Source organism: Carassius carassius, chromosome 4 (genome assembly GCF_963082965.1).
Source record: "Carassius carassius chromosome 4, fCarCar2.1, whole genome shotgun sequence".
NCBI lineage: Eukaryota > Metazoa > Chordata > Actinopteri > Cypriniformes > Cyprinidae > Carassius > Carassius carassius.
Genome location: NC_081758.1, coordinates 5,657,694 through 5,722,994, shown reverse-complemented (window position 1 = coordinate 5,722,994; position 65,301 = coordinate 5,657,694). Strand labels below are relative to the sequence as shown.

At 41.0% G+C, this 65,301-nt stretch overlaps 1 protein-coding gene across 1 annotated transcript; it reads right to left on the bottom strand.

Moving 5' to 3' along the window:
* Positions 1-5,617: 5,617 nt before the first annotated feature.
* LOC132132893 (nucleus accumbens-associated protein 2) lies at positions 5,618-46,571 on the bottom strand. The gene is made up of 6 exons (XM_059545460.1): positions 46,379-46,571; positions 23,987-24,787; positions 9,923-10,099; positions 8,264-8,369; positions 7,153-7,250; positions 5,618-6,425 (listed from the first exon to the last, which is right to left on the bottom strand). The coding sequence occupies exons 2-6, from the start codon at positions 24,747-24,749 to the stop codon at positions 5,908-5,910; spliced, it is 1,662 nt and encodes a 553-aa protein (XP_059401443.1). The 5' UTR covers positions 24,750-24,787; positions 46,379-46,571; the 3' UTR covers positions 5,618-5,907.
* Between the last annotated feature and the right edge of the window lie 18,730 nt (positions 46,572-65,301).

Sequence of the window (65,301 nt, the reverse complement as noted above, 5' to 3'; positions counted from 1 at the left end):
ATTTCTGATGGTTCAGAAAGCATTCAGAAGTTTCAATTTTGTTCTCAAAAGGATAAAATATAACATTCCTTTATTGTTTTCTGTATCATTAACATTTTTTAACATTAAAAAAAAATGTTTAGGGAACATTAACAGATAACTTATGTGTGTGTATATATATATATATATATATATATATATATTTATATTATGTATATAGCCTAATGAAAAAACATACTTAGAACACATTTTTGTTAGTTGGGTAAAAAAAAAAAATCATAAAAATAAAATAGTGTTTTGTGAAATATGTATTTTGATTGAAAGTAAAGTTTTCAGAAGGACATTTAACGCTGTCATTCTGACTCAGAGAGGATTTTCTTTTTTCCCAAAAGTACTAATTAATCTACCACATTGGACTAAAACTTACAGATTTCGGCATAACAAGAAAAAAAAAAGAAAACTTGGTCCTGTTCAGAAATGATCGGCCTATAGAAAAAATTGCTTGTGAATCTCTAATATGATATATTATTACCAAATCATTGTATTAGCGTTTTTTTTTTAACTAGCACACATTTTGATAGTTGGCCTTGTTGATTCTGAGCCAAAATTATCTCCAAATAATGCTTTTCCAGTCAAAAATTGAGGTTGCATAAGCTCATATCAATGAGGCCTGCTACCAATCATCTCCAAAAAGAAATACAAAACCTTGCTCACCGATTGAAAACAAGTTGACAAAAAGATTGAATCCAAGATTTAGTGGTAATACAGCACAAAGATAGATTTACAAGCAATTTCTTGACCGGGAACACCAAATTAGATCACACTTAAAAACCAAAGACACCAAAGAAAGGGAATGAAAGAGATTTTATTTTGTGACAATTACAGTGACATGTTGCAGTAGACATAATTATTTCGTATTTCAATAAAAAAAGCAGTTTAATTGTTCATTAAACTTTCGTAAGGAACTTGCATGAAAGCGCGTCGTGGCGATGCTATGCTATAGGCAAAGCTCAGCTATCCTTAGTACTTCAATCACATGTCTGTGTCAGATGACAAACACATTCAATAGCAGAGATCCTCAAACACTTTCTTCCTCTGATTGTCGGCGCTCGGAGCTGGTGGTTTACAGGCTCCCAATGAATTTCACCAACCTTCACACAAACCATAAAGTGCTGCTGTTATTTACAAAGAGAAACACACACATACTCTACGTAGTGCAGACGGGACACGAGAGCCCCATGAGAACTGTTCATCAGATCGATCTGTGGAGAAACAGCATGCAGTTATAGGCAGATCATTATAATGCGCATATTAATTTGAATAATTAAACAGTAAGTCATTCGGCTGCACAGCATCCCGACAGAGGAGTACCCAATTGCGCTACAACACTGTGTTGGAAGGGCGAATCCTCTTGGGTGTTTTTCACTCCAAAAATCAAAGGAATAAAAACATGAAATTATTATTTGCATAAACAAGATGAAGAATTGCATTGCATTTTCCTTATGCATATGCATTCGTTTGACCTGAAACAGCTGCTTTTATTACATTCAATGGCCGTTACTGTATTATTTGTACTTTTGGCACAAGCCAAGAGATGAAATTCTGTCCCACTTCGATCTGTGAATGTGTTACTAATGTTAGTTACTAATAAGTTCCTTTGACAGAGTTCGCATTTCATGATCTGCTTCTCTCATGTTCATCATGCACAGTGTTGAACTTCACAAACACTCGTCTCATTCTCACACACGAGCAAAACCTCAGAGCTGTGCAAAAGCACGTACATTAGCCATTAGTGCTGATATTTGGATAACTTACTGAAGGAGCTTCTATGCTACCAACACAAATCTATAAATCAGTAAGTTACATCCATTTGAGGACATTCTCTCAGATCTAGTGCAACGTTTTGCATGAATTCAGAGCCACTCGGTTGGCAGGTGGAGACAAGATACTTGGAAGGGTTCCTGGGTAAATAATGAAGGATAGAAAAGACGTGTGTAAAAATTCTAGTGTAAGACTGGCCTTAGTGATCAGCAGCCAGCCACTAAAAAAGTTCTACCTTTACAAATGTATTGCTATCGCTCTGAATAGTCACAGAATACCGAATATGAAATCGAACAGCATTAATCAGACTGTGCGAGCTAACTGTCGGTTCTGGTCAAAATCTTCAGGTGTGCTCAGGGGTTTTTAACACAACAACCCAACCAGCAACTGATAACAGTTTTGCATGATTTCCCACACTGTCTTTATAAATGATCCAAAATGATCATTATTTCCATCTCATTACAAACATTCAGACTTCTGGTGGTATCAGTAGTCACAATAAGGCACAAGTTCTTCATCCTCAACAAACTCAAGGCCTTTATTCCTCAACACGTTTCCTTTTTAAGATATGAAAAATGCATACTCAAAATAATAAAACGGGAGAAAAAGGTGAAGATGACACTTTGAGCTCTTCACGAGAAAGAAACCTCAAATCTTGAAGATTGTCATAGAGATGTGTCCTCTGACGTGGTGCCACTCCTCTAGTGTTGATCAGAATCATGACAGCTATCAATCAACGGCACATAAACTCACAAACACCTGACACAAAAGAAACCAGTAGTCGACTAGATCTAAACATCACGACTGAAGATGAACTTCTGTAAAATCAACCTACCTGGAGATTCTGACGACTACTGTATAAAAGCCTGATAAATACACAACGCTTTTAAGGTTTCAGTGAGAATATGACATATGTTTGTGTCATTTATGAGGTTAAATCTCCCTAAAATCAAAGAAATGCTATTTCTCACAAAGAAAACACAAAATATCGAATGCCTTCTAACCCTGCTTGAATTTCTGATGGTCAAATATCATTTCGGGGTGTATGTGGGTGTGTTCATGAGATTCAACCGCAGTACAGTAGATGTTGGGCAAAACACTAATTTTTGAGTAAATTAACTCCATCTTGTTTCATTTTTAAAATGCTGAAGCGAGAAGGGTCTGGCTGCAGACTTGCACTTGCACTCTCAGACACTTGTGCTTCCGCTAGCGACGTCACTTGCAGTCTTCATTTATTTTTTATTTTGTTCTATTTATTTATAACTTTTTGTTTGAATCTCTCAACATTTTACAACAGTAGCCAGGTGAAATGCATTAAGTGATTTTAAAAGGATCAACTCCGTACAGTCAAGCAGACGAGTACAGAACGCAGTGCGTTAAATTGTACATTAAAAATTTTCCTCCTATAGAAAATCATTATAAATAAAACACATAATGTATCTCAATGGACAAAGACAGTGATATAAACGAGTTGTAGACAGTTTATTCTAAATGGAAAAATGCTTAACGCGAAACTTTGCGCGTTGCGTTTATTCATCACCACAGCGTCTTTTCTCCATTGGCAACACGCACGATTTGTGTCGATTGCAAGTGTCCCAGGCCTCTATGGTCGCAAGTAGCAGAGAGTGTAAGTAGCGATTGCAAGTGACATTGTAATTTAGTTTATTTTTTCTTGTCTTCGCCACCTGGCTACTGTTATAAAATGTTGGGAAATTCAAACAAAAAGTACAAAAAAATTCAATAAAATAAAAAATAAAGACTGCAAGTGATGTCACTAGCGGAAGTGCAAGTGTCTGAGGGAGTGGACAGGATTTTAACCTAATTGATAGTTTACTAATGGTCTTGAATAATGAATAATTACGTGCCGTCGTGGTCATTAAGACAGAATCTAATTTTCGTTGAGCACACCCCAAACGTAGTCCAAACTCAGCGAAATTTGCTTTGTTTACATTTCTAACGAAGGACAGTTGACTGGGCGGGTGAGAGCAGAAGATTACAAAAGTTCAAAAATAAGGGCCATCCCAATGTGGAGGGTTTGTTCTGTTAGTGTCTTCTACACTAGTACAGGTGACAGAAACACACAGGGACCAGAAAACATAAAGCAAAAGCAGCTTGAAGAGTGCACAGAATAGACATTGCTCTTAGTGCCGCACACAGTGTTCAGCAGCTCCAGACGAAGTGCGCAGCTACTATCGCCAACTTAAACTCATAGAGTGCAAATGTAATAAAGCCAGATAGATTCATTAAAGAGTTTACAGTACAGAAAAACCCCATTGCTTCGATTCCTGACAGCAACACAGACAAAACCCGCCTGTTGACTCTTTCATTCAGGAAAAATTGCCACTCATTGTTCCATTAACGATCCTTACATAAACAGTAGCAGTTTTTCTTTGCTTTTCAGGAATGCAGATTATAATCAAGGCTGTAAATTTGTAACTGATCTGACATGCAAGCGGTGGAAGTGAGCGCTCATTCTAGCGTTTGTTTGGAAGGATCGGCTGGTCGTGTGAGCATGAGGATCTGTCTGTATGTCAGCGTTCAGATCAGGTCAAACACACACAGGCATCGCTCTTCTGAAGAGACGATCACTAACATAGTCAAACTTGTGAAGATTGGCCTCTCACAACAAGGCATCAGATGTGCTGCGCTAAAAACTGAACATTAAATGTCACTTAACGCTCATGAAATGCATAATTTCAGCTTCAAACATACTATTAAACGCAGACATTTCTAAAGGTAGTAAATTAATCTCCCGAACGAACATGCCCAGATCGCAAAGATATGTTTAGGACCATTATGGTTGCAAATGAAGATAATTTACCTCAAAATGTTATAAAAAATCACTGCATTAGTCAATGATTCAATTACATTATTCTAAAAACTTATATGAAAACAGAAAAGAATATATATATATATATATATATATATATATATATATATATATATATATATATATATATATAGTTACAAATTAATTCCAAGTTGTTTCTTTTTTTATTTGTGCATTTTTTCATATATTTTTTATATTTCTTTATATTAATATAAATATTAGAATAGGGCTTAATTGTCACATAAATAATGGCACATAGCTGTGTTTACATACACTCATTTTCATCAGTCATGAATCCAATCTGGGTTCAGATTCTGTTCAGCTTATATGAATGATGACATATCTAAAAAGAAAACTGATATTTATGGCTAAAGAGCTTTTTTAGCAAATATTTTGTTAACATCCCGTCTCATCCATGGACCAGTTCTTAAAATGTACGTATGACGGGAAATGTTTTGCAAGGTATTATTGAATCTGATTAAGAAAATAGTCATTTTCAAGTGTTTATAAACGTAATGTTATCCTGTTGATCTTATTATTTCAGGACTACACTACTCCTTTCAATACGATCACAATTCATTCAGACTGAAAGCAAGTAGTCAGATTTAGCCATCAATCTGATCACAGACAGATTATTTGGATGTATGTAATGGATTATATGTAAACATACACTGATGGAGCTACATGAATGTCATTGGCTTCATCCTTATTTCCTCTTGATTTTGGGGTGTGAAGTGATCTGGTCATTATGGAAGCCCATTCCCGCCACTGAATAAAAAATAAAAAAGGTATTTTTATCTCACATTCTGACTTTTTTTCAGAATTGCATGATATAAACTAACGATTGCAGGTTTTAATGTCAGAATTGCAAGATATAAAGTCACAATTGCAAGTCTTTATAACGCAATTCTGATAAATTCTGAAAAAATTGTGTGATAAAAAGTCACAACCTTTTTTTTTTTTTTTTCTTTCAGTGGTGGAAACGGAACATGCTAAACTTATGTGACATACTGTGTCACATAACTTATAAACTTATTGTGAAAAATATAATGTTTCACAATGAAGGTCACCCGCTGTGCCACTGGTGTTATTTCCTTCTGCTCTCTGGAGCCATGATGAATGTCCTGCAACCGTCCAACTGGAAATCCAGCGTTTGAGCAAAATCAAATGCACGTGTGTTTGTGTGTTCTTCTTGATCGATGCCTGTGTGTGTTTGAGTCCTCCCTTCAGTGTTTATTCACATGGTGGATATGAACTGAAGGCTGGGTTCTCCAGTCTCACTTCCCGTTTACTCTCATGCCGTCCACAAACTCCTCCTCCTGCTGCTGCCTGTCAGGGGGTGTGGCCACACCAGCCTCGCCCTCAGTTCCTGGTTTGACAGGCCCCGCCCCCAATGTCCCATCTGTGCTATTGGTCTGGGCCTCTTCCTCCTCGTCCTCCTCGGCCTGTGTCTCCTCCTCGCCTCCATCCTGCGGGACATCGGGGCCGTCGCCATCCAGTGGTAAGTGAGTTCTCGCGGCTTCCTTGCGCTCGGTGTAGAGGCTCAGGCCCGAGGGTAGCATGTTCTTAAAGTCCGGCTCGAAGGGGAGCTGAATGCCCACCGGGAGGCCGCCGATGCCCAGACTGACGCCCGCTGCCACCAATGAGCCCTGGTACACCTCCATCCCATCCGGCAGCATAGACTGGATCTTGGGAAGCCAGCGCTTTCGCACGCGTCGCGCATTGGTGCACATGTCGGCGGCGATGACGTTCATCTCGCTTTCCTTAAAGTTGGGTGCAAAGTTCTGGCAGTAAACTAGAAAAAAAGAGCACATATTAGGAGCCTGAAAGAGAAGAAAACTAAAGCTGTATCAATTGTGAGCAAGCAGTGATTAATAGTTAATGTTGAATTCAGACACTGCATGATTATACTGCTTACTGGAAAGTTTTTTGTTGAGTTGCAAAAAATACATAAAATAATTAGATGATGCTGATTTCAATATCAATAAAACCTTTGTCATGTACAGTCTTTTCACAAAATAAGAAAAAATTTAAAATTATACATATATAAAAATATGTTAAAGTACTCCATTTAATGTCAAAGAAACTTACATAGATACAAATTAAGAAATAAATAAGCTTTTTCACAAAATCTGTCATTTTCTGTGGCTGTTTAGATGCAGTTAAAGCAGAAAACATCTAGTCACTAATTCTGACCTTGAAATTTTCAGGTTCATGCATGTGAAAATGGGCTGAGAACATGAGTTGTAATCTGCTCAGATTCAGACAGGAACCGTGTGTTTGTGGTGTTTTTCTACTGATTAAGGCAAAATACAAGACTTCTTCACCTTACTTGTGGTTGTCAAAAGCAAAAATGCTACAAGAAAGCATGACATGCTTGAGCAAAACAGACCCTATTTTTGGAATCAGCACCCAAAATGATTTAAGAAACAAATACTGGTTTTCATTCAGCAGATATGATGCAGGGCGCTGTAATGAATGTTGATTTGAACCTCACTGATGACACATAGAGAATAACGTACGTTTGACAGCGTTCAGGACTCGACTGTCCAGTGGTTTTCGGCTGGGGTCGCTGGTTGAAGATCGGATCCCCGTCCCACAGCTGTTTGCTAGTGTGTTCCTGCAGATTCAAAAAGCAGCCAGCAGAAGGTGCAGATGAGAGCAAAGCCATGAGACCAAAACACTCAATATCTCAATAACTGCACTGCACAAAACTGTACGGGTGTAACGGTACACATAATGATGGTTTGATATGCAAGTCAATTTTGAAATCATGCTCTTTTTGGTAAGCCATTTGGAAAAAAAGACTACATAAAAGTGTTTATTTTTCTTTTTTTTTTTTTTGAAACAGTCATTTACTGAACAAACTATGGCTCTGTCTTTAAATAAAAAAAAAAGATTCATTCTTCATACCACAGTTCATGGTACTAAAAGTGTCAGAGAAAGCGTAACTTCAACTTGGGTCTCGTGTGCCTTGATAGCCACATTACACATTACAGCTGTCACTGAATTTCTATCAGAGTTGTGCGACTGTTAATCACTGTTTGTGGACACCATAGAAATAAATGATGAGCTCAATCCAAACATTTGCCAATAGGCTGTTGATTAAACGATAAGCTGTTTTCCCACAAAAGCAAGGTATTTATTCAGCGTAGTGAAGCCTCTCCTCCAGTGACATCCGTTCATAAACCAGCTTCTGGTGTCTATCCCTGTGTTCTGCAACATTACACAGTTGTATTAATCTCGCAGGCTTGATTTAAAGTGGCTTTGGATTAACAAAGACTCATTTACTGTCAGAACAAGCCTTTATGCAGAGGGCAAATACTTGCATTCAATATAAATGCAGTGTGTAGCACACACATCAGACAGGAGAGCAAACTGCTTCAGTCTTATGATTCAGTTTCATACAAAGCAAATCTATTTGGACAATTTGGATAGTGTGGTTTTCTCACACCAGCTCACTCTGTCCTTCATTATTTTCAAAGTGTATTGATATGAACTGTATTGTCCCATCCATGCGCAGAGGTTAAAACAATACTGTATTTGTTCAGCACAAACGTGTGCCAAACCGAATGAGATATGTGTACTGTTACACCCGTGCAGACAGCGATCATCTGATGTGAGGACACACACCTGTCAAAGAAGGTGGCGAGGAGCCTGCGCAGCAGCACCTTGTGTTTGACACCAGCACACAGATGACAGTTCATCAGCTGACCTCTGGTCATGAACACACCTGTGCCTGAACAACAATACGACAATAACCAACGGCACTGGAGAACATCAGCACAGGGGAACAGGTTTAAACTAATAACTATTAACTAATTATCTCAGCATGTTTTTTTTTGCCAGCTGATTATTAACAGTACATTAGGACAGCTGTTTTGTATTACAAGTTTTCTGAAATCTTGTTTAAATATGCAAATTAAATTTTCTAATTAAATAAGCATGAATTTGCATAAATTTCCAGAACAGAAATCTGAACACTGGATAAAGCCAAATTCTTTTTTTTGTTGATTTTGTTGACATTTCCAGAGGGGATTTTGGATTTCTCTTTTTATCACTACATAAATCAGAAAATACTGTCAAAAGACAGAAAACAAACACATTTTTCACCATGTTTTTAGGAATAAAACATTGTAGAGGTCAGTGTGAATGGTATATAAACAAACTTTCAGAATATAGATAGGAATAAAACTGTAAAGTTTGGTGTATATAAGAGAAAAAAAACTGGTTTCCACTTGAAGTACATACAAAAAAATATTATTTCAGTCCTTTTACTTCAAAATGTCTCATTCAATTCAACTGCTTTACTTGTGGTTTCTCAGTATTTGTGAAATTTATTAGCAATTTTAAAATCGTTTCCAAGTAAATCTTAACCCTTGTGAAAATCTTACGATCTTGTGAGACAGAACTTTATACCTTAAGTCAAAAAAGCTACAAACAATATTTTTAGGACCTCCTAATGGAGATCCTGCAATCTACAGTATGTGTGCCTGAGGAAGGATGTACCCTTGTTCCAATCCATTCCCTTCACACCTTTGCAGACTCAGTTTCAGTTGACTGAATCTGAGGCTACGTTTACACAACAACGGTGTAGTCAAAAACGGAAGTTTTTACCTTACGTTTTTAAAACGTTTCACGTATACAAGATTTTTTTTTTCAAAACGATTTGCGTTTACACATCTGCGAAACATGAACAGAAATGTTGTATTATGTATTCTAATCCAGTAGTTGGCGCTACCTCTAGGTAAACAGTACCTCTAGGGAAGTGATAATTATGTCATATATGATGCGTCTTCACTGTTGGTTGTAATATTGGTGAAATAAATCCACACTTTACTGAAGAAGTGTTAGCAAACTCTTGAGCGGCAACAACTGTACCATGTACTCCGCCATTGTTGTGTATGTTTGTTTGTGCTTGCTTTTAAAATCAACACGTACTGCGCATGTCTGCATACCTAACATGTACTATGCACGCACATGACGTCTCCAAAGATTCCTGTATTGGGTATTTAAAGGGAAATGATAACAGTGGCATTTTCAAAAACTTGCACTTTGAAACCTGTTTTCAGTCCCCAAAATTCCGTTGTTGTGTAAACAAACAGGCAAAATGCATACAAAGTTTACCGTTTTTTGGCTGAACACGTTGTCGTGTAAACGGCCCCTGAGGCACAGTCACAATGTAAATGCATCAAACTACAGATACACATTCACATCCTAATCTGAATATTCCTGTAATGCTTTTGTCATCTCTGCTGACTTTGATAGGGCTGACTGAGTGATTTCACCAACCTGCCACCAGTTCCAGTTTCTCTCCGGGGTCTCCCTCTGTGTAGAGTTTGGGATGGCAGCGGTAGCCGATCTGACTGATGAGACTAGCGGGCAGAGCCACCAGATCCCTGCGGATCAGCACACATGAGCGGTTCTCCAGCGACACTGGCATGACCGCCATCTCCGGCTTCTCTGCCACTGGAAGAAACAGAGTGACGGAAACATTCAGAGCCTCTGATATGCCCTCAAATCCTGAAGTTTGAGAACTCAACACCGTTTGAGTCCATCTTCTAAAATCACTTCAGAATCTGTTCTGCACACTGTAGGAAATTCTATATACACTCTATTTACTTTACCTCATCAAAATCATTCAATCAATTTCAATTTCATTTTTAAGGTGAGACACTACAGGCAAAAACAGATTTTCTTGCATCTATCAATTTTGAGATTTTGGGCAGTTTTGCTTTTTATTTGTTTTCTGTCTATTGACAGTATTTTCTCATTTCTAGAGTAATGAAAAGAGAAATCCAAAATCAAACAACAATTTTCAATGTGGCTTTATCCAATGTTAATATTTCAATTCTGGAAATCAGTCTGCATGTAATAAGATAATGCCAGTAATTAGCATATTTACACATACAATTTTAGAACACCAGTAATACAAAAATAATGTTTGCAATTCTTAATGCAATCAATCAACTAGTTAGTTTAGTTTAGATTTTATTGTCATTGCATATCTTTACACAATGAAATTAAGATGACATCATTCAGTTAGCAGCTTAAAAGATAAAAAGTGACACTGTCAACAACAATTAATAGATAAATATATATAATAATAGAATAAAATAAAAATAAAAACATTTAAAAACACTGTGACGAGTGGGGCGGGGCCGAGGGACATGGGAGCGAGGCCGGGGGAGTGATTGGAGATGAACTACACCTGTTCGACCCACCGGTCTCGAGGCCCATGGAGGAGATGGAAGGATATAAAACTGGAGCGACGACAGTGAAGGACGAGAGAGGACCAGGCCTGGGCTTTTAGTTGTGTTTTGGGTTTTATTTGCGCGCACCAGTCGTCCGTGAGGGGCTGGTGCGCTGTTTTTGTGTTTATTTTGTTATTAAAATGTTTTTGATTGTCCGCCGGTTCCCGCCTCCTTCTTCCGGATGAATATGAAGGTTTATTCATTACAGTGGTGCCGAAGCCCGGGAGAAGGAGGGACGCGCTGCTGAAGATCCCTCGCCGCTGTGGTGAATCCGCGGTGCCATCGAGCTGGCGAGGAGTGTGCCGCCATGGACGCTCGAGGCGGTGGGCTGGAGCGAGTTGCCGGGGACGGGCGAGCTCGCTACCGGCCGCCCACGATGTGGAGAGACGGCTGCCGTCCGTGAGGGAGCGGAGGAGTCGGCGCCGTTCGCCAGGTGGCCGGAGCCTGCTGCCTTCCGCCGGAACGGGGAGGAGCAGGGAACGGGGGACTCCTGCCGGCTGCCCAAAACCGGAGGAGCCGTCGCCGTCCACCGGGCGGCGGAGGAGTGTCGTGCCGTCCGCCGAGGGCCGTCCAGTGCCACCGCCAGGCACCGCGGAGGAGATCGCCCAGCTGGTGGAGGGCCGAGCAGCGGTGCGTCTGGGAACCGGAATTTTTTTTTTTCCTCTCTCGTCTCTGTCGCTCCTCCTTCCATCTCCTTTTCTCTCGCCTCGTCTGTCCTACCCCCAGGTTCCCGCAGGTCCCCGTGAGCGGCCCCCCCGGAGGGAGGGGGGGGGGGGAGTAGAGCGCAGTGTCGGGAGTACCCCCCGGCCTGCGAGGGGCGATGGGGGTATGTGACGAGTGGGGCGGGGCCGAGGGACATGGGAGCGAGGCCGGGGGAGTGATTGGAGATGAACTACACCTGTTCGACCCACCGGTCTCGAGGCCCATGGAGGAGATGGAAGGATATAAAACTGGAGCGACGACAGTGAAGGACGAGAGAGGACCAGGCCTGGGCTTTTAGTTGTGTTTTGGTTTTTATTTTGCGCGCATCAGTCGTCCGTGAGGGGCTGATGCGCTGCTTTGTGTTTATTTTGTTATTAAAATGTTTTTGATTGTCCGCCGGTTCCCGCCTTCTTCTTCCGGATGAATATGAAGGTTGATATCGTTACAAACACACAGTATGATTCAAGTCCAGATTTAATTAGCCTTTGGAAAGAAACTGCTTCTCATGCGGTTTGTCCGCGCCCTCATGACCCTGAGCCGGCCTGAGGGTAGGGTGTCAAACAGGGTATAGCCAGGATGTGTAGGATCCGCCCTGATACTTGCTGCTCTTCTCTGCAGCCTACTGTAATAGATATCCTCAAGGCTTGGAAGAGGTGCACCAATGATTCTCTGGGCAGTTTTAATTACCCGCTGCAGATCTTTTTTTTCCTCAATGCAGCTGGAAAACCACACTGTACAACTGTATGCCAGCACACTCTCTATTGTGCACCTGTAAAAGTTTTTGAGGAGTGTCTGCGGGAGCCCAGTACGTCTTAGGGTTCGCAGGAAAAAGAGTCTGCTGAGCTTTTTTCCCTATCTCTTTGGTGTTCACTCCCCAGGTCAGATCCTCCGCCAGATGCAGCCCTAAATATCTGAAACTTTGGACCTGTTCCACCTCTTCTCCCTGTATCTCAAGACTGTCATGTTTGTTGGTTTAGCATTTACTAAAATCAATTATGATTTCTTTTGTTTTGTTTTTTTGTGTTGAGGAATAAACTGTTTCTGCTACACAATGATACCAGTGATTGGACCTCCTCCCTGTAGGCGGTCTCCTCGTTGTTTGTTACCAGCCCTACCACAGCTGTGTCATCTGCAAATTTGAAAATGGAATTTGAATCATGAATGGGAAAACAGTCACAGGTGAATAGCGAGTAAAGGAGCGGACTAAGAACACAACCCTAGGGAGTGCCAGTGTTGAGGATGGTGGTGGAGGAGGTAAGATTTCCAAGTCTGACATGCTGGAGTCTGTCTGTGAGAAAGTTCTTGATCCACTTACAGAGGTGAGAGTCCAGGCTAAGCAACAGCAGTTTGTTGACTAGCTTGCTAGAGTTGATGGAGTTAAAAGCTGAACTAAAGTCAACAAAAAGCATCATGACATATGTGTTGGGGTTCTCCAAGTGAGTGAGGGCAGTGTGAAGAGCAAGTGAGATGGCATCATCGGTACATCTGTTGGCTCTGTAGGCAAATTGGTGTTTGTCCAGATTAGCTGGAATAAAGGCCTTGATGCTGTTCATTACCAATCTCTCAAAACATTTCATTATGACTCGTGTTAATGCTATTAGTCTATAGTTGTTCAAGCATGCAACAGTTGTCTGTTTTGGAACAGGTATGATGGTAGCAGTCTTTAGGCAGGTAGGAACTATAGCCTCCTTCAATGACCTGTTAAATATGTCAGTCCAAACAGCTGCAAGCTGGTGAGCACAGACCTTTAGTACACGTCCTGGGACCCCATCTGGTCCAGGTGCTTTTCTGATGTTCTGCAAGGCCCGCTTGACCTGGTGCTGATCTAGTACGATTGGTTGCTCATCCACATGAGCACTGACGATGGTCTGTCCTACACTGGCTCCATCCTCAAAGCGGGCAAAGAAGAGATTCAGCTGGTCCGGAAGAGAAGGGTCAGCAGAAAAGGGTGGGCCATAGTTTGCTGTATTGTTTGGTATTGTCCTGACTCCCTGCCACATGCTGCGATGATTATTTTCTTTAAAATGCTGTTCGATGCGCAGCTTGTAATTTTTCTCAGAAGAAGAGATCCCCCTTCTAAGGTCAACTCTGGATTTCCTGTAGGCCTCCTGGTCCCCAGATCGCAAAGCAGCATCCCTAGCTTTCAGAAGAATATATACATTTCTGTTAAACCAGGGCTTTTGGTTAGGGATCAGTTTAACATGTTTGGGTGGTATTTTCAATACAGAACTTAATGTATGACTATACTGTGGTAGTTAGGGGTGTAACGGTACGTGTATTCGTACCAGACTGTTTCGGTACAGGGCTTTCGGTACGGTGCATGTGTGTACTGAATGACCGAATGCAATATTTTGTGTTTTCAAACTAACATATTAAGTGGCGGAAGTCTCTGCGTTCAGCGCAAATCCCGCGCTGCAGCTGATTCTAAGGCCGGTGACACACTGGCCGCGTGGCGTGAGCAGTGACGGACTGGCCATTGGGCAATGTGGGCAAATGCCACTGCGGCCGCCTGGTCTCATCACTTGCTGTGGCTGCATCACAAACAAATAAATAGGCTAAATAAAGCGAGGAAGCGGCCGCCTATTGGTGCAATGGCTGCAAGCGGCAGCACCACCAGCGGCTCGCTCGCCGGCGCTCATCACAACTTGTGGCGCACATATAAAAAGGCTAAATAAATAAATAAAGCGGAGATGCGGCTGCCTTTTGGCGGATTGGCCGCCCGCAACCGGCAGCACAACCATATAAAAAGGCTAAATAAATAAAGCGGAGTGTTTGCAACAATAGGCCGTCGCAAATCAACAGACTAAGTACTATATGAACTGACAAAATGTAAAAATGTGTACCTTGAATCAATGCAATAGTCGCTTTGGATAAAAGCGTCTGCATGAATAATGTAAATGTAAATGTAAATATGAATAAAATAATAATAAATTATAAATATTATTATGAGTCACTCCTCAAATATGAGACAGTTCTCACTGCACAGTTGTTCCTGCGTGTTTTCACACTCACATCGCCTTTGTCAAAGTATCTCCAAACCAATGCCATGGATCTCTTGACTGCCCATCGCATGGTGACAGAAACACACCACAAACTTAAAAACTTTGTCAGAGACTTTGACACAGTGAAAGACGCAGCAGACAATTTTGTGAAATGGGCTAATGGTGGATTCCAAAATGTGGATTCTGAGATGGAAGTGCAGGCTTCACTGCCATCAAAACGGTTGAAAAAAAGAAAAACAATGCCAGGAGAGTCTACCGATGAAGAAAACACAACTGAAGACTCACTGACAGCTTACAGAATCAATGTTCACAACATCATTCTTGATACAGTCTCTGAATGCATGCACCGCCGCTTCCTGCAGCACGGGAAACTTTATGCTGACTTATCACTACTTGATCCGCTTCATTTTCCAGAAATAAATTCAAATAGACTCCCTCATAATGCACTTGAGGACATAAGTAAATGCCTCATTCCATTTGATAAAGATGCAACAGTTGAACATTTACAGTCTGAGTTGTACAGTCTGGCCCTCCACTGGAACACTATTAAAAAGTCCCCTCTCAGTGAGTACACAACCAGAGAGTCACAGTCTCTTACCTCTGAGGAAGAAGACAATCAGGAGGACATGGAGGAAATTGATCTAGTTAGCAAAAGATGCACAGCCTGCAGGAACTGTGCTGTGTGTTGCTACTTCCTCCTCCAGCAGCTGAAGTTTTTTTCACATGCATACCACAAAATACAGTTGGCCTACAAATTTTTGTTGACCCTGTCCTGCACACAAGTGGCATGTGAAAGAAGCTTCTCGAAACTGAAGTTCATCAAGAGTCGTCTTAGGAGCAGAATGCGAGAGGAAAATTTGGAAGCCTTCATGTTGATGGCAACAGAGAAGGAGATCCTCATGAGACTGGATACAGATTATGTGATTGACAGAGTGGCAGAGAAAAGCTAATTATTGTGCAACCTGCTACTGTAACCACATGAAGGTAAAACATTTATTTTTTATGTCTTTGGTTAAGCTATTATTTGAGTGTGTTGTTTGTGTAATGTTATGTTTCTTTGTTGGTTGCAGATGACTTGAGAAGACAAATGTGGCCTCTCTGCTAAAATTGCCAGGGCCTCTTTTTGGTGCCAGTCCGCCACTGGGCGTGAGCGTGGCGTTTCTGCTGCGTGTCAGTTGCGTGACGGCTGCTTCGCGTTTTCTGTGTCTTTACACACCAGAATTGTGCCTGATGCGGCGCTGGCGTGCTGCTGCTACTGTAGGTGACATAGAGGGAGGCCGCCGACAGACCAGAATCTTGTCTTCACGACAACAATATCTATACTTCATGTTGAGCATAAATATAAAGCCTACTGATAAAGGACACCGTCAACAGTATTGACGGCAAAATAGACTATGTTTGACAGGTGCAATATGCCAGTGTGTCACCGGCCTAAGTTTTTCAAAAGGAATCACGCGAGTGTGAACATCACTACAACTAGGAAAAAAACGATTGTAATTCAAACGCAGCTCCCGTCGGCATTTAAACAGACCTTTGCTCTTAATTCCGATCGGCCCAACGCAATAACGAAATCTGAGCAGGTCTAAAAACTGAAACTGTTGATGCTGCACTTTACACTTTGGAAAAGTTATATACATTTTTTAAATATGAGCAGGCCTACAAGCTGGGATTGGTAACTTTGCAGCAGTATTTTATTTCTTATTCTTTTTTTATATTATCTATATTTTATTAAAAAGTATTTAAAAAAGTGTAAACAAATTGTAAAAAAAAGTTTATAGTAATAAACAACCTACAGTTTGATGTTTGCATTTCTTTCCCTTACTATACCGAAAATGAACCGAACCGTGACTTTTGCGTACCGTTACACCCCTAGTGGTAGTGTATTGCCCATGATCAAATGTCTGTATGATCAAAGAGCTACCCACATAGTATCTTCAAAACAGTCCTGTAGTGCAGATTCTGTTTCCTCAGTCTAGATCTGCACAGTCTTGATTTGGCATCTAGTTCTGTTAGCAACAGATCTGTATGTTGGTCTCAGGAAAAAGCCACATGATCAGATTGACCGAGGTGGGGGGCTGGCAGTGCTCTATAGGCTCCCTTTATATTCGTATACAGCTGATACACTGTTTTCCCTTCCTCGTTCCAATCTTAATGTTTTTGTGAAACTTAGGTAGGACTGACTTTAAGTTTGAATGATTAAAGTCTCCCGTCACAATGAAGAGACTGTCAGTTAGCTTGTTTTGTTGTGCACTGATAGCCTCGTACAGTTTTTTTCATGGCTAACTTAGCATTAGCCCGTGGGTGGACATACACAGCAGCCACAAAAACAGCAGTGAACTCCCGGGGTAAATAAAATGGTCTGCATTTTAGCAGCAGGAATTCCATGTCTGCACAGCAATGTTTCTCCATGACAGTAACATCCATACACCAGTTGTTATTTATAAACACACTTACTCCTCCCCCTCTCATCTTACTAGACTGTAGTGTGCGGTCTGATCTATAAACACCGCGACCTGCTAGCTCCACAGCTGTATCCCGGATGTTCTCATGTAGCCATGTCTCTGATATTATCGTGACACAACCGTTTCCACGGTGATCTGTAGTCCGGAGTCTCATCTCGTCCATCTTGTTGACGAGAGAGCGGGCATTAGCAAGAATTACCATACTGGGGAAGTCGTGGCCTAATGGTTAGAGAGTCGGACTCGCAATCGAAGGGTTGTGAGTTCGAGTCTCGGGCCGGCAGGAATTGTAGGTGGGGGGAGTGCATGTACAGTGCTCTCTCCACCCTCAATACCACGACTTAGGTGCCCTTGAGCAAGGCATCGAACCCCCAACTGCTCCCCGGGTGCCGCAGCATAAATGGCTGCCCACTGCTCCGGGTGTGTGTTCACAGTGTGTGTGTGTGTGTTCACTGCTCTGTGTGTGTGCACTTTGGATGGGTTAAATGCAGAGCACGAATTCTGAGTATGGGTCACCATCAAAATGCTGGGCACAGCAGGTTTATGTGGAGCTAAGCAAAGCCTGTCCCGGCTCACAGCCCTCTTCCCCCGCTTCTGCTTCCGTGTCCTCCTCGGTCGGTGTCTCATCCCGGAGACTCGGATTAGTTCCCTACACTTCCTTGGCCAAATAATCTCCACTGGGAATGTTCAGTTTTTCCACCGCGAATGCCGTTTCTTATCATCAATAGTGTAGATCGAGTGTACTTCACCATAAAGTTGCTAAGCAAAGGATAGTGCCAAGCTGCTGCGTGTGCCTGAGCTGCCATATTCCCATCCCATTCCCAACTAGGGAAGTGTGCTGAAATCTATTAGTTATTTATTTGAACCTTTTCACCTGGTAGAGTCTTGCCTTAAGTTTTTGGAATTCAACAACACAAGATTGAAAAAAAAATGAGCTGGATGAATAGAGCAGCCTATTTGATACTTAAAATGTAAGTTAAGTTGAATTAGACGTTTTTACAGTGACTCTATTCAGGGAAAGTGCCTACTCTTCACTTTGACGCATTCAATTTCCTCAACTAAATAAAGCTGTGCACTGACACAACTTCTGCTTCAGTTCTTACTATCGCCAATTACACACACAAAAGATGTGTGAGCTCTCAAATAACCCACAATGTGACCCTCTGGAGTGGTGACTGATTACAGACTGAATGCATTTCACAATCTGTGACACCGGAGCGCCGGACGAGAGCTGCAGTGAATGTCACCGCAGAGAGACACAAGCTCCTGTACGGCCCTTTCTACAGTCAAGACAGATCTGAATAGTTACCAAACACACGGGACAAATCAAGACAGGGACTCTGACCATAGATCAGCACGTTACTCAACACAACAGCCAACATTTCACTCTCAAATTGACCTCTCAGCTAGGGGTGTGACGATAACCGCATCACCGCAACACCGCATTAATGAGATGCCTACCGCGGTGTGAGGTCATCACCGCACATGATTTTTTTTTTTTTTTGCTGAAACTTACAGGACTGCATATGGTGTGTGATATGAACTATAAATACATTCATCTTTGCTAATAATTTACTTTTTCCGCGAGTCCTACGTTCAAGGGCTTCTGGGGGAAAAGCCTGCATCCTGCGCAAGGGAGGGGCAGTCCATTAAACATATGGGGGATTTTTTTGTGTGTGTGTCTGATTTTTAATTAACTGCTAGCCATGTTTCAGTACTTGTAATGTTTACAGATAATGTTAAATTAAATACACACAAACACGGGCATAAAAGACAATAACGTAACTTAAACAGTTGGAGTTAGTTAGATTTTAATTGCAAGTAGGTAATTAACTACCGGTAGCTATCACTTCATATGGTATAGGCAATAACCGTTGCCAGCGCTAGCTGACATTATTAAAAAAATGGCCACGAATTTAGTGTCTAAACCCAATACTGTGTCGCCTATTTGGGCACACTTTGGCTTTGAGTCAGATGACAAGGGAGAGCCGGTGAATTTGGACAAGGCAGTATGCCGTATTTGTCGCACAAAAGTATCCGTCTCGCGAGGAAATACAACTAATTTAAGATCACATCTGAGAATTAACCATCCTGTGGCGTTTGCCGGACTTGGGAGCACCAGCAGCACACCAACCTTAGCTACAACCTCAGGCCAGCAGCGACAGTTGGGAGTCTCCGAGGCCTTTGCGAGAGGTGCGAAGTACCAAAGAGGCAGTAATCAGTGGCGAGCGCTTACTGATAGCGTGACTCGTTACCTGGTTGAAGAAATGGTGCCATTCCGTACCGTTGAGAAGCCAGCGTTCAAAGCCATGTTACATACATTTGATAAGCAATATGTACTTCCTGACCGAAAGTACTTTTCTCAAACAGCGATCCCTGAAAAGTATCTGTCAGTGAAGGACGGCATAATACAGGACTTAAAATACGTTGATTATTTCTCAGTGACAACTGATATGTGGTCAAGCGTAAACATGATGCCATACATGAGCCTGACCATACATTATCTCAGCGCAAACTGTGAACTAAAATCGAAGTGCCTGGAGACTGTGTTCACGCCAGAAAGCCATACGGGTGACAACCTGGCGGAAGCCCTCAGGTCCTCCTTCCAAGAGTGGTCCCTGGACGAGAGGAAACTGGTCTGTATTACAACGGACAATGGAGCAAATATTGTGGCTGCGGTCCGAAAGCTTGGCTGGACATGGCTAAGTTGCTTTGGCCATAATCTACATTTAGCCGTCACCAATTCGATGAAGTCAGAAAAGGACCGCACTGCCCGAGCCATGGGTGTCTGCAGAAATTTGGTGACGGCTTTCTCCCAGAGCTGGCAGAAGAAGAAAAAGCTCCAGAGAGAGCAAGTCGAGCACAACCTGCCCCAACACTGCTTAGTTCTGGTGAGTTGTGCTAAACTTCGATTCTACTTTCTTTAGAGGTTGTTTTTCAGGTAACAGTCCGTGGATATAAACGTACTCGTCCAAACGCAACATGTTGAAACTTTGAACAATTTATTCTATATAATAAAGGGTTGCAAACGGTGACAAAACCTGCTGTATAATTCATATTAAACTCAAAAGATATATAAAAAAAGTAATCTATAAATAAATGTTAATTCATATTATTGTTAATATGTTTATGATGTAATAATTATAATTTTTCAAAGCGAATACAAAACGATATCGAAAAAAAAGTTATATAAATAAATGTTATTTCATATTATTGTTAATGTTTATAATAATTCTAATTTTTCAAAGCGAATATGAAACGATATCGAAAAAAGTTATATAAATAAATGTTATTTCATATTATTGTTAATATGTTTATGATGTAATAATTATACATTATCAAAGCGAATACGAAACGAAATAAGGAAATATAAAATAGCCTACTGTAAATAACTGGGCAAAACTTATGGAAACGCCAATCAATGCTCTGATTGTGAGCACGATTTAGGCTACTAATTCGTTCCCTCGATTTATAAATAATGCGCACAATTTACTATTTCGTTCCCTCGATTTGCAAAATCGTGGGACGATTTACTTTGTTCTTTCGACATGCTAAACGTAGCCTACGATTTAGCCTATTTTTTTCCTGCATGTAATGTGCGGAGCTCCGTACGATAAAACAGATGTCAAAAATAGCCTACACATTAAATAAAAAATAAAGAAATGGAAAATAAGGATAATAGCATCATATATAGGACTATAGGGCATAGGCTACAAAATACAGATTGATGTGAACATTGCACTTGTCGGGAAAAGGAGACAGTGGCACGGTGTATAGAAAATATATATTTTATTGCACAGGACAAAAAACATAGCCTAATTGGGGATTACAATTGTGTTTTAAATGTTTTCACAGGATTGTCCTACCAGGTGGGGCACTAAGCAGAAAATGGTTGCGCGCGTTCTTGAGCAAGTCCCAGCCATTAGGCGGGTTTTGATGGATGACCGGCGCAGCCAACATTTGATACCGACGTGGCAGGACATCGAAGTCCTCGAATCCATTAATGCAGCGCTGAAGAAGGTTGCAGATTTTACAGATGCGCTGTCTTCCGAGAAGACCGTTACAGCGTCCTCTGTTAAACCAGTCCTACAGTTATTAACTGAGGATCTTTTGCTCCCAACCGATGACGATACGGAGTTGACGCGCAACCTGAAAAAAAAAATGGTTGGAGTCTTGAAAGACAAATATAGTGCACCTGCCACACAGCAACTATTGGCAAAGGCCTCATTCATTGACCCAAGACACAAGGACATCAACCCACGCGATGACGTTAAAGATGCGCTCCTGGAGGAGATGCTGGCAGTGCCCGAAGAACGGCGTGATATCGGGGATGGAGAAGCTGCAATGAGTGCCGCTGCGGCTGGAGAGGGAGAAGGAGAAAGTGCGCCATCTTCTCCTCCTCCTCCAAAAAAAAAAAAGAATCTTGCGGACCTGCTTGGAATGAGAAGAGCACAATCCTCCAATCCGGTTCCAAAAAGAATCCGTGCAGACACTGAAGTCACAAGGTATTTGCAGGAGGAAGCACTCGATCTGCACTCTGATCCGCTTGCCTGGTGGCGGGATAATCAGGCTCGATTCCCTCTTCTGTCAAAAGTGGCAAGAAAATATATGTCTATATGCGCTACGAGCACTCCATCGGAGCGTGTATTCAGTGCGGCTGGCAACATCGTCACCCCGTTAAGATCCTCGCTGAAACCTGACAAGGTTAACATGTTGGTTTTCCTGTCACGCAACATGAAGACGGAAAAATAAAAGCAGCAGCACGATTCACTTAAACGGCCCAACAGACAAACGCTTGTTCACTTTTTGTTTTGTTGTTTTGCACTTTAAAAAAGGTTGTTCATGTTTAGCCTATATAGTTAACTATTAATATTTAGCTACAATTTAATATAAATTTTAATTTGTTTATTAGTTTATAATAGAATATTGCTTTATAATTATTAAGAAAAAAGTTTAACTTTAGCCTAATCATTAGTTAATTATTAATATTTACCATTTAGTATAACTGTAACTGTTATTTGTTTATTTGTTAATAAAGAATACTGCGTTGTAATTATTAATTTCCATATTATTCATTTCCATTACAAGCTGCATGCGTTCTTGAGTGTGTGACGCAACCGCCGGGGGATTTTGTGTGTTTGTGTGTGTGTGGGGTGGGGGGTGGGGGGGGGGCGGTTAACCGCCAAATCGCGAGTCTATTTGCTTCATCACCGCGGTAAGAAAAAATCCCATACCGTCACAGCCCTACTCTCAGCTCACTTTCTTTAAACTCTGACTCATTAACCTCATGCTCAACTTACATTAGCATAACAACTAAAGTTGGTGTTTTTCCATTGGAATATCATTAGACAGATTCAGCAAATTTTGATGGTTCATACAAAGAATTTTGCTTGTGATATTTATGTTCTTTTTATCTCAAAAGTTGCCTGTACTTTCTGGAAGTATTTCATAATTTCATATTTTAGTGAGTGCCATCATCATTTTTTTCTTTATCCCTTTTTAACATTTATATTTATATTGTCTTCTTCTAACTCTAACAGTTCAACTTTGTTATGGGAGAAACATTTTCTATGAGAAAGTCTTTGAAGTAATTTTTGTTAATTCAGGCCACTTTTATTCATTTTTGCCCTGATCTTTACACATGAAACATTTTAAATGTATCAGGGTTGGTTAATTTTCAAAGTAAAATGGGTTATTAATAAATTTGAATTAAGATATGTTATTTATTAGCACTATGTCCTGAGAATGACCCTCCTATGCTTTAAAGTGAGTGCATTCAGAAGAAAGCAACACTGTAATAATACATCAGGTTATCTTCAGCACGTGTCTCTGATATCACAGTTAAACAGACATCATGAACCGCACATGTCTTTACTGCCTATTTTATGTCTCACAACAGCATTTTTTTGTTCAATTCTGACAGTCATTATAATGAACTGCAAGCTCAGGGATGAAACGGCCATCCTGAAATATAATTAGGTGCATTAGTTTTAGTTGGCTCTGGCTCATCTTAACGGACTGTTCTCTACTTAAAATTGTCTAGACAACTTCACATGCTGCTCCAAATGAGCCTGTAACCTATTTAACAGCAACGAAAGTGGCTTCTGGTGTAGTAGTGAATGACTGGAAATGATCCCAGTGTATAATATCCATATCCATTATTCCATTGCTAAAAGTATAGTGATGTGTTGCATGTAAATGGTTACTTATTACATTCACTACCATTCAAAAGTTTGGGGTCAGTAAGATCAGGTTTTTGAAAGAAATCTCTTCTGCTCACCATTTATTTAATCAAAAGTACAGTAATAAATATTGAAAATATATTGTAATTCTGAATATTACACTTCAAAAGTTAGAATAGAATTAAAATCAAAATATAATTTCCATGTGTTTTACTGCCATGCCAGATTAAACATTCAAGCGATTTTTAAAGCATTCAAACTCAAGAAGACGCAAGACAACCACATTCTGTACTCATGCGCTGTGTTCTGTGTGCAGAGACTTTCTTGCTTTAAGGACCATAAAAACATTGCCAATTTGAACATTCAAGAGATTCTAAAGTATTCAAGTTCAAAAAGATGCGAATAACAACTCCATTCAGTGCGAGTATCTTCTAAAATAATTATGTCTTTAAGTGAACTTAAACAGTTGATAAACAATAGGGTGTGTGTATCATTATATTTGATCCATGCATTGTCTCTTAAAGTAAAATGCTGTGGTATCGAAATTGTAATCGAAAATTGTAAAATGTAACTGATGTTTAAAATTTTGATTAAATTGATGAAAACTCTGAGAATGGGGCAGGTTATCAAAAGGTAGAATTCATGAAACATTAAACTTCCCATAACTGACATCATCATTTCATCTCTAAACAAAGATAACCTCAAATGTTCAGCTTTCATTAGCCTTTCATTCAAATCAACCGAAGTAAAGCTGTACCTCCGTAAGGGTTGGCCGAGCGGCCGCACAGCTGGCTGTAGGTCTCGTCTGAGTCGAACGGCTCTTCCTCAAACTCCTCATCTTCATTCTGGTACGATGTGGGGCTGTCGGTGGTCGGAAGGCTGGATGCTCCCGGACTGGAACGCTCTCCGAGATACGCCGGAACCCCAAGTGGAAATGTGCCCCATGACAACAGTGGCACGCCCCGTCCAGAACGCGTCCCATCACCACCGCTGGCTCGTTTAGCCAGCGGCTCTTCCAGCTTGATCCTGCGGGTCTGCGATGGCAGCGAGGGCGACCAGCCGGCCGGCACCAGCGGATGGGTGTTGGGACTCTGTGGGTCCGAGTTGGGCTCGTCCATGGAGGCTGTGGCTGAGTCGCAGTGTGGTGAGTTGGCTTTGAACATGAGGTCCATACCACGCTCCACAATGTGCTGGATCTGCAGGTACCCGGCGGTGTACATCACGACCAGCTGCTCGCTGGCGGCCATGGTCAGTTTCCCCGTGTAGCAAAAGCTGAGGATCTGCTGGAAACAGGCTGGCGTGACGGAGGATGGCAGCTCGAACTGTGCTTTGCTGCTGCCGCTGAACAAGTCGCGAAAGTACAGGCTGCTGGCAGCCAGCACGGCGCGGTGGGCCTTGAACGCCTGACCCTTCACCACGATGGAGACGTCGCAGTACTGGCCCTGCAGCCGCTGCTCATTCAGGGAGCCCAGCACCATGCTGCCGAAGTTAGGGATCTCCATGTGGAGCATCTGGGACATGGCGGTCACACCGTAGACAGAGCCAGAGAGAGGGTCATCTGGACAGAGACGAGACACAATGAAAGTGAGAAACAGCCACATTGAGAGAAAATGAGAGAATATATGCATGCATGAACACGTCTGATAATGAGATATTATGTCCAGGATTAACCAAAATGTGAACCTTAAAAAAAATTTTTTTTTTGATGAACATTTGATGGGCACCATTGACTTCCATAGTATTTTTTTCTTCATTCTGGAAGTGAACTATTCTTTTATTCATGACAGCTTGAGGCACATTCTTCACGCATAAATTTATGAATTAGTGAGTTATCAGCATCTTCCTCTAACACTCCCTCTGAGTTCAAACAAACCAATATCCCGGAGTAATGCATGCACTCAAACAGTACACTGACTGAACTGCTGTGAAGAGAGAACTGAAGATGAACACCGAGCCGAGCCAGATAAGAAGAATCGAGGAGCTGATGATACTGCGCATGTGTGATTCAGCGTGAAGCAGACTGACACACAGGGCGTCTGAACCGAACTGATTCTTTTGGTGATTGATTCTGAACTGATTCTTTGCTAGTGTTATGAGCGCGGGTAAACCGAAGGCTTGAATCACGGGCAATCATCGCAAATGACGCCATTACGTCGAGCGCAAAAGAACCGGTGAACCGTTTTCTTCAACCGGTTTATTGAATCGAACTGTCCGAAAGAACTACTGGTGATCCGAAAACCGATGCAACCGGTTCTTGACTCGTGAACGAGTCAGTCTTTTGTTCGTTATCTGGCTCGGCTCGGTGTTTATCTTCAGTTCTCTCTTCACAGCAGTTCAGTCAGTGTACTGTTTGAGTACATGAATTACTCCGGGATATTGGTTTGTTTGAACTCAGAGGGAGTGTCAGCCACATTAAAAAAGTTAACAGCTTAAGTCATTTGTGGATTAATGCGTATTAGAGATGCGAACCGTTTAAAACGATTCAGTTCGATTTGGTGAACTGAATGATTCGTTTGCGAAGCGGATATCCAGACTGCTTTGTTTTGAACTCTCTCACACAACAGACACGGAAGAGAAGACAATGCTGAATAAAGTCGTCATTTTTGCTATTTTTTTACCAAAATGTATTTTCGATGCTTCAAAAAATTCTAACTGACCATCTGATGTCACATGGACTACTTTGATTATGTTTTTTTTTACCTTTCTGGACATGGACAGTATACCGTACACACAGCTTCAATGGAGGGACTGAGAGCTCTCGGACTAAATCTAAAATATTTTAAACTGTGTTCCAAAGATAAACAGAGGTCTCACGGGTTTGAAACAACATGAGGGTAAGTTATTAATTACATAATGTTGCTATCTGGGTGAACTAACCCTTTAACATCAGCTAGACATCCCAGAAGAGCATCCAAACCCTTGTTATTAGATTCCAATGGCAGATAGATTTGGGTATCACCTGCATAAAAATGAAAGGAGACACCATGTTTCCTAAAAATTTACCCCAGGGGAAGCATGTACAAAGAGAACAAGATTGGAGCGAGAATAGAGCCTTGAGGGACACCGCACGTAAAGGGAGCTGCATAATAAGTAAATTCACCAACATTAACAGAGAACGTTCTATTGTTAAAATAGGATTGAAACCATTTGAGAGCATCACCCTGAATGCCCACTCAGTGCTCCAAACGAGAAATCAAAACAGATTGGTCAACTGTATCAAATGCCATCTTTAAATCTAACAGCAATAACACAGCAGATATGGCAGCATCAAAAGTCAGTAAAATATAATTCAGAACTTTAACCAGTGCTGTTTCTGTGGAATGTTTTTTCTTGAAACCCCATTAGAAGACTTACTGAATATTTAATATATATATTTTTTTTGAAGAATATTGTTTTTAAACAGAAAGCTTTGTAGTTGATCAACCCCTATATTTTTCTAAAATGTTAGACATTAAAGAGGAATTTGAGATTGGCCTAAAATTAGTCAGCACTGTCAGATCTAAATTAGGCTTTTGGAGAAGTGAATGTACAATGGCGTGCTTCATGTCATCTGGAACCATTGCCATTTCAAGGCAGCTGTTCATAATCATAAGAACAGTAGGCCCAATCACCTCAAAAATGTTTTAAAAAAATTGAGGAGGAAGAACGTCATAGGAAGATCCAGAGGGTTTAATCTGGTGAAGGAGAGGATGGAGATTATGCCGCTGATTATATCCTTTCTTCAAAATATATTATCTCATTAATATTGTGTAATTATTAATCAAGTGATTGATCAGTATTTAACCTCCAAGATTGTTGTATGATGTGACTAAATGAAGAAGCCATCTATATACCATAGATTGATGCATGCTTACTCAGAAACATATTTTCTCTTCTTAGAAGTGTCTAGGTTTTACATGTTACGAACATGTGTGAGTGTATTCTCTTTCCTAGGGTCACAAGGTCTGCTAAAAGGGACCGGAGGAGGCCTCTCCTCCATGTGCTACGAGAGAGACATGCAGTACTGTGACATGTCTAAATGTATACTAGATATTAAGAACTCTGTTTTATCCTGTATTTCTATTCTTCAAGATTAATGTCAGCCTGCTATGTGTGTGTAACCAACTGTAGTGATAAGAAGACTTGCTAGTGCTAGAGAACCTTGAAAATAGCAGATAAGGGCTGTGTTTGCGTGTGTGTGTGCCCATAAGAGATGCAGCTGACATCGCTGGATTTTAGACCTAAGATGAGGTGTCTTCTTCACCCGTGCTGACGCCTGCTACAATCACTGGAGATATGCTGAAGATGTATATGCCCATATGTGAAGATTGTCTAAGTTTATCTAGGTTTTGGAACCAATCATATTGCTGCTGACCAGAGCTTTGACGTAACTAAAGTCTTCTGTCTGGAGTATAACTATGGCTGATTTTGTATTGTACGTCGGAGCAGCTTGTGAACTCCTTCGAGAGTGTTGAGGCTGACTTCTGCTGATGAAACTGCAAACTATTTTCTTCAAGTAAAATTATTATTATTAATTGAACTCATCTCTGACTCCTGGTCTTCATTGCGACAACATCTGGTCCTTGGGTTTTGAACTGTTATTCCCCAACACTGGCTTACAATATCTTGTAGAGCAGGCAGAGTTACAGGCTCAAACTGACTCAAGATGCTGGTAAAGAGTGGAGGGACAGAGGGATCTTGACAATAGAGGGAATATCTAGCCTAATATCTCTTATACTGTCCACAAAAAATTAAGGAATTTGCCACACATAGCCAGAGACTCTGTATGTAAGAGATCAACTTAAGAGTTAATAGCCACATTAACAGTGGAAAAAAGTGCTCTTGAATTATGAAAGTTCTTTTTAATCAAATCTGAAAAGTACTTCCCTAATCCTACCCCTAAACCCAACCCTCACACACTAAACTACTGGCAGGTTTCATATATGTATATATATATATATATATTTATTTATATAACACAGTTTCGGATGTTTTTTAAACATTTTATGAGGAAACAGGAAGTGTAAACATCAATTGTAGTACCCATGTCATTTATTGTGGATTATTCGGAAATGTATCAATAAATGTGAACCTGGAAAATGAAAAAACAGTCAAAGAGTATGTCTTGCTTTTAATTTTTTCAGAAATTATGTAGTTTACAGACAGTTTCACCATCTGAGTGCAAATGAGATAAGGAGAGGTTCAGGATTTATACCATAATGTATACACCTTCCAAGATAACTGTGTCACCTGGGGCTGTGGTCTTCACCAATAATGTGCTCGCAAGTTACTGCAAAAAGATCATGCCACCTGTTAACAGGTACATGAAGTACTAACCCTATGCAAGCATATGTAAAAGGTTAATACAGTATATTGAATATATCATAATCATTCTGATTACATCATTCACATCATTCAATCAATCAGGTTACAATTAATCAATATTTTCCATTACACATTACACACATTTGTGTCCTCATAAACCATATAAACCTGCACACACACACACACACACTCGCTCAAAGCACCAATGATGAGTCGGCATGACACACACAGAAGTTCCACTTTTGAGAAACACTGCAGCTCATTTCCAGGAACAACAAGTAAAACGCAGCATCTCTCTGTCTCTCTGTCTGTGTGTCTGTCCATCAGTCGCTCACTGGATTTCAGAACCATGAGGAGACAAAGCTTTCATGAGCATCCGTCTCTCATCGAGACTCAACAAGTGCAGCTGCATGAGTGTATGTGTGATGAAAGTAATCAATGCTGTGTCTATAACATCACACACACAGAGACCAGCTACAGTTACACAGAGAGAGAAAGAGAGAGAGACACAGCAAAGTCATTTGAGGACAGAAGCAGCAAAGAAAAGCAACTGCAGCACACACACACACACACACACACACTGCACTGATTTCACTGAAGGAAAATCACACTGTCCTGAAAAAGTCCATGAGGATGATTTTTGTGTTGTTTGCTGGGTGATTTATGAGCTTGCATTGTCATCATAAGAGCATCACAATATGAATATGAATCAGCTAAATGATGCAATAACTCACTTCTGAACATTCAGCCTGCATAGTGCAAAACAATGCCAGTTTCTTTGTCTTGTTTAACTGTAAAAATATCCAAAAATCACAGACAGATTCTGAAGCAGAGTCAGTTTTAATACTGTGTGCAGTTGTGAGTCTCATGTCCATTTATCTGAAGATATTTTCACCGTTAAAGCCGGTGGTGTTTTTAAAGTGCAGTAGTTTTGTTCTGCAGGTATTTGTCTTTGGCACAGACACAGATGGTGAAAGGAGAAAAATCTCTCCGTCTGAGCTGCAGGTGAAGTTATCATTCCAGGCTGGCAGACACATGAACTCGAGACAAACACAAAAACACAAGGACATCCAACACTGACAAGCTCTTCGTCTGCAGTCTGAATGCATTTAATATTTCTGCTGTGTTTGAGGTGACATCAACTTTCTCACCCAGTGTCAGTTTTTTTTTTTTTTTTATACATATGAGTGCTTTTTTGCATTGCAACACAGTTTTCATGGCAATTACTTTAATATATATATATATATATATATATATATATATATATATATATATATATATATATATATAAAATACCATTATTATAATTATGGGCTTAATTTTCTGTAAGCAAAAGAGAAATGCTTTCGATTTTGTGGGGAAATCTGAGCCGCAAGTGCTTTCGTGAGATCGCTCACTGTCTGTTCAGTGTTGGATTAATACTACGTGACTAGATGCAGGTCAAAGATGACATTTCATGCCAGAGAATGCAAATTGAAACTACAGAAGCTTCTCACCAGAGAACGACATAGAAAACACAAGTCAGTCTTGCTTTAAACATTTGCCTTGATTTCCACAGATGTGAGTTTCTTCTGCTTACCAATGCTGCATTTATTTGATCAAAAGTAAAGTAAAAAAGTGAATTTTTATTATAATTTGTTTTCTATATACGAGTACTGTATATTTAAAAATTGTATTTAATGCTGTGATCAAAGCTGAATTTTCAGCATCATTACTCCCCTCTTCAGTGTCACATGATCCTTCAAAAATCCTTCTATTAAATAACATATCACATTAACAGAAAACAGCTATTTTAAATTGTAATATTCCACTGTTTTTAATGTATTTTGGTCAAATAACTGCAGCCTTGGGGAGCATAAAATATTAACAGAGAGAAACAAATTAATTATTCCAAACTTTTCACCAGTAGTGTTACACTTTTCACTGTGTGTAAATGAACTACACTAGAAATGAATATTTCCCTGTATCCTGTGACTGTGACAAAGTTATATGACATATATGACAGACAGCCATCACACGTCCTCGTGAGTCATGAAGCACTGCTGTCACATGTGAGGATGGGTGTTCACGTCACACTGCTAGTGCCACACATGCATGTACATGAAGGAACAGTGTCGAGTCAGGCCTGCACGCTCACACTAAATATAGACTTAGCACATCTTTGATAAGGAACATACAGACATGAACTCCATAAATCTGCGGAGATCCTCAGCCTGACCATTGATTTATCAGCACGTGTCCGTCTGCGAGTCAGAACTGGGCTACTCCTCAGACTCAGAGGAAAAGGAGTTCTGTCAGAATAAAACATTTTGTCCTTGGGAAAGCGTTAAAGAACCTGCAGAGCGCAAGTCAGTCCAGCAGAAACACGTTTAGATGTATATCTGCTCGTACTCGCCAACCCTCTTCATGTGAACAGTCTGCTTTATAAATATTCAAGCACTGCAGTCGTTCTAAAGTCGAGCGTGTCTAAGTGCACAGACACAACACACTCAGTCCACGTTGAGACACAGCGCTCCCTGGCAACAGGCCTGCCAATCAGGAGCGTCTGAGGAACGTACAGAACCCAAAACTAGAGCAAAAGCACAATCTCAGCAGTCCTTCAAATTCCAGCACGCTGCATTCACTGCAACTGATATGTGATGCACTTTTGATTGCATTTGGCCATGAACGTTTTCCTCAGTTTATGAATCACCTGGGAACCGAACCCATGGCCTTGTGGTAATGGCAGGAACACAATCTCACAGCGACTGGAGATCTGTTAAGGGTCCAGCGTGTTTCTTAATAAAGAGGGAGCAGCGCTGGGGTGAGATGGACACAGAAATATCATGATGACACTTCCTCTAATACCACTGAGTATGATATACGATCCCTTAAGTGTCACCCTGTTAAATTTTATGGATGAACGTAACTGTATCAAATGGCCTTTTACTGAGCTGCGATACTGTTTCCTAAATATTTCGAGATGCTGGGGCTCAGAGCTGAAGTTCTCAGTTATGTTTCATTAAGTGATCAACGAGCAGTTTGAGGTCAGAGGAGATGCATGTAAAATAAATTATTATAACTAATATGACTTAGTGTGATATCAAGTCGCTATGATTTAATTAACCAAAATATACACTGCATGTTTCAGAGTGAAGCACAGCACTGTGTTCATTTACATGTGAGCAGCTCATCATCCATTGTTTTCAACATCTCACAGTAAACTATCCAGACAAACTTTGAGCTTGAGCTGCTTTAACATGTATTTGGAAATGCAACATGCAGCAACAATCTTCACAAAACTGTAAAGAGAAGCAAAAGAGACGTTTTAGGGACTCCCTGCAGTGTTACATCAAAATACAAGCTTGATGGTCTAATATTTGAAAATGAAGAAATGAAGACAACCATAAATATGAAAACTGTGTTAAAATTGTAATTGTTTAATTGTAACTGTTGATTAAACATCTTAAAAAAACAAATACTTTTTCCCCGCAAATCATGCAACCCTATGGGAAACTCTTTTTCTAACAGAAATGTGAGAATCAGACATCTCCACTGAATCTCACTGCTGTCTTGGAGAAACACCGGAGATCTCATGTGTGGTCTGTGTGTGTGAAGGTTAAGGCTCGTTCAGCCACAGCAGAATCTCAGCAAGGCCTGTGGTGAGTCGGTGGACACACTAATGGACACAAGCTGGCAAACAAACAGTGAGTCCAGCAGTCGCCGCCAGACCTCCACACACAACTACAGCTCCAACAATGACAAAACCGCACAGAAGAGTAGACTGTGATGTCTGTGTGCGATATGGGTCTGGTCATAGATGCTCTTAAAGATGTTCAAGATGTATTTGATTCACTATTGACTGTCACATGAAGTGTGACTCTCTGTTAAATATGTCATCTGAATGTACAGTTCTTTCACAATACAATGACAGTATTTCACAACTTTGACTTGTGAGCATAGCTGTACCCACCACTGAGGTCCCCGAGGTCCAGACCTTGCATGAGCCTTCCCAAACTAGAAATCAGTGGTTAAGTTGTATTTACAACACTGTTCCAGATCAGTTCAACCAAAATATTCAGATGTGTGCAATGCATTTTATGGAGGGCTGTTTCCTGATCCTGGGAGGGTAGACTGCAATACCGGTTGTTCTGACTCACAAACTGCAAGTTCGTTTTCAAATTTAAAGGAATTGGCACTGATGATTCAAATGCGAGTTTTGGGCAGTGTAGAGAGTAGCGTTTGTTGTTTGCAATTTCTCTGATCACAAATGCAGACAGGTTTCAATGTTTACACGGCACGATGCAACGCTACGCATAAAAAGACAGGATAAGTCATAATAATCCGTAATTATGTCACCACTGGATAGAACAAATGCCTCATTTGTAATGGGTTTTATTAGTTTTGTCTCATTGCGTCGGTGTTCTAACAATTTGTGCTACACTGTCAGTTTTTGCTACCTCGCATTAAAACAGATGGTTGCATAATTTGGAAGCAAAATCCTTTATTAACATGTACACCAACCCCAGCGGTTCTCAATTCCAGTCTCCGCACCCCCCTAGCTCTCCATTTTTTGTATGTCTCTCTTTGTTAACGCACTTTATTCAGATAATCAGCTAGTTGGAAGTGAGCTCCGTGCATGAACTGTGTTCCTATTGACATGGTCTCTAATCTACACAGTGTTTACTACTCCCTGAGAAGGGGAAATCTGTTGAAGTTTACTTCACTTCCAAACATTCATTTATGGGTTTTGTGCTGCGCAGTGTCTTGCACATGGACAAGTGTGACATTATATGTCTCTGTAAATAAATACAATTTAAATTCACATCTTGCACACTCCAATGCACTCTGAATGGAACACACACGCTCCCTTCGAACTGGAATCATGGCTGAATATCCTGTGACATCCACTTTGCAGGGCACTTACGTTCGAATAGAACAATCGTCTGAAGCCATAAGAGAAACAAATAAAATGTGCAGAGCACGGGGGTGCTTTGTGCTTTGTATTTGGGAGAAATTTCAGAAGGACTTAAAAAATGATGACAGATATTTGTTAAAGATCAAGTGCTGTAATCTGGAAATATAGTACAAAGAAGACCCACCTGCTAATGAACAATGGAATAGTAGCCGAGAAAATAAAAGGAAATACTTTTTGTCAGCAAATGGAGGAAATGCATTACAAATAATGTACCTGAAACTGATTAAAGGAATATATGTAAAGTCTAGTAACTAGTTCCTCATAAACTCATTAAGAATTCTGATGAAATTATACACAACAATGTGTATGCGCGTGTGTGTGTGTGTGTTAGAGTTCTTAGAGTTACAAATGATCTGCTCTTATCATCTGATCGTGGGTGTATCTCTCTATTAGTTTTATTGGATCTTAGTGCTGCGTTTGACACAATTGACCACAACATTCTTTTGCATAGACTTGAATACTTTGTTGGCATCAGTGGAAGTGCATTAGCATGGTTTAAATCGTACTTAAATGACCGCCATCAGTTCGTAGCAGTGAATGAAGATGTATCCTATCGATCACAAGTGCAGTATGGAGTACCTCAAGGCTCAGTACTAGGGCCGCTACTCTTCACGCTTTATATGTTACCCTTGGGAGATATCATCAGGAAACATGGTGTTAGCTTTCACTGTTATGCTGATGATACTCAGCTCTATATTTCTTCGCAGCCCGGTGAAACACACCAATTTGAAAAACTAATGGATTGCATAGTCGATATAAAAAACTGGATGACGAGTAATTTCTTACTGCTAAATTCTGAAAAAACAGAGGTGTTAATTATAGGACCTAAAAACTCTGCTTGTAATAACCTAGAACACTGTCTAAGACTTGATGGTTGTTCTGTCAATTCTTCGTCATCAGTTAGGAACCTAGGTGTGCTACTTGATCGCAATCTTTCCTTAGAAAGCCACGTTTCTAGCATTTGTAAAACTGCATTTTTCCATCTCAAAAATATATCTAAATTACGGCCTATGCTCTCAATGTCAAATGCAGAAATGTTAATCCATGCATTTATGACCTCAAGGTTAGATTATTGTAATGCTTTATTGGGTGGTTGTTCTGCACGCTTAGTAAACAAACTACAGCTAGTCCAAAATGCAGCAGCAAGAGTTCTTACTAGAACCAGGAAGTATGACCATATTAGCCCGGTCCTGTCAACACTGCACTGGCTCCCTATCAAGCATCGCATAGATTTTAAAATATTGCTTATTACTTATAAAGCCCTGAATGGTTTAGCACCTCAGTATTTGAATGAGCTCCTTTTACATTATAATCCTCTACGTCCGCTACGTTCTCAAAACTCAGGCAATTTGATAATACCTAGAATATCAAAATCAACTGCAGGCGGCAGATCCTTTTCCTATTTGGCGCCCAAACTCTGGAATAACCTACCTAACATTGTTTGGGAGGCAGACACACTCTTGCAGTTTAAATCTAGATTAAAGACCCATCTCTTTAACCTGGCATACACATAACATACTAATATGCTTTTATTATCCAAATCCGTTAAAGGATTTTTAGGCTGCATTAATTAGGTAAACTGGAACCGGAAACACTTCCCATAACAACCTATGTACTTGCTACATCATTAGAAGAATGGCATCTACGCTAATATTTGTCTGTTTCTCTCTTGTTCCGAGGTCACCGTGGCCACCAGATCCAGTCTGTGTCCAGATCAGAGGGTCACTGCAGTCACCCGGATCCAGTACGTATCCAGACCAGATGCTGGATCAGCACCTAGAAAGGACCTCTACATCCCTGAAAGACAGCGGAGACCAGGACAACTAGAGCCCCAGATACAGATCCCCTGTAAAGACCTTGTCTCAGAGGAGCACCAGGACAAGACCACAGGAAACAGATGATTCTTCTGCACAATCTGACTTTGCTGCAGCCTGGAATTTAACTACTGGTTTCGTCTGGTCAGAGGAGAACTGGCCCCCCAACTGAGCCTGGTTTCTCCCAAGGTTTTTTTCTCCATTCTGTCACCGATGGAGTTTCGGTTCCTTGCCGCTGTCGCCTCTGGCTTGCTTAGTTGGGGACACTTCATCTACAGCGATATCGTTGACTTGATTGCAAATAAATGTACAGACACTATTTAACTGAACAGAGATGACATAACTGAATCCAATGATAAGCTGCCTTTAACTATCATTTTTGCATTATTGACACTGTTTTCCTAATGAATGTTGTTCAGTTGCTTTGACGCAATGTATTTTGTTTAAAGCGCTATATAAATAAAGGTGACATTGACATTGACATTGACATTGTGTGTGTGTGTGTGTGTGTGTGTGTGCGTGAATGCTCGTGTAGGACAGTTTCCGGCTCGGTTTCAAGATACCAATTCAATCCACAAGATAATCCACTGCTCTTCAACCCTTTGTCCTGAATAAGACTCAGCACACAAACCACACAAACATTTCCTTCAAATAATCCTCACCTGCTGGTGAACTATTCTTGTTCACCAAGTCAAGCAGGACTATTGCTACTGCTCACCCTTGGATCAAACTCTCAACTCAAATCAATACTGAAGAAAAATTACTGCTGGATTATTAACAATGTATCAATGTTGTTGAAAATGAAATATCTCAACTGAAGCTGAAAAAAGTAAGGAACACCAGTAAAAAACAAACACACCTTATAAGAGAATAATCAGATCATCATTTTGTATAGATACAGTAAATACAAGTTATATGATGTTTATATTGTGTATCTACACAATATAAACGTCATACAACTTGTATTTATCTACACAAAATGATACAAATGAGTGAATTTGGGTGGACTTGATTGAGTTTTTCTCGTAACAAAACGCTAAAACCATGGGTAACTAATTTCAATGAATTCACAACATGTTATTACTACACTCTACAAATCTCATTTTAAAGTCAAGTACTCTATGGCGTACTGGCGCCACACATCTTGCACTTTCATAACATTATCAAAGGCACTTATCAAAGTGAGTCCAGGCATTACTGTGTGCTTTTTTTAAAGCCATTTTTATACTTTAGTTCTCTGGTTTGGATAGCATGCTGTCCTAACACTAACCTGTCAGACCACAAATTATTGCTGTTACATGTTGGTAGTATAGTAACGTGCAGGATGGAAAAGAATAAACTGGAAAAAGATAAATAGCAAACTCAGAGAAACATTACAAAACACTTGCAAAAAGTTGATAATCAACGAGAACAGACAGAGACAAAGGGAGAACTAAGGGTTTAAATACACGGAGCAAACAAAGGAACTGATGAGTTAATTAAGGAGACAGGTGAAAAGAATAACTAATCAGACAACTAAAGAAAACTAGGTCAGAGACCAAACAGAAGCCACATCCACACGGAGCAAGAGATTTTCCTATCTGATCTTTTTCTTTCTTGTTCTAAAAAAATATATAAAAATTAGTACACACAAAACCACTGAAAACACTCAAAACGATGTAGTATACTTGCCAGACCAGTACACTAAAAATGGAGACGAAAACTTGGAGCACGCACATAAACCTTGTGCGCTGAACATTTTTGCTTTAGTAATTTTAGATTTTTCTTTAGTAAAACTAACAGGCTCTGTAGCTTCTGCAGCAGAGACCAAGCATGTAGTCAGCCATTGTTGTTGTCACTATTGTGTGACGTAGGGGTGTTTGACTAGAGTCGAGAAATCATAATCAAAATGTCTCTCCATGTAAAAATAAGAAGACTACTGAAAACAAAATCAAATACAGTCCTGCTTATCAAGTTTACCTGCTGCTAAAGGTCTCAAAACAAAACTATATCTCAATGATATGTCAATGCTAGTGTTTAACTCAAACGTAACTGTGTGAATACTTAGGTTACTTCCAGGATGACTATTTGTGTAAAGCCAGACAGCAAGTGATATCAAGCAGCACCAGCCACAGTTGTGTGCAATATGCATTATTCACAATGTCTTCAGATCTGCTGCTGTCATTCAAGGTAAAGACCCATCAATACGGTGTGAGCTGGAACTGTTGGGTTTTAGATTTCAGTAAACAAATAGTCCAGATGATAAATATAAATGCAAAGAGTGAGTGTGTCATAATGTAAATGAATTTAATGTCCATTTCCTGCTCAAGACTTAGCGATCACATGATCACCAATGAATTTGTTCATAACAGCAAATGTTCCATGAACTCAATTTGTTCATTGCACTTTCAAATACATATAGCACAGGTCAAAAGTCAATCTAGAGAAATCTCGGGGCAGCAATTCAAATCACATGGCAGGATTAATTGTTAACAATTCCCCTATTTCCTCAGCTGAACTGCATGATAAAACTGGAGTTTTAAAACTGGCTGCAATGAAGACAGACACATTTCTGACTTGTAAGCATCAGTGCAGTGATGATTTGATCTCATCATTATACTGAACACACTGCTTCACTGTGTCGGCATGCCAAACCACACAAAACAAGACAATCATGATTTAAGATCACCCTGTATTCTACTCAAACTGATCATAAAGCAATGCATGCTCAGATGAGTGCAGCTGCCAGTGTGCTTAGTGAAAGCATGATAACTACATATATGAGTCAGAGAGCAACAGCTCAAACGGTCTCACAGTGTCTGTTGTGATGCATAAAGTATCATGCAACGAGCAGTTTCATCAGTTAATACGGTCTGAAATGTACTGTAGACCAGAAGCAGAAATCAAGAGTTTGGGGCAAAAATGGCACCAATTACTACTGTCGTGATTAGAGTGAAACTGAAAAGTGTTGATTGCTACATTACATTAGATTCGCCAACTGGCTGACTCTGGTCCGAATCCGGATCGCGAGATGTGTCCATCTGGACCACGAAGCCTTTTGACACAAGGAAATAAATAAATGGCAGATGCTATTTTCTAAAAAAATTAAATTTATATTAAGCACATCAAGGTCAGCTCAAGTAGAGCTGTATGGGTCCTACGGCACCACAGGTTGCTGCTACAGTTAACTAACCCAACGAGCCCTGACTTTTTACGCCCCCTCAGGCTGGGCTTCAGGCCTGTTTTAGGCTTCTCCTTATTTTTATATTTTAGACATCCATCAATTAGTGATGTAAAAATTGGCACGCTGGTTACAACACCAGACCAGTGTTTGGTGTCCTTTAGATTTTCAATATTCCAGATTTTCAAATAGTTGTATCTCGGCCAAATATCCTAGCTTATTTATTCAGTTTTCAGGTGATGTAATCTTAATTTTTGAAAAAATGGACCCTTATGGTTTTGTTGCCCAGGGTCAAATATAATAATTAAGCAAATTCAGCTCTAACAGATTACGACAGTGAATTGAGGTTTGTGCTGTTTTTTAAAAAAATTCCATGTAACTTTGTTATTAATCATTATCAGTTCATAAAAAAGATTTAAGGAATGCCACCATTGGTTTGCACTGGATCATGGGAGCAGTGCAGATGAAAATAAAACAGGCTGTTTCCTGAGATTTTTCCAGACATTCTGCTGGAGCTCAACCAAAGATCTGGATCATGGCACATGAGAGCTCATACACCACAGGTGTGCACAAGACAAGAGAACAGGAATGTGGCGTAAAACATATGATAATAATATTCATTTAAAAGGTAAAAACACAAGAATTTTGATTCTTGTGAAGAGATTTAGGACTATTAAAGGTGCTATAGGTGATTGTCTTCAGAAACATTTGTTGTTATACTGGTTGAAAGTCTTCTCACATCCCGATAGCAATCATTAAGTTAAGTGGTTTAATTTTATTAATCTGTATTTATATATTCTGTGGAAAGCGTAGGACCAAGAAATGTACGTCCAATCAAAACACTCGGTCTGAGTGTTTTTAATAGCTTTCCTACCTGCCTGTCAATGTATGTATCTGCATACCTCTGTGCACCGCGCAGTTCAGTTGGGAACCGCTAATGTAGCCTATTGTAGTAATGTTGTCTCTGGTATTGTGGTCTGTGAGCATAAATGCGTTCAGGGGGCGTGGCTTTGGACAGCGATTGCAGGGAGGGAGGACGTTCGCTTTTAATGCTATCAGGCTAATGTCAGCATTTTCCAAGATATCCTACTGCACCTTTAATTGTAAGAAAATATCAGTGGTGTTGCCTGTGCAAAACGCATCACCACAATGCAATAGTTGTTTTCCTACTGCCTGCCATGAAAAGAGAGATTTGGCTTGAGTTGGTCTTCAGTGGCGTCCATGGGATTTTTCCACCTGTTTAATGATTCAAATGGTGCATCTGATCACTAAAGCAGCAGCATACTCTCCTCAATAACACTCTCGATCATTCATAATGTTAATAATTATTATTAGTGTTTGATCACCCCACTATGAGCACTAATATGTTAACTTTAGAGCTGTCAAGTGATTAGAGAGTTGGATTTGTAACTCAAAGGTCACGGGTTCAAGCCACGACACCGAAAGGGATTGTAGGTAAGGGCAGTGAATGTATAGCGCTGTCTTCCACCTTCAATACCATCACTGAGACACCGAACCCCCAAGGTGTGTGTTCACCGTGTGTGTGTGTAAGCGCACTTAGATGGGTTAAATGTAGAGAGTATGGGACACCACAAGTGGCATTTAGATATATTTTCACACTGCAATTAGAACTGCATAAATAATGCTATGAGATTAATAGGTTTTAAGTAGCCATTTAATTAGCCATATTAAATAGTAATAAAAAAAAAAAATTAATTATACGCTAAAGATGAACTAAAAGTGCAAGAAGGTGGCAGTTAATGGGTGAATCATTGAATCATTCATTCAGACGATTCATTTAAACGGCTGATTCATTCAGAAAAAAACTTTTGTTTATGAAATTAAGAACAAAGACAACACTGTGTGTCTAAAATGTAACACAATATTAACTTCCTGTTTATTAAACTGTCATAAAAAATATCTATATTTCATTTCAGTATCTCATCTCAGTCATTGTCCTGCATCATGTTCATCAATGGAGGATGACATACAGGTTTGGGCACGGCGATGCGTTAAATGTCTTAATCGTTTTAACATGCAATTATTTTTTACACAACTGTAATTACACCAAATTAACATGTTAAATTGACAGTACAAGTTAATTTGCTAAGCAAACACTAATAAACAAGAGACTCATTCACATCAACTATGATGAAAGTAATCATATGTAAAAAGAAAATATATAAATAAATAAATAATGAGAACAATAATTTGCATGTTTGTTGAGGCAACTGGTGCATGGTATGTACGTGTTTTAACATGTATCAAACACAGAAACACACACTTAGCAAGATACCTGTGAGCAATACCCGGGCAGCCATTAGAACTGATAAAAGCAGCTTAAAAAGTCCTGAACAACACCACACAGGACGGCTGAAGTGGAAAATCATCAGAACTTTGAAATGTTTACAGTCTCAGTGAGCTCTGCCCTGCTGGAATTATTCAAGATACACACAGTCATTCATGTGGAAGTATTCACAGACTCTCACACACACACACACATAAACTGGCGTGACATCCATAGCATGTGATAATGCCAGGCGTTATGCCAAAGGCCAGCCATGTCACTTACCAGAAATCACAAAGACACAGAGGAGGAGGGAGAGGCAGAAAAGGCTGTTTAATTTAACAAACTATCAAACCTCCAGCCTGAGTCTGACAGTAAATCATACATTCAGAGTCCGTGTGCAATGTTCATTGCATATTGTTGATTTAAAATATCCAAAAAAGAGCGTTTATTGCTCTTATCGCTGCACCATCACTGCATCTCTTTTATCCCATATTTTCCCTCTTACAAAAGTACACAGAAATACAGTTAAGCATGAACAGTTTTCCACGAAGACACTGTTTGCACAACACAAAGACAAAAAAGGTCATTCCCACCCACATTCATTCCGATATCTGACTCAACAGGTTTATACAGTGACTATATGTAGCAGCGGCTTTTGGTTTGGTTTGATTTGATTTGATGGGAGACCTGGATATAGACAGGATCTGAAGTCCAGCAAATTCACCAGCATCTCACTGGCATCAAAGAAACAGTGACAGGTGCATAGTTACTATAAATACATGCCAACTGGGAGTTTACTCACTGTAAACAATATGGACTACATGAGAGATGAACCCTAACCCTGGATTCAAAGAACTCTCTGTGAAATCTCCTATATAAACTGCTTTTGCATAGATATTCAACCCCAAAAAACTATCAATGTAACAGGGCTGGAATAAAACAATTTGAAAGAGAAAAGGCTTTTCTGGGGTCTTTATCAGCATTTCAGTCATATTGGCCTCATTAAGCTCAGCAGTTCAGCTCTGTTATGGAAAAAACACAATTTTGTTATTTATTAATTTTTTTACAGAGAAAATATCGTTATTGGCACAGAGCGCAATAAAACTGATCAATCTTAAAACCAGAAACATTTGGACAATTACACGGTTAGAAGAACAGATTTTTGGTCAGGGGTTATTAAAATAAATAAATAAATTAATTAATTAATTAAAAGTAAGTATGTGCATGTCCATGTATGAGAGTATTATATGATTTTAATTTGTTGTAATTTTAAAGTTTAAGCAATTTTGTTGCGTTTTTGTCATTTTTATTAGTTATCATTTATGTATAAATATGCCTATATAATTTTATTAATTTTTATTTCAGTTTCAGTTTTAGTTATTTTATTACACCAAATGAAAATTAATCTATTTTTAATATATTTCTATAAATTTTATAATACTTATAAAATTCACATTTACTTACAGTTAACAATTTATCTTGTTTCAACCCCCCCCAAAAAACACTAGTTTTAGTTAACCATAACAACCCTGATTTAAATTAAAATAATATTGTAATACCAATCATACTGTAACAGGGTTGAAATATGTTTTGTCGCATTATTTAGGACGAATAATGAACAATGAAATAATAATTATAAATAAAATAATAGTTTTAGGAACTGGCCACTAAAAATCCCCATTTGTGTAGCAATGCTCTCTCGTTTAGCAGTAAGCTAACGATAAATAAATACAAAAGTCTTGACATTTTCTAGCACAAATGGCACATAGTTGTGCCAGAATGTAGGGCTGCAACTAACGATTATTTTGATAATCGATTAATCTGTCGATTATTTTTACGATTAATCGATTAATCGGTTTATGTACTTATATTTTAGTTTTTCCCATTTTTTCCCCAAGTAAATTATTAGTAAATGGTCTTTATCCTTCAGCATAGATTTTTAAGAGATTTTAACCATTTTGCACTGTCATATCCTAATCAAAAATATACCTGGAGTTGTTTTATTGTGTTAGTAATCCTTTGTCGAACTCTTCTGCAATCAGAACACTGACCCATACTCTAGCAAATTTCACAAGGAGATTTAAAATAATGTTTTCACCATGGCAGTCCTTAGAGCTCCTAAAGTAGTTTAACATCCCGAACGAAGCTTATTAAGGAATCTTTCAGAACATATTTTCACGAAGAATAAGGATAAAACAGAATAAAATTGCAGTGCATTGTATTTTATTATTTACTGGGAAACAGCTTTATAGCTTATGCTGTGAAATTGTAAACAATCCTTCGAATAAAGTGCCAGTGACATGAAACCTGAATGTAACTCACAATTTAAAGTAAAATCCATCAGAAGGTTGTCCAGAAAAAAAAAAAAATTGGACAGTCACACACAAAAAACCTGCTGTGTGAAAAAGAGCAGTGAATACTTAGAAAAAAAAGTGCATTTCAAATATCTTTAAACATTTACCTCTCTCATTCAGTCATAATTAGGCTGCACGACTGAATTTTGAACTGGTAAACGACAAACTGACCACAGAACATGTTTGTAAAGCTTTAAATGTTAACTGTTAAAAAGCAATGTTATCAGCTTTTACGACTAAACATTTGCAAACAACATTGTACTGGAGAATCTGCACAAATAAAAGTCTTAGGGGCCGTTCACATATCGTGCCTAAAAACGCGTGGAAAACGCTAGGCGCGCCGCTTTCTCCTTCTTTCCAAAGCGCTCGGGCAGAAGCGCCCCTGAGGCGTCTGCCTTTGATAAGCAACCATGACGTGCTCTCTCCTTGAAGACGCGGAAATTTCAGCAAAGGATAAATGGATTTGCAGCTCAAAAAATCACTTGCAGTAGCTCTGCTACTAAATTTATTTCAAAATGGAAATCCATATACAACTATGATCAGCTGTTCCTTTCATCTTGACTGAGCTTTTAACGTTGTTACGGGAAAGGATGAAGCTGATTGGTTAGTTCTTGTCACATGACCCGCGATGCGCTTGCAGCATTCTGAAAAGTTGAGATGTTTTTAACTCGATGCGGTGCGGTGTTGGAAATAACGAACTTGAGCGTGCAAAAGACGCGATATGTGAACGTCCCCTTAAACAGTTCAGTAGTGCAGAGTTTACAGGTTACTCTTCTTTTTTGAAGGCTCAAAGTAAAGTACTCCCAGTCTCCCACATCCCGCTAAATGCTGCAGAGACGCTGTTCGGGAAGCACGTGACATAAAACGAGGCCAGCTATTGGCTATTCGCTACTTCTCCGTATGTACTGGCTGAGTAAAACCTCCGATGGCTCATTACTGCCACACTTTGGTCACCGCAGATTTGAAATATGCACGAAATGAGCCGCTTACGGCAAATAAAAGTTATTTAGCAACGAATCGATGACTAAATTAGTTGACAACTATTTTAATAATCGATTTTTATCGATTAAATCGATTCGTTGTTTCAGCTCTACCAGAATGCCTTTATCAGTTTGCAGTGAATCAGTGTGAAATACTCCTAAGATTTTAAATGTGTTCTCATCAAAATAAAAGGTCCATGAAGCACATGTGACTGATAGTGTATGCACACATCATACAGAATGACAGATTCATCACAGCACGTCTCAAGAGTCTCTGGGCCCGAGATCTAATAACTGATGTACAGAGCGTGCTCATTGTATTCAGATAAGGCTCTCAGTGAAGGGGCCCGTCAGGGTTCGGCCCAGAGAACAATTCAGGCAAACCAAACAAACCCCGGCTGGCTCTTCAGCCCCATGTGGAATGTTTGGTAGAGCAAGGCCTCGGGAAGGCAACTCAGGACACAGTGCAAAAATACAGCTGCTGCGCGTCATCAGGGACATGGCAGCTGGCCAAACCAAAGACAGCGCTCTTAGAGGCATGCATTGAGCCCAAGAAACATGGCCTTGTGTATTGTGAGAGAATGATGCACAGATGACGATATTGGATGTGTGACCACAGTTTGTTTTGTGAATAAAGGAAAAACCATTGCCCTTCAAGAGACATTTATGAACCAAAAAGGTCAATGTCATGTGGGTGTACAACTACTGTGCAAGCATTTTGATATTTGAGACAGCAACTATAAATCACTGTTTGCAAGTCTGTAAGCACATATTTAAGACTCAGCCACCGAAAAACCTATATGTGCATCCAAACAGTGATGTATTCATATTCAGCTCGTGTGCAGTAACAGCTGGTGTGGATTTTACAGCAGTGTGTAGATGTGAAAAGAAGCCCTGTGGCTCTACAGGCCTGGAAACACGCCACCATAGTCCAAAAACTACCTCAAAATATCTTCACATGCTCGTCCTGAGGAGGAATCCAGAAAAGCGGACATTTGGTAAGGCAGCAAGGCTTTCTTTTGTTAAGGAATATCAGAATCAGAATGAGCTTTTTTTTTATATGACACTAAGAGCACACTATTCTGTTAAAATGACTTCCTGTGCACACAATAAAATATTTGTTAGATATCATCTAGATGGAGAGAGTGAGATATTATGCAGGAAATGCCATGGAGCACATGTTTGTTGCATAGGAAAGGAGGCATTGTGCACAGTCACATGTCTTGGAAACCAGACAGCAGCACGCAAGTCACACACACACACACACACACACACACACACACACACACACACACTGACTCCATGTGGCTATACACTCTCTCCTCTGACCAAACTTCCTTTCTCCAATTTAGTCATCGTCTGAATAATCTTAAAGCAACATACACTCACTCAACCGAAACTAAAGATCAGCCCAGACCTGTCTGAACACACTCTGAACTGCAAATTAAACTCACCATATCAATCAGTCTCAAACCGTTAGTTTGCGTGCACCCGTATCTCTGTTCATGTGGTTTCTGAGTTAAAAATGACATCCGGTTTCAATGAACAAATCAGCTGCTGAGGACTCATGCTACAATTAACTTCATGTATAAACAAAAAGTTGCAACTGGAGATAACTGGGATGGAATAAAGCAAATAAAATAAAATGTATTGGGTGTCTTCAATTTGTATAAGAAAAAAACACATAGATATTTCTATACAATATTTGTTTTCTGTATTCAAGAACTCCAATGTTCTTCAGCCCCAAAACACGTAATAAGATGCTACCATTTTCAGGTAAACGTCATGGTACCTGGTGGTACCATATGGTGTCATGTCCAAAAACAGCAGGCTACTTGACAGGCCTTAGGGAGTTTTGTAAAAGTAAAATAAGTTGTAACAGTGTTTGTGGTGGTCTGCAGTCCACCACAATCATCATCATCATCTTAAGTCTGCATGAAAACGCTATAAAAATAATAAAATAAAGCGCGCGCGCATATACGTCCTGCTCGCGAAAACACATTTCACCGAATTCACCTGCATTCCTTCACTGACACACTTTTATTTTTAAACAGCTTTCAGTAGCCAAAAAAAATGACTTGAATTTGAGACATTAATGTTCACGAGGTAAAAAAACAACAACCAAGTTTCACTTCAGAGTAGCCTATATGACGTACCCTCCGCACTGAAATCTGATCTCCATCAGTGACTCTGAATGATAGAAATATATGAAGTAGGAAATAAAATATGGCCCCATATGTGTCATGCAGTGCTGCCATCAATACTCAAACATGATGCGTGTCATATTTACCCGGCGAGTCTCTCCTCCATATAAGAGCCCGACGCTCTGTAGCGGGGTTATTTCTGTGGAAGTGAAGTTTCCAGCGGGGTCCGTGTTCAGCCAGACCCTCCTCACCTCCACTGCTCTCTCCCTACAGCGCCAGAGCTGCTCTCCCCATTTGCCTCTGTCTGAGTTTCTCTCTCTCTCTATCTTTCTCACACACTTCAGGAAGTGATTTTGCGTTCAGTCTGACATCATTCTCGAACGCTTTCAGGAGTTTAAAGACACAGTCGGACCGTCCCGTACAGTTCATATCTAATGAACAATTATGGCAAGCCGCTTAAACATTTATTCCTCAAACTTAACTATGTTCAAGTACTATATGTTCAGGCAGTCAGGTATTATTGAAAAAAATCTCAGATTGGGTGATTATAACCAACGTAGATCACCTTGTAGGAATTTATTTAATCTGAGTGTACTTAATTATGGGCACTTAAATATTCAGAGAATCACAGAAAGGCTTTTCACACTTGAAATAGTCTACCCTGGGTCATTTTAAACCACGGATAAATGGAATCCTGGGTTATTTGCTTCACGTTTCACACTGCTCCTAAATTACCAGGGGTTAACAATACACAAACACACTCAAAACCTGATGTTTTTTAACATTCTTATTTCCATATTTGCAGTGTCTATGTCATTGAATGGACAAATACAGCATGCAACCTGGTGGTTAGCACTGTGCATCATCATGTTATTGCAGACTGTACTATCATGTTTTTCCTGAATGGACTTTTTGGTAGAATATAAAAGAAGTCTCTTCTTCTCTCCAATTGACCTGTTTTCCATCACCAGGAAGGGTTTCATAACCTAGAGTAAAAAAGTGGTGCCAACTCTGCTTCTATTGCAAGTGTGAAACATACCTTTACTCAGGGTTAAAAGTGGGGCTTAGAACAACAATAACCTGGGAATGTAAAAAGCCCCAGAGAGACAAAACACAGCCAGAAAACCAGCTAATGAGAAGACAGTTATACAGTTTAGCTCTGGATAGCAGTTATTATTCTGAAATATTTGAGAACTGAATGCTGTCATTGACCATTCAGAAGTATTTCACATGATTCTAAACACAATGGTGTGGAGCATGTCATCTTTGCAAATTTGTCCAAGTATTCAACCCATTAGTAGTCCTGACTGTTGTCCCAGATAACCAATCTACTCTTAACATAGATTTGCTAGTTTAATGTTTTATATCACTCCACAATCTCTATTTTCTCAAATAAAGTAATATTTCTCAAATCAATATTTCATATCCAAGGTTTTTTTTATGTAATGAGCAGGATAATGTGTAACATCTGTGTAATAAGCAGGATAAGGCACAGTCAGTTTGTCATTGCCACAAAAAATACCACTTCAATGTATGGCTTAGTTAGGTAGTCATCTCAGCGTGAACATGTATAGTGATTAGGCTGACTGGTGACTGAAGCCACAACCATCCCTTTTATAGCAGCTACAGCTCCTTGTTTCAAACAGGAAGACTGTACAACAAACTCAGCATTATAAGGTTTTATTTTGGTTTTGAATTGTCCTTGTCTTTGGCTTCTCAGAGCTCCTCCCGCAAACTACTGCTGCTGCAGTCCTTTTATCGACAGACTTTCAAAATGGGGGCCTTAAACAGGGCCACTGATGTCTCTCTTGGAATTAAGGAATAACTCTTCCATAGGTTGGAGTTAAAGATGTTCTGGACAGTAGCCTCCATCAACCATTCCCAGCTTATAAGACTCACAATCTGTTTGGGCTTGTCAGGTCTGTCATTTTTTAGTCTCGCACCGCCAGACTTTCAGACTGAAGGCAGAAGGTCTAGGAACCTTGGCTGCTTTGAATGGCAACTCCTGCCCAAGAGGCCAAATGACTTACAGATAAAGCAACCAATCATGTTTTGGTTTGTGCTGCTTCGTTTAGGGACGAGGAAATGCCCCTATAACAGACCGTGTGTAAAACTCTTGGACATATTTGAAAGATTCTATGCCACAAACTTTAAATATTTCTCATACTTGTAAAAATAAGCGCTCATTAACACAACTGAAAAAACGTTTTAATGTATATTCATGTATTTTTACAGATCAAGGGAACTGCAATGGGAAGCACAATGGTCCCGAATTATGCACATTTCTATGCTGGTGCAATTAATTTGTATTTCATGAGTTCAAACTTACATATAATAAACTTAGTAAAGGGTTATGCGTATTTGGAGTGCTGTCCGGGGAGAGGGCTCCGAGCTCGGTACTTACTCCTGAGCGCGGGTGTTGCAGGCCCGCCTCCGGAGGCCCGTCAGACAGATTACTGTAAAAACTGTAAAAACAGGATAAAATGAAAAGACCGGGAGAGTCACGTCTGCTCCTTCACAGCTCCTCTGTTGGTATATTTATTCAGTGCAAAATCAATTTCAGATACATACAACTGTTTTTATAAAGCTTTGCTTTACATTCTGTTGTGTCTCTTTTAGACAGCACTTTAATGTCACTGTCATCACAACAAAATCATATTATCATTTTTCTTATCTTCCTTTTGCCCCTTTTGTTGACACCTGAATACTCTATATACACTTTATACACATCAATACTAATATTTATAAAGACAATATGACTTAGAATTAGATTTACCCAATATATGTATATTATACATTGTAAATGTATATTGTGTGTTGTAAATATTAACACAATTCACTATTTTTTTCCCCTCACAGGCGAGTATATATAATGGAAGAACACAAAGTGTGCTTTTCTAATCTTTCCTCAGTGCCCGGTCACGTGACCACCAAGCGCGCCAAACGTGGCAACAGAATGAGCCTCTCAGAGACATTCACCTCTCTATTTTACACATTAACTTATAACAAATATTGTCACATTAACAAATAAACATTTTACAACCACAATTAATAAATGTATATAGATCGATATAAAAGATCACTGGAGCATATTTAGATCCTTTTCCTCATATTAAAGAGAGAACATAGTTTATGAAAAACAAAACGTCATAAGATGAATCAAATTCAACACTTCACATTCATCATACATTACACTAGTGCAACCGCTGTTCTATATTTCACAGTTTTTCTTATACTTTTCGTGCTTTTACCTGTAAAAACAGGATAAAATGAAAAGACTGGGAGAGTCACGTCTGCTCCTTCACAGCTCCTCTGTTGGTATGAGGAAGCCTGCGCAGTTCACCAGTCCGTTCGCGACTCCCGGGCTAGAATATCAAAATAAGAGTCCTTTTTCTTTATCCATGTAAACCAATATACATACGTTAATTTGCACACTACATAAAAAAATAAGGTGATCGTTGAACTTATAACAATATACAGATTTCAGTGAAAAATAAAAAAACACAATTGTATACATACTTTGTGTGTATCACACTCTCCCTGACAAAATAAGAAAAGCTCCAGTGATCAACCTCTTACCCCCTATTTGTGCAATCAACACACAGGTAAAGTGAAATTGTAAGGTAAGTATGTGTAAGGAGTGTGTGAATTGGTATAACCAATTTGTGGTAAGCAACTATTAAAGCCCCAAACAGGTATGTGTGTGATAGGGTAAGCTGTCACTGCATTAAGTGTAGGGTACGGCTGTAGCACAGGCTGACCAGGGGTGTCATAAGTATACATCTGTCTTGGCCTTTTCTCCCTCGTAGATCTTCTTACTGCAGCTTCACTCCCTTCACTTGGACTTGCTACTCTCATTGGCTCCACAAAAGCAGCTGCTTCCCTCTCCTCATCCACACAGTCTTCCACAGGTGGTATCAGGTAAGTATTTGGTTCTCTTTCTGACAAATCTTCCATTACCCTTGATTCCTCCCTTCTGTGTATTTGATCGTATTCTTCCCTTACAGGTCCGCACTCAGGTAGACGGCTATTCCCTGGTTCCGTCCAGCTGACTGGGGTTCTCAACCAGTATCCTCTTCCGCTATTTTCTTCATCTGAGTCTGTCGTGTCACTGTCCCTGATGCTTTCTTTGTTGGGTGTCTGACTTCTTGTCTTTCTCTGTTTTCCAGGTTTCGGCGATGGAGTTGTCATCGTGGGAGCTTCCACAGGTAAGTCATTGACCAGCAGTAGTAGGTTCCGGTGCAGGGTCCTGGTTTTATTCGTGTCTCCATTCTCCGGATAAACTACATAGACTGGGTTATCAGAGACTTGACCCTTCACCACATAGACCACTTTTTCCCAGTAGGATCGTAACTTCCCTGAACCCCCTCGTTCTCCAAGGTTTCTGACCAGCACTCGGTCTCCCGCTTTCAGTACCACTCCTCTGGCTTTTCTGTCGTATTGAGCCTTCCCTCTGGCACTTGACTGACGACTGTTTCCTTCAGCGATCTTGTATGCCTCTGCCATTCGTGCCGCCCACTGATTTGCATACCCCTTTGGTGTCACTCCATCCGTTGGCTCCACCAGGCCAAAGATCAGGTCCACAGGAAGGTGAGGATGCCGCCCATACAACAGGTAAAAGGGAGAATACCCGGTAGACTCATGCCGCGTGCAGTTGTAGGCATGCACGATTTGAGGTAAGTGCTCTTTCCACCTTTCTTTTTCTTTTTCTGCCAGTGTTCTCAACATCTGTAGTAGAGTCCGATTGAATCTCTCCACTGGGTTTCCTTGGGGGTGGTATGGTGACGTTCGAGAGTGGCCGATTCCAGCAAACTGTTGGAGAGTGCGAAACAGTTCGTTCTCAAACTCACGGCCCTGGTCGTGATGTAATTTGGCCGGATACCCAAAGCGCGGAATGTAATCTTGGAACAAGCGTTCAGCTGCAGTCCGCCCCGACTTGTTCTTGGTTGGGTAAGCTTGCGCGAACCTTGTGAAATGGTCCATGACGACCAGGATATATTCATATCCTCCACGGCTCGGCTCAAGGTGCAGGTAGCCAATGCAGACCAGTTCCATTGGTGAGTGTGTTGTAATACTACCAATGGGTGCTCGAACATGTACAGCTGGTTTCTTTTGTTTTATACATGAGCACTTTCTGGTCACATATTCTTCCACTTCAACTTTCATGTATGGCCAGTAAAACCGTTCTCTGGCCAGGCTCAGCACTCGTTCTGTGCCCACATGTCCCATTTTGTCATGGAGGTGCTCGAGTGCCAGCTTTTTGTACTTGCTCGGTAAGACAAGCTGTTTTCTCTTTCTCGTTCTTCGATATAAGATTCCTCCCTCAAGATGTAGCTTGTTCCACTCATACATCAACTTTCTGCTGGTTCCTGTCAAACCTCCCCTCATCTCATCTGTGAGAGTGATACCATCCTCCTTCCATTGTCTCACTTGAGAGATTACGGAATCTTCTTTCTGGGCCCGAATCAGTTCATCTGGTCCTATTGTCGGCAACCAGGTGGCAGGTTGGCGTGGTTCATCCTCCCCAGTAGACATATACAGGGCAGCGACCCAGGCTACGTCCTTCATCTTTGATGCATTACTGCCCTCCCATGCTGCATGTATTGCCCCCGCAGGTAGCTCTTCCGTGCACTCTGACACATATACTTTGATGTCCAGAGGAAGACGAGACAAGGTATCTGCATCAATGTTGACTTTCCCTGGCCGGTACTTCACGTCGAACTGGAAGTCAGACAGCTCTCCGACCCACCGATGGCCTACTGCATTAAGCTTTGCTGTGCTCATCACGTATGTCAAGGGGTTGTTGTCTGTGTACACTGTGAAGTGTGGGGCGTAGAACAGGTAGTCCCGAAACTTCTCACACACCGCCCACTTCAATGCAAGGAATTCAAGTTTGCCACTGTGTAATCGATAATTCCTCTCTGTCATTGTCAATGTTCTGGACCCATATCCTATTACTCTCAACCTCCCATCTTGTTGCTGATATAGGATGGCCCCTAGGCCCCTTTCAGATGCTTCAGTGTGGAGCGTGAAGGGTAAGTTGAAGTCCAGATATGCCAGTATAGGTGGGCTTGCTAACATTCCAATTAGTTCTTCCAGGATCTGTTGGTGGTCCCTGGTCCATTCTACTGGAGATCTGGAGGGAATTTGTGGGCCTTTAGCTCTCTTCTTGCTGTGAGTGTTCTGTGCTGTCCCAGACTTGGCCTGCAGTAGCTCATACAATGGTTTTGCTACCCTAGAGAAGTCTTGAACGAAGGCACGGTAATAGCTGAGGAACCCGAGCAGCCTCCTTACATCACCCACTGTCTGAGGAGTCCTGGTTGTTAAGGATCTGACAGCCTCCAGGTCCTTAGGATCTATCCGTACCCCTTTGGCTGACACCAGCCGCCCAACGTACCTGACTTCACTCTGGAACATCTCTGCTAAAAGCACCAGACTCCTCATACAACATTCTCTGAACTACCTCTCGTTGCCCTTCTTTCAGATGGTCCAGGTTGACAGGTGGGTGCCACAATGACTTTGCCTCATCTTCTCGAGTAGACGCAGCTTGGATTGTTGCTGTCTGTCTCGGCTCATTTGTTTTTCCAGACTCCGCTAATATCCTCTCAATCCTTTGTAGAGTTCCAATCACTGTGCCACGGGGCAGGGTCACATCTACCACTGTGTTATTTCCAATGGGTATGAAAACACAAGGGTCACTTTGGGGTTGTATATCTAAGAGTCCTTCCCCAATATCCAACAATCTTAAATGATCACCATTTTCATGAGGCTCAAACAGGGCCACCGAGTCAGACTGTGCCATCTTTAAAGGGATTCTGCACTTCACCCAAGCCACCTGTCCTGCCCGGATGACTACTGCTCTCGGACCAACCTTCAAGTGCCCATCTCCATCATCATCTTCAGCAGCTTTGATCACCTTGACTAAGGTTTGTGCCTTTTCACGAGGGATGTCAATGGCTCCAGCCAGTAGTGAGGTAAGTGTTGGCATCAGTTGCTCAGACTGCCCCTGAATCAGTTCTTCAATTAAGTTGAAACCCAGTAGTGGTCTCTCAATTGGCATTTTACTCACCAGGAATGGGACATTGATAGATAAACTTGGGTCCTCATTTCCTAGCAGGTTGACTGTGATGACTACCCAACCGTCAAATGGGATAACGTCTCCATTTACAGCATAGACTTTTAGATCATCTTGACATCCGAGAAGTTCTCGCAGTGGCCTCACTTCAACACTTGGCAAATACTTCTCTCTCCACACACGGTCCACCATGCTGACTTGGGCGCCGGTGTCGAGTAACGCTCTTACTGTCAAGCCATTCAAGTTGCACTGGGTCAGTGCCTTTCTTCCGATCAGTTTGATTATGTTGTCATTTTTGTTTTTGCAGGAACCCAGGATGCTTGCTCTTTGACTCATGGACTTAATCTCATTTATTGGTTTGTTTGTTTGTCTCTGATACAGGCGTTCTTGTCCTAACACTCCACCGCTAGGCCTGGCTGGCTTTAGGGGAGTAATGTCTGACTGAGGCATTTGCTGTGCGGTCACTGGTCGCCCCTTTGCAGTGGCCGGCTCCCATTTCCCTGCCGCTGAGGTCGTCGTAGGCAACCCACTGCCCGGTGTCCATCCTCTCCACAGATGAAACAGTGTGCACAGTTCTGTCGCCCTTCGTCTGCACATCGTGGGCAGCATCGCAAACGGCTCACCCGGCTAAAAGATGGTTGGCTGGCAGAGCACTGGCAGCCCCCGTCAGTACGTGTTGGCATGGAATGTTGTATGGCGTCTACCATGCTGGTTAGAGCATCAATCCTGGCAGTAAGTTGCTTAATCGGATCGTCCTGAAATTTTTGTGCAGCAGAACCTTTTGCAGCTTTCACATCTCTGTCTGTCTCACCGCTAACTTGGGCACTACTAGCCATAGATGGTTTTGCTCTGGTAGGTGGACCCAGTCGCCGCAGTCTCTCATTGTCATCACTTGTGATCTTCATAACGTGCCTGAGTATAGCATTGTCAGTTACATCACTATCGGCTAACAAGGGTTTCAGCTCACTACGAATATCTTTACACCGGTGGCTTAGTCCTTGGTAGACAGTGTGTAAGAACACATCCTGTACAGTAGCAGCACTATACTTCCTGTCTGAGTCAGCTTGTTTTGCAGCAAAGAGTATTTTTTGTTTCAACCCCATGACTCTGTATAGGAACTGCTGAGGGGTTTCGTGTTCACTCTGTTTGGTGCACATCAGTTCTTGGAACAGCTCTGTGCTATTTCGGTCCCCCAAGTGCGATTGTAAAAACCCTTTAAGCTCAGCTACAGTCATGTCATCTTTGTTCATCAGCATATCTTTAAAAATGCCGGGCTTGATAATTCGCAGCACACCTCTAACAACATCGGCATTGCTGAAGTTCTCTTTTAAGCCACTTTCTATTTGCCTCCACACATTGTTGAACGTGATGTCTGATGAGTGATCTCCAATCTGGCCTCCATGTATTTTAAACTCACGGGGCTGGATATACTGAAAACCCCCCATAGGGAATGCAAAGTCATGAGCTACACGTTTGGATTGCTCAGCCTGGTTTACGTGTGCTGTAGTGGCGCCCGCCTGTGCTAAAGTGTGAGTCAAGTTAGTATTCTGGGTAGGTGTCATGCACTGTTGGATTTTTCGGCCAAGTTCTTCATACTCTGCCAGCATTTTATGCATTTCTGTGTTTGTTTCAGATATGCCCCCCTTAACATCCCCTGAATCAGGTGTAACATGTGGTGGTGTCTGATGAGTGTCATGAGAGGTGAGTGAGTGTAAAACAGGTGTAGGGTGAGTGTTTTAATTAACATCAGATGTAGTTGTGTAAATCTGTTTTGCTGATTTTACCATCTCTTGCAATGACAACAGTTCACTCATACCTTGGTCCTCAGTCTCTAGCAAAAGTTCACTGGACATGAAAGCATTGATATGGTCAAAACAAACCCCACTGTCCTCCAGATCCAGTTCACTGGTGCCGTGTTAAGCTGTTGACCCAATAATCTTAGCGATGCGGAACAGTTCGTCAGCAGGTAAGGAGATTGGCTCCCTTTTGATGTCCCACACCAACTGTTTCCTTGCACGATCCGCCATTATGTCACCGCCTGTCGTCCCTTCGGTGGTAGCCTGGACCTCAGGATGAATACAGTACTCACAGATTGCCTGGCACATGCCCTCTTGTCTCGTTGCTCCGTGGATGTAGCAGCCGCCGGCCTCTAGCCCCAACGCCGCCTTGTCCCTACGGTTCTGAAATCTTTGGACCCGCCTCCAAGCGTCACATGGAGTGGATCCCGGACGAGCCCCCAAGAATCTGTTGCAGGCCCGCCTCCGGAGGCCCGTCAGACAGATTACTGTAAAAACTGTAAAAACAGGATAAAATGAAAAGACCGGGAGAGTCACGTCTGCTCCTTCACAGCTCCTCTGTTGGTATATTTATTCAGTGCAAAATCAATTTCAGATACATACAACTGTTTTTATAAAGCTTTGCTTTACATTCTGTTGTGTCTCTTTTAGACAGCACTTTAATGTCACTGTCATCACAACAAAATCATATTATCATTTTTCTTATCTTCCTTTTGCCCCTTTTGTTGACACCTGAATACTCTATATACACTTTATACACATCAATACTAATATTTATAAAGACAATATTAATTAGAATTAGATTTACCCAATATATGTATATTATACATTGTAAATGTATATTGTGTGTTGTAAATATTAACACAATTCACTATTTTTTTCCCCTCACAGGCGAGTATATATAATGGAAGAACACAAAGTGTGCTTTTCTAATCTTTCCTCAGTGCCCGGTCACGTGACCACCAAGCGCACCAAACGCGGCAACAGAATGAGCCTCTCAGAGACATTCACCTCTCTATTTTACACATTAACTTGAACAACTTTTCTTATACTTTTCGTGCTTTTACCTGTAAAAACAGGATAAAATGAAAAGACCGGGAGAGTCACGTCTGCTCCTTCACAGCTCCTCTGTTGGTATGAGGAAGCCTGCGCAGTTCACCAGTCCGTTCGCGACTCCCGGGCCAGAATATCAAAATAAGAGTCCTTTTTCTTTATCCATGTAAACCAATATACATACGTTAATTTGCACACTACATAAAAAAATAAGGTGATCGTTGAACTTATAACAATATACAGATTTCAGTGAAAAATAAAAAAAACAATTCTATACATACTTTGTGTGTATCACGGGGTACTCCCCCTAATCGGGGAGAGGGGTCCGAGCCTGGCGTTTAGCCCGAACCCAAGCTCTCCCCCCAATTGCTCTTCCCAGTACTGGGCTAGGAACGGGCTGAAGGTGAGGAGTCGGGGTGGTGGAGTGATGCTGAAAGACTAGAATAACGAATGTAGAACTGCTTTGATTATTTATAGGGGTTGTCTCTTGCGCTGATTGGATAGATGGATGTGATTACTGATGATGAATTAGCCGCCTTAATTATCTGCGCATGATCCTCCCGAAAAAAACGGGTCCGAGCTCGGCATTTAGTCCGAACCCAAACGCTCCCCAAAAATGCAATTATAACAGGACAGCAGACAGATATGTACATTTGCAGCCCCCCCAAAAGCAAGGCTTAATGTTAGAGGGGTGCTGGATGTCCTTTGTTATACGTTTATTGCGGCAGTATCTAGGAAGAGAATTTGGCTTCTGTGGAAGCATTCACTGCTGCAGTAGTGGAGAAATACAGATAGAGGCTCCTGCGAAAGCAGGGGGTGCTGGGGCAGTGGGGAAGTATGGAAAAGCTCCTGCGGGAGCAGACACTGCTGCGGCAGTGGAGAAATACAGAAAAGGCTCTTGCGGGACCGGCTACTGTTGGGCCAATAGGGAAATACACAAAAGGCTCCTATGGGAGCTGACACTGCTGTGGCAGTGGAGAAATACAGAAAAGGCTCCTGCGGGAGTGGCTACTGCTGTGGCAGTAGGGAAAGACAGGAAAGACTGACACTGCTGCGGCAGTCGAGAAACAGAGAAAAAAGGCTCCTGCGGGAGCAGACACTGCTGCGAGAGTGGGAGAGGGATATAAAGGCTCCTGCGGGAGCAGACACTGCTGCGGCAGTGAGAAAATACAGAAAAAAGGCTCCCATGGGAGCGGGGGCTGCTGGGGCAGTGGGGAGCTACTGAGGCTGTAGAGAAGTATGGAATAGCTTCTGCGGTGTCTGCTGCTGCAGAAGAGAAATACAGTAAAGGGCTCCTGTGAGAGCAGACTGCTGCGGCAGTCGAGAAACAGAGAAAAAAAAGATACTGTTACGGCCGTGGGAGAGGGATATAAAGGCTACTGCGGGAGCAGACACTGATGCAGCAGTGAGGAAATACAGAAAAGGCTGCTGCGGGAGGAGGCACTGTTGCGGCAGTGATGAAATAAAGAAAAAAGGCTCCTGCGGAAGCAGGCACTGCTGTGGCAGTGTGGGAATTAGATAAGGCTCCTGTGGGAGCTGGATGGTGCAGGGATGGCTGGAGTGAGGATGGGCCATTATAGATGGATAAGGGGATGTTAAAGAGGGTTAACTATGGTGGGTCAGGAGTTTGAATGAACGGGAATGGACTGGTGTTAAAGGGGTTGGCTGATGAGGGTTCGGTGAGCTTCTTTGATATGGAATCGGTCTGACCGCTAATAGGTCTTGGAGCCCTCTGCCTTCTGACAAAATCTGTGCGCTGATGTTGCTGGCTACGGGGGGTGGTTCCAAAGTGAGAGTGTTCGAAGGGATGGGTAGGGTGTGGCGGAACATAGAGAAGGAAGGGGGAGCATGAGAGGAGGAGCAAAGATAGCTGCTGGAACCACCTGGGTAGACGTGCTTACGCTTGTGGAGGCATGCTCACACTTGGGACAGCTCCGGGAGTGGAAGAAAGAGGGGGAAAGAGAGGGGAATGGTGGGCATCGTGGCCTGAACCATTAGTGGAGGCATGCTCACGCTTGAGACGGCTCTGGGAGTGGAAGAATGATGGGGAAAGAGAGGGAATGGCGGGCATCGGGGCCTGTGCTATAAGCGGAGGTATGCTCATGCTTGGAATGGCTCTGGGAGTGGAAAAAAGAGGGGGAAAGAGAGGGGAATGGCGGGCATCAGGGCCTGCACCAGTAGCGGAGGCAGCCTCACAGTGGGGTTAGACTGTGAGGCTGCAGGTCATGAGTAGGAGAGGGGGTTGGAAGAAAAGTGGAATGTATGGGTCTGCGCCACTATCGGAGGCATGTTCACGCTACCGTCTGCTACGGGAGCTGGAGGCCACTGAAAAGGAAAAAGGGGTAAGAATTAGCAGGAGTAAAGTCTGATATGTGAGGGCCTGTGTTGCAAGCGGAAGAAGCTTCGCCCTTGCTTCACATGCTGTAGGCCAGAGGAAGGGAATCCTGAAGACCCTGTGTGCAGCCTGCACTGCTAGCAGAGGCAGCCTCACTCTAGCATTTACTACGGGAGCTGGAGGCCACTGAACAGAAAAATGGTTATTAGTAGCATGAGGGGGCGGAAGAGTTGTGGGCATGTTTACAAATGGAGGCATGCCTCACGTTTGCTTCAGGTGCTGTAGCTGTAGGCTGTGGGAAGGGGGTGGGGTGTGTGATGTCCTGAAGAACCTGTGTAGCCTGCACTGCTAGCAGAAGCAGCCTTATGCTAATGTCTGCTACGGGAGCTGGAGGACACTGAAAAGAAAAAAGGGGGTTAGAAGTAACAGGATGGAAATATTGAGATATATGGGCCAGTGTTGCAAGTAGAAGCAGCTTCATGCTTGCTTCGGCTGCTGTAGGTGTAGGCTGTGGGAAAGTATAGGGTTAGTAACATTTGACGGGACAAGCTAAAAATGTCTGGGTAGCCTACGGTGTTGCTGGCTTAGCAATTTGTTGCCTGATTTGACAATTCCTCAAGCCTTGTCCACATTAATATGTTTCCATTGAAAAATCATCTTTTTCTCTCATTTTGGCCTTCCAGCCTGTTTAAACGCTCTCACATTGTAATATGTACAGTGGAAACAGAGGCTTTCGAAAACAATGAAGCATGTTTAGTCTTGTAACACACTGTACCAATAGACATGTTTATAGCAGTAACGTTCATTTGCAGGTATGTGCTATTCACTTTTACACCGTTTCTAAAGATATTTACTTTGCACGCTTTCATATTACAGTCCTAAAAAGACAACAGAAAATGTACTCACAATTGCTGTCCTGTGGCAAAACACAAGGCCAGTTGCGTTTTAGATCAATTCTGAGTGAGCGTGCCAGTAAATGGTGAAATATTCCCATAAATGAATTGATCTTGCCAGAAGAATAGCATGAAACTTATGTCTGTATCATCTCGGTGAGGTTTATACATGCACAGTAAGGAAAATGTAATGCCTTCAGACATTTCAGTGTGGATGACAACTCTGGAAAAAATGCCTTGTTGGCTTCATGGTAAAAAATAGCAACGACATCTGACATAATTACATCATAATGTCGTTTAACAAACTTAACCTGCATTTAGCATCTTCACCTGAAAATGTATTAATTTTTCGACACATGGCCTGCGCCGCTAGTGGAGGCAGCCTCAAACTGCGCTGCAGCTGGAAGAGCCGCAGTGAAAAGGCTGAGCCGTGGCAGGAAGCGAGTGAGGCTTTGCTGCAGTGAGATCTGGGGCGCGGCCCAGGCTCGTTGAATGCCTGCTGCTGCTGTGATCCAGCGCTCGAGGAGAGCCGGGTCTTGAGCAGGACAATGGTGGTGTCGAGCAAGGTGAGCTCGGGGCTTTGCACGGTCTATTGGCCGCAGCGTGTGGCTGGTCGAGAAGAGTAGCGGCCGCGATTAAGCCTGGTGCTCGGCGGCCGCGTCTGGCGGGGTAGGAGTGATCATGTGGCCAGCAAATTGCAGCAGATCTGAAAATATCCCGGGTATAGTTATCTTCGTTGGACGGACAATTGGGTCTGTGATAATGGCACACGGAGCGAACCGAATGCTGAAAGATAAGAATAACGAAGGTAGGACTGCTTTGATTATTTATAGAGGTTCTTTCTTATGCTGATTGGATAGATGGATGTGATTACTTATGATAAATTGGCCGCATTAATTATCTGTGCGTACTCCTCCCAAAACTTGTTAATAAAACATCACTTAATCCAATGGTCAATCCAAAACAAAATCACACTGAGACGACTGTTGCAGGGGGGGCGTGGTTAAGCGAAGTCTGCAAGAGACGAGCGGTGAGTGAGTGGGTTGGACATAACGATCAACACCTGTTTCTTGTTGCAGTAATTGGCGTGGACAGAGTATAGAACGCCAGGAGAAACGGGAGCAGTTGAGAGAGAGAGACGGACTGCTGACGTGACCTGAAAACCGGAAGGAGTAACCCGGAAGTGCTATGCGTTAGAGTATATTGTTGTCAAAGTAAAAGTCACCGTTGGTGTTTACAAAGAATGTTTATTTTGAGTCCTAATAAAACTTGTCAGCAGTCTAGCCGACCCTTGTCCTCTTCGTTTCCTCACACGAACTCACTACAACGACCTTCTCAAGTCCTCGAAAGTGGACCTTGAGGGCCAGAGTTGAGAAAACCTATCTAACATAATTTTCTGTTGCTCATAATTGTTGTGGGGTACAAAACACTTTCATTGCTTAAAGTTGAATTTGACTGCTCCTTAAATACCCTTTCACTAAATTCTAGAATATTTTCACAAGAGTAAAACAAATAAGAAGGAAAAAAGTACTGTAAGTAATTATCATGTTTATTTTAATCTTTTAGTTTATTTTTAAAAAAAAACTACCAGTACTTCAGATATGAAACTGTACAAGTGCTTCCTAAGTGTTCAGCCTAAACTGGATTCAAATCAGTACCTTACTCACAGACGCCTCAGTCATGGGTATTGAGGGTGGAAGAGTGCGCTGTTCATCCAACCCCCCCCCCCCCCCCCCCCCCCCCACACACATTCCCAGCTAATGATAACTGATGAGACTGAATTATGAAAATGCTCTCTAGGTTAAGACAAATGAAGGTGAGACTAAGTATGTCTCAAAGTGGGATATGTACAGTATAAGATTTGTGTCATTCAAAATATGAATTAATCAAGTATAATCAATGTAAATATAGCCATGTTTGTAATCTACTATTATGATCACGTGTTTCCTGTATGTAAAGAGGCCTGCAGGAGAGTAATTAGATTATTCTACTATTATGATCATATGTTTACTGTGTGTATGGACCACTGCAGGAGAGTAAAATGTGTAGTTTGTATGGGGGTAGAAGGACTGTGTATGAAATGTGTTAAACGCCTTGAAGAAAAACTCTATTTAAAGAGTGTGCAGACACAGACTTGACAGATTTTCTGCAGAGTTTCTCGGCTTCATCATCTCTGATAATAAAGTCTATCTTCTGGCATCAAAACCTCAAGACTTCGAGAGTGATTTTTCACAGAAGCAGCAGAAGCTACGACACCATTAGGTCACAACTGCCCCTATTATTTGCCCTCTCTCTCTCTCTCTCTCTCTCTATATATATATATACATACAGTATATATATATATATATATATATATATATATATATATATATATATATATATATATATATATATATATATACAGTACAGACCAAAAGTTTGGACACACCTTCTCATTCAAAGAGTTTTCTTTATTTTCATGACTATGAAAATTGTAGAGTCACACTAAAGGCAGCAAGGGCTATTTGACCAAGAAGGAGAGCGCCAGATGACCTGGCCTCCACAGTCACCGGACCTGAACCCAATCGAGATGGTTTAGGGGTGAGCTGGACCGCAGACAGAAGGCAAAAGGGCCAACATGTGCTAATCATCTCTCGGGGAACTCCTTCAAGACTGTTGAAGACCATTTCAGGTGACTACCTCTTGAAGCTCATCAAGAGAATGCCAAGAGTGTGCAAAGCAGTAATCAAAGCAAAAGGTGGCTACTTTGAAGAACCTAGAATATGACATATTTTCAGTTGTTTCACACTTTTTTGTTATGTATATAATTCCATATATAATTCCACATGTGTTAATTCATAGTTTTGATGCCTTCAGTGTGAATCTACAATTTTCATAGTCGTGAAAATAAAGAAAACTCTTTGAATGAGAAGGTATGTCCAAACTTTTGGTCTGTACTGTATATATATATATATATATATATATCCTGATTTTTTAGAATAAAAGAATAGTTTTGCACACAAGAGGGCCTTTGGACACCTAACACTCCTAAGAGTGTGTTATTGCCATTAATTAGCACAGTTAACTTTTTTTTTTTATTATTATTATTATTTTGATTGCACACCAGTATTATGTAACTTTCTTTTTTTTTTTTATTGTGTTCATTACTTTTGCTATTTTTTACGGTGCCTGTAAGGTGACTTGTTCGGTTTACTTACTTTTGTCGTGGGAACGTCATATTATGTCGTGGCCATGAGATCATTTTGTCGAGGTAACGACATCCTTATGTCGTGGCCTCGAGATGCTATGTTGAGGGAACAACATCCATTTCTCGTGTCCAAGACTTATGTTGAGGAAACGACATGTTTTTCTCGTGGCCACGAGTTTAATGCGTAAACAAACCTGCGTGACCATAGCAACCCGGGATTATCAGAGATGGATTCTTTCATATTTTATCTTGAATTAAGTAATTATTATATTAAACATATGCTTTGGCTACCGGGCTGTATTACATGCGATTGTCAGCATTTAAATGAAGTTTATCATAAATAAATATTACATAAAGTGCAGAATAAAATATAAAAACTTTTTTTTATCCATCCTACAGTCTTGTAAATCCATTAACTGATAGTCTTTCCCCCGTAATATGTGTGCATTATTATTATTATTAGCCTATTATTATTGGTTATTTTTTTATTTCGTTTATATTTTTTTTCTTTTTTTTCTCCAATTTCGATCTCTTTACTTAACATTCTGAATACTTTTGTAAATAATAGCTTACTGTAAATGCTCGACATTAACATAAAAGGTCATAATGTAAATGCTTAAATTTTATATGCATAACTAATATAATAATTTCGTAATTCAAAATAAAATATGAATGAATCCATCTCTGATATTCCCGGGTTGCTATGGTCACGCAGGTTTGTTTACGCATTAAACTCGTGGCCACGAGAAAAACATGTCGTTTCCTCAACATAAAAGCCCTTTCACACCGGATGCGTAACGAAAAAGCAAAACGAAAAAGCGAATAGTTCGCGTGCGAATAGTTCGCGTCAAAGCCATTCACATCAGCCGCGACGCGAATTTGCGATGTCTGTGACGTTCAGAGAGCTTCAACATTACAAAACTTTCGCGCCGACAGTTGAGAAAATGGACACTTCAACATCATCATCCAGTGAAGACGAGCTTTTCATTTTCTTTAAAAGACAGAAAAGAAGGTTTTGGGTGCACCCAGTCCTAAAGAACAGAGAGTCTGAAGGGGAGTATGCCAATCTTGTACAGGAGCTAAAACTTTATCATGGCCGGTTCCGCACTTACTTTGGGATGTCTGTGGGACAATTCGAGGAGCTCCTTCAGATAGTGGCACCGCATCTGACGAGACAAACCACAAACTTCAGGGAACCAATTGATCCGGAGCAGCGTCTGGCAGTCTGCTTAAGGTGAGCTGTCCTCTTAAAAACATCAGCCCATAGAACACACACACAAGTAATCAGAAGATCCGTCATTTTTGCTGTGACGTCACCTTTGTTTCCTTGTATGTAATTGGCTGAAGCCTTTTTGTCGCCTCAAAAGTAAAAAAAAATCGACATCGAAGCGAAAAAAATAAAAGTCGTTTTTTCGCCTCAGCACATTCGCGTTCGGTGTGAAAGCACTCATTACACAAACAGCTGATCAAAAAATAAAACCATCGCGCGAATTATTCGCGCGTCAAAATCGCGTCCAGTGTGAAAGGACCTTAAAGGACTGCCAGACGCTGCTCCGGATCAAATGGTTCCCTGAAGTTTGTGGTTTGTCACGCGAACTATTCGCTTTTTCGTTTCGCTTTTTCGTTACGCATCCGGTGTGAAAGGGCCTTAAGTCTTGGACACGAGAAATGGATTGTTGTTCCCTCAACATAGCATCTCGAGGCAACCACATAAGGATGTCGTTACCTCGACAAAATTATCTCGTGGCCACGACATAATATGACATTCCCACGAGTTAATATGACGTTCCCACAAATTAATATCTCGTGGCCACAACATATTATCACGTTCCCACGAGTTATTATTTCGTGGCCACGACAAAACTAAGTAAACCGAACAAGACACATTACGGGCACCGTAATTCTTATATACAGTGGCAGGGGCGTTGAACAAGATCTCGGGCCCTATGCATAGGCAGTCCTGATGGGCCCCCATGGCCCCGTCCATGAAAATATCCAGGTAAAATAAAATATATTCCAGACTTTTCAAGGGCCCTCTCTTCCTTTGGGGCCCTGGTAATCAGTACTGGTTTTACCCCCCTGTACAGTGGGTATAGAAAAGAATCACCCCCTTTAAAATAATCCCATTTTGTTGCTTTGCAGCCTGAAAATAAGATAGACACCATTTTTGTTTTATTAAGCTGTATTTACTCATTGCAACTAATAACACCCAAGTGAAAGATATAACACCAATATGTCAGATTTTTTATATTTTTTTAAAACCAGAATCACTGAGTTGGAAAAAAATGATCACCCCCTTGTGTCAGTATTCTGTTGAACCACCTTTTGCTTTAATTACAGCCTTAATTTAATTACCCCAGTTTGTTGTTGGGATATGCCTTTACTAATTTTGCACATCTAGAATTTGCAATATTTGCCCACTCTTCTTTGCAGAACTGTTCAAGTTCAGTTCAATTTGATGATGACCGTTTGTGGACTATAGTCTTCAAATCATTCCACAGATTTTCAGTGGGGTTTGAGTCTGGGCTCTGACTATGCGATGCAAGGACATTCACCTTTTTCTCCTTAAACCACTGTGTTCTCAGTTTTTCTGTGTGCGTTTTGGGTCATTGTCGTGTTAGAAGGTAAACCTTCTTCCAGTTGACAGCTTTCTGGCAGAGGGCAGGAGATTTTCCTCAATAATTTTATGGTATTTTGCCCCATCCATTCTTTCCTTCTATCCTGACAAGT

What these genes read in the sequence shown, in the direction of transcription:
- LOC132132893 (XM_059545460.1), bottom strand. Translation starts at nt 24,749, where the DNA reads ATGTCCCAGATGCTCCACATGGAGATCCCTAACTTCGGCAGCATGGTG. An exon ending in GAAACTGGAACTGGTGGCAG is followed by an intron (nt 8,370 to 9,922) that starts GTTGGTGAAATC and finishes ATTGTTGTTCAG; the next exon opens with GCACAGGTGTGTTCATGACC. An exon ending in CTCGCCACCTTCTTTGACAG is followed by an intron (nt 7,251 to 8,263) that starts GTGTGTGTCCTC and finishes TTGAATCTGCAG; the next exon opens with GAACACACTAGCAAACAGCT.